The sequence below is a fragment of the Rutidosis leptorrhynchoides genome, chromosome 4, assembly GCF_046630445.1.
Source record: "Rutidosis leptorrhynchoides isolate AG116_Rl617_1_P2 chromosome 4, CSIRO_AGI_Rlap_v1, whole genome shotgun sequence".
NCBI classification, from domain to species: Eukaryota; Viridiplantae; Streptophyta; class Magnoliopsida; order Asterales; family Asteraceae; genus Rutidosis; species Rutidosis leptorrhynchoides.
The window spans coordinates 527,670,342-527,742,430 of record NC_092336.1 but is presented as its reverse complement, the minus strand read 5'-3'; the positions used below and the strand labels follow the sequence as shown (position 1 = coordinate 527,742,430).

The following is a 72,089-nucleotide window of genomic DNA, read 5'->3' as shown; positions in this document are numbered from 1 at the left end:
GTGATGTAATAAATTGTTGAATGATATCAATAATTTCGGTCGCCAAACCTAATTTTATTTAATACCAATTTAATACTTTTTAGCGAACAAATTAGCGTTTATTATCAAAAGGTTAAAAATAAAAATAAAAACTAAAAACTGTACAGACATACCTGTGAAATAGATTTCTTAGTTATATGATCTATTATATTCATAAGATAGTCGGTTTAATTGGTTTTCCATGGCTCCAAAGGCGTAACCTCGAGCATTCAGTGTCTTTTCTTCTAAACATATGAACGGTCCGTCTCTGCATAAAGTAACAAATTCGGTATTTGAATAGGTTTGATTATTTGAACATTTACCTCCATGTGACCATTTTCCGCATTTGTGACATCGTTCTAGGTGTCGTGCTCTTCTTTTCGCTGCGGATTTTGATTTTCCTTTACCAAATTGTAACTTATTATCTTCGCATCTGGATCCTTTTCTAACTCCGTCCATTCTTTCTCTGATTACTGATACTAATTCACTCGGTAGTATGTCATTATTACGTTTAGTGATCAAAGCGTGTAGCATTAGACCATGGTTTAGTTCACAGGCAGTCTTCATTTTGTAAAAACCTAAAAAAAATAAAAATTCAGAATGGGGGGAGAAGACTAGTTCTTTAGGGTCTGCTAGGGAAAGACCATACGTGTTCCATTTTCGAGAACTACACGAAAACAGACAATCTAACTCTAACAGAAATACATATTATCTTTTAAATACTTGATTCTCCCCACACTTAGTTAGCTGTGGTGTCGAAATTGTGATTAACTTCGTTGTCGACTTCCATCGGACCATGTATGTAATGTTTAACTCTGTGACCATTACCTTTAAATTCAATCCCATTTGAATTTATTAATTCTATCGTTCCGTATGGGAAAACTCTTTTGACTATGAATGGTCCAGACCATCTTGATTTCAATTTTCCAGGAAATAGCTTGAATCGTGAATTGAAAAGAAGAACTCTGTCTCCTTCTTTAAATTCTTTTGAATTTCTGATTCTTTTATCATGCCATTTCTTCGTTCTTTCTTTATAGATTAACGAATTTTCGTATGCTTCATGTCTTAATTCTTCTAATTCGTTTAGTTGACTTAATCGTAGACGTCCGGCTTCATGTAAATCAAGATTACATGTCTTCAAAGCCCAAAATGCTTTGTGTTCAATTTCTACTGGAAGATGACATGCTTTTCCATAAACAAGTCTAAAAGGTGTGGTTCCAATTGGAGTTTTGTAGGCTGTTCTAAAAGCCCAGAGTGCATCCTCCAATTTAATGGACCATTCCTTCGGATTTGATCCTACGGTTTTCTCTAGAATACGTTTTAAAGCTCGGTTGGTATTTTCAACTTGTCCACTTGTTTGTGGATGATATGCGGTGGAGATTTTATGAGTTACTCCATATCTTTTAAGAACTTTCTCAAGTTGATTATTACAAAAATGAGTACCCCGATCACTTATTAAAGCTTTCGGTGTTCCAAACCTTGCAAAAAGACGTTTTAAAAAGTTGACTACAACTCGTGCATCGTTAGTTGGGAGAGCTTGTGCTTCCGCCCATTTAGATACATAATCAATGGCTACGAGTATATATAGATTATTATGAGATTTTGGAAATGGACCCATAAAGTCAATACCCCAAATGTCAAATACTTCACATACTTGGATGACATTTTGTGGCATTTCATCACGTTGACTTATTTTTCCGGCCCTTTGACATGCATCACAGGATTTGCAAAGAAGGTGTGCGTCTTTGTAAATTGTAGGCCAATAGAATCCAGCTTCATAAACTTTTCTTGCTGTTAGTTGAGGCCCATAATGCCCTCCTGTTGGTCCTGTGTGACAATGGTTTAAAATTTTACTAGCTTCATCTCCAAATACACATCGGCGTATTATTCCATCGGGACAACTTTTAAACAGATGTGGATCTTCCCAGAAATAGTGTTTTATATCACTGAAGAATTTCTTTCGTCTTTGGTATGATAATCCTTTTTCAAGGAATCCACATACTAAATAATTTGCATAGTCTGCAAACCATGGGATTTCTTTATAATCTATCTTCAATAGATATTCATCAGGAAAGTTGTCTTGTATGGCTGATTCATTCAGAACTTCTAATTCAGGATTTTCAAGACGAGAAAGATGATCAGCGGCGAGATTTTCTGCTCCTTTTTTATCTCGGATTTCAATATCAAACTCTTGTAAGAGTAAGATCCAATGGATTAATCTTGGTTTAGCATCTTGTTTTGAAAATAGGTATCTAAGAGCAGAATGGTCGGTATAGACCACCGTTTTTGCTAGAACGAGATATGATCGAAATTTGTCAAAAGCAAAGACAATAGCAAGGAGTTCTTTTTCAGTAGTTGTATAGTTCGTTTGTGCTCCTTGTAATGTCTTACTAGCATAATATATAGGTTGAAATCGTTTTTCAATCCTTTGTCCTAAAACGGCTCCCATTGCAAAATCACTTGCATCGCACATTAGTTCAAATGGTAGATTCCAATTTGGTGTTATCATGATTGGTGCATTAGTGAGTTTTTCTTTAAGAATATTAAAAGATATGATACACTCATCTGAAAAGATGAATGGAGCATCCTTTTCTAGGAGTTTATTCATAGGAGTGGCAATTTTAGAAAAATCTTTTATAAAACGTCGGTAAAAACCGGCATGCCCTAGAAAACTCCTAACTCCTCTAACATTTGTGGGATGTGGAAGTTTAGCAATTATATCTACTTTAGCTCTATCCACTTCAATTCCTTCTTTTGAAATTTTATGTCCAAGAACGATGCCTTCTTTAACCATGAAATGGCATTTCTCCCAATTAAGTACTAGATTTGATTTTTCGCATCTAATTAGCATTCGTTCCAGATTAACTAGACATGATTTAAATGTATCACCGAAGACTGAAAAGTCATCCATGAATACTTCCATGCATTCTTCTATCATGTCATGAAAAATCACCATCATACACCTTTGAAAGGTTGCAGGGGCGTTGCAAAGTCCAAATGGCATGCGTTTGTAAGCAAAAGTACCATAAGGGCACGTGAATGTGGTTTTCTCTTGATCTTCGGGTGCTATTGGAATTTGAAAATATCCGGAAAATCCATCTAGAAAACAATAGTAACTATTTCCGGCTAATCTTTCCAACATTTGATCTATGAAAGGTAAGGGAAAGTGATCTTTTCTGGTGGCGTCATTTAATTTTCTATAATCAATACATACACGCCATCCTGTTACAGTCCTAGTAGGAATAAGCTCATTTTTCTCATTTGTGATGACAGTCATGCCACCCTTCTTAGGCACGCATTGAACTGGACTTACCCATGGACTATCAGAGATTGGATATATCAAACCTGCATCTAGCAGTTTAATAATCTCTTTCTTAACTACATCTTGCATATTAGGATTTAGTCTTCGTTGGCGTTGCACATACGTTTTATGACCTTCTTCCATAAGGATTTTATGTGTGCAATACGAAGGACTTATTCCTTTAATATCATGAATCTTCCATGCAATGGCTGGTTTATGAGCTTTCAACACAGAAATGAGTTGTGATTTCTCATTTTCAGTAAGAGAAGACGATATTATTACAGGTAATTCAGATTCACCATGTAAATAAGCGTATTCCAAATGGTTTGGAAGTGGCTTTAACTCTAATTTCGGAGGTTCTTCTATCGATGATTTATATCGATATCTGTCTTCTTCTTTTAGCATTTGAATTTCTTCTGTTGTTGGTTCATATCCATTAGCTATAAGTGTAGCTAACATTTCAGCTTCATCAATTGGTTCATTACCTTCTCCTAAAGAACATTCTCCTGTTCCTTGTAATTCTGGAAATTCTTCTAATAATTCTGCATGTGCATCTATAGTTTGAATATAATAACATGTATCATCTGCAGATTGTGGTTGTTGCATGGCTCTATCCACTGAAAAGGTAACACTCTCATCCTCTATACTTAGGGTCAGTTTCTTACCGAACACGTCTATCATTGCTTTAGCCGTGTTTAAGAATGGTCTTCCTAATATGAGAGGAACTTGAGAATCTTCTTCCATGTCCAAAACAACAAAATCTACTGGAAATACTAAAGTACCAACTTTAACTAGCATGTTTTCCATTATCCCTCTAGGATATTTTATTGATCTATCGGCTAGTTGTATGCTTATTCTGGTTGGTTTCAATTCTCCAAGGTCTAGTTTAGCGTATAGTGAATACGGCATTAGATTTATACTAGCACCTAAATCTGCTAATGCTTCTATTGAACTAAGACTACCCAGAAAACATGGAATTGTGAAACTTCCTGGATCAGATAGTTTTTCTGGTATCTTATTCAACAGCACTGCTGAACAATTAGCATTCATAGTAACAGCCGAGAGTTCTTCCATTTTCTTTCTATTCGTAATCAGATCTTTCAAGAATTTAGCATATCTAGGCATTCCTGAAATCACATCAATGAAAGGAAGATTTACATTTATCTGTTTAAACATATCCAAGAATTTGGATTGCTCGGCTTCAAGTTTTTCTTTCTTCATTTTACTTGGGTAAGGAAGTGGTGGTTGGTATGGTTTAACATAAGGTTTATCCTTAACTGTGTTATCTTCATTAACCTTTTCAACTACCGGTTCTTTTTCCTTATCTTGATCAGGTTGTGGTTCTTGTGGAGTAGGAATAGTTTCATCAGAAGTTACAGGTATTTCAGGTGGTTTAAGTGTTGTACCACTTCTTGTGGTAATGGCTTTAGCTGTTTCATTCCGGGGGTTAGCATTTGTATCGCTAGGTAGACTTCCCGGTTTTCTTTCACCTATTAACCTTGCTAGGTTACTTACTTCTTGTTCTAGATTTTGAATAGAAGCTTGTTGATTTCTAAATGCTTGAGCATTTTGTTCATTAGTTTGTTTTTGAGATGTGAAAAACTGCGTTTGAGTTTCAACTAGCTTCGTCATCATATCTTCTAAATTCGGCTTTTTATCATCGGTTTGTAGTGGTGGTTTGTTTTGAAAATTAGGTCTTTGCTGATTGTAAGTATTATTGGATACTTGTTGATTGCTAGGACCTTGTTGGTTGTTGTATGGAATATTTCGGTTATAATTCTGGTTTTGATTGTAAATCGGTCTTGGCGGTTGATAATTATTCTGATAATTATTTCCAGGCCTTTGGTTTATGTATGAAATATTCTCTCTTTGTTCCATTGTTAATTCAATACTGAGACAATCTTTTGTCAAATGTGGTCCTCCACACTGCTCACAACTAATTCGTATAGCATGAATATCTTTAGTCATCTTTTCCATTCGTCTCTCGAAAGCATCTATCTTTGCCGAAATGGAATCTAAGTCATGGCTAGAATCGGCTCTAGCTGCTTTAGATGATCTAATGATATCTTTTTCTTGGTGCCACTCATGTGAGTGGGAAGCAGTATTATCAATAATTTTGTAAGCATCAGTTTCGGTTTTCTTCATAATAGAACCACCAGCTGCTATATCTATGTCTTTTCTTGTAGTGATGTCGCATCCTCGGTAGAATATTTGTACTATTTGACAGGTGTCTAAACCATGTTGCGGACATCCTCTTAATAACTTTCCATATCTTGTCCACGCCTCATATAAAGTTTCATTTGGCTTCTGTGTGAATGTAACAATTTCTGCTTGAAGTCTTACGGCTTTAGATGCAGGAAAGAATTGTTTAAGAAATTTGTCAATTAAAACATCCCATGTATCAATCGCTCCTTCAGGTAACGATTCCAACCAATCTTTGGCTTCTCCCTTTAAAGTCCAGGGAAATAACATGAGATATATCTGTTCATCCTCCACTTCTCGGATTTTAAATAGTGTGCAGATCCTATTAAAGGTACGTAGATGTTCATTTGGATCTTCCTTCGGCGCACCACTAAATTGGCATTGATTAGTCACCATGTGTAGAATTTGTCCTTTGATTTCATAATCTGGCGCATTAATGTCTGGATGAGTAATTGCGTGACCTTGGCCAGTGCGTTTAGCTCTCATTCGGTCTTCCATACTTAAAGGTTCCAGATTCTCCATAATTGAATTTGTTGAATCGGTATCACTAGATGATTCTGATTTAATGGTTCGTTCCTCAACAATCTCTGTTTGAATGATTGGTGGCTCCGGAGGAAAGTTTAGTGGTTCAGGATCTATGAACCGTTCCTGAATATTCTCTGGATTCTCAATTGTGAGGTTGGGTTCAAAAAATGGATTATCGGAAATTTGAACTGAAGTACTTGGTCGACTGGATGACGATTCTAAAGAAAAATCAACGGCGGTTATATTTGTTAAACGATGTCTTGATCGAGTTACAGGTGGTGAACGTACAAAAGGTGATGAACGTCTTGCTCGGTGCATTCACTGAATATCCTATTAGTTTTTAAAAGGAAAGAAAAATTATAATAAGTTATCCAATCAATAGACTTTTCTGATTTTGCCCACGTTTCGAATAGCCAAAAGATGCAGCAGAGGGGCAGGATTCGTTTGGTCTCAATATAATTGAGGACTGTTTGGCTCCAATAACCCGGTCCACGTACAAATCCAACTATTACTACGAACCAGAAAATTTTGATGTCTATTAATTTAACCACTTAAAATAAATTTTCGTAATTTTAAGAAATTTAGATAAGAAGTAGAAAAAATTCTAAGTCCTAAAAACTAGAATGGCGAGAAATAAGAGAGAAAAAGAGTTCGTCGAAAAAGGTCGAAAAAGAAAAAAATGATTGAAAAATAAAAGGTGACGGAAAAATAAAAGAAACTTATAAAAACTTAAAAATACTTGACTAACCTAACCTTATTACTACAACTAACTTAAAATTATAATCGCAAATTGAAATTACTAATTGGAATGATAATTGGTACATAGTAAAAGGTGTCTAAAAATATTAAAGCTTACAAGGAAAAACTAAATCCCAAATGGAAATAACTTAAAAAAAACTAAAACTTAAAAAGGCGTCGCAAAATTCTAAAGCACCTAAATCTTAGTCTAAAGAAGAAGCACTTAAGGAATTCTACGGCAAAGTCTAAAAATCTAGGAGTAAAAATGACTATAGCAAATACTAAGTTTAAAATTAAATATGAGCTAAAAATACAAAAGTTATGCTACAACGATTAAAAAGGTACAAAATATAAAAATATACAAAAAGTTGTAAAAAGTACATTTTTTATAAAAATATTATTTTTATATTATTTATTTAATAAAACTACAAATTTTACAATTTTATAAAAACTAATTAATACTAAATACATAAATTAAATAAAAAGTAAAAATAAAACTAAAACTAATAATAATAATAATAATAATTAGGTTTTAATAATAATTAATTAATAATATCCGTAATTAATGCTCGATTAGGGCTTCCTTTTCGCCTGTCAGATGATCTCCGCGAGTCGCGGCAATTAAAGAAGAAAACCCCGCGAGTCGCGGGGTTCAGAAATTCAGCTGACAGGGTTGAGTTTTTACGCGTTTTCTTTTATTTTTTTATTTTTTTTATTTTTTTTATTTTCTGTTTTCTGTTTTTTTTTTAAATAAATAAAAGGTTTTAAAATAAAACTTATATTTTTATAAACTAAAATAGAAATAAAGAAACTTATAAAACTTAAATATTTAACAAAATCTTAAAAATACTAATATTTTTGTTTTTCTTTTTATATTTTTCAATAATTAAAACGTATTTTTACAAAAACGAATTTTAATAAAAGTAGATAAAAATCTTTTTTTTCTTTTTCTTTTTATATTAGCGTTGCGCTTCCGGCTTTTAAGATAGTTCCCCGGCAGCGGCGCCAAAAATACTTGATGTCAAAGCAGAGGGGTATAAAATACTATTAAATTTTAGCAGAAAACACTATTAAATACGATACAATTTTACACAAGATATTTATTTATTTATAGAATGGATATACTTAAACCTTGTTACAACACTTATAGGCAGTGTACCTAATCGTACAGTAGTGTAGTTTTTAGTAAGTCCGGTTCGTTCCACAGAGAAATCTTTAAACAAAGCTCAACGCTATATTAGTTTACTTTTATAAAAATACAAACATATATATAAGTAATATTATTATTATAAAGGGGGGTTTTTACCGTTTAATGACCGGTTTGTCGATTTTAAGATTTTAGTCGCAGTTAAAACCTAATGTAAAATATAAAATAAATACAAGACTTAAATTAAAGCGTAAAGTAAATAACGATAATGAAATTGCGAATAATAAAAGTGCGATAAATAAAAATAAATAAAAGTGCGATAATTAGAAGTGCAATTAAATATAAAATAAAGGAAATTAAATATGAAATAAAAGAATTATGCTTATTTAAACTTCCGTAATCATGATGTTTGACGTGTTGATTTTAGTTTTATGCCCATGGGTTAATTGTCCTTTGTCCTGGATTATTCAATATGTCCGTCTGGTTTTTGTCCATAACAGTCCATCAGTCATAAATATAAATTGCAAGTGTCCTTGTCAAATTATTATTATACCCGAAGTTAAATATTCCAACTAATTGGGGATTCGAATTGTAACAAGGTTTTAATACTTTGTTTAATGAATACACCAGGTTATCGACTGCGTGTAAACCAAGGTTTTACTACTTTGTTAACAATTACACCAATTACCCTTGAATGTAATTTCACCCCTGTTTTAATTATTCTAGTGGCTATTAATCCATTCCCGTGTCCGGTTAAATGAACGATTATTCGTACATATAAATACCCTGCCCATCGTGTCCGATCGAGTGTATATGGTAATTTATAGGGACGCCCAATTGTAAATCTTTATATTAACATTAACAAACTTTCATTTAGTTAAACAAATATAAATCCCATTAATAGCCCATAGTCTAATTTCCACAAGTGTCGTTCTTTTGTCCAAACCCCAATTATGGTACAAAGCCCAATTACCCAATTTTAGTAATTAGCCCAACATCATGATTACTTCGTTTTAAATAAGCATAATAATAACTTAGCTACGAGACATTAATATAAAAAGGTTGAACATAACTTACAATGATTAAAAATAGCGTAGCGTTACACGGACAGAATTTCGACTTACACCCTTACAACATTCGCTAACATACCCTTATTATTAGAATTATAATTAAAATTAAAATATAAATTATAAATATAAATATAAATTTTACGTATGAAGAGGAAGAAAAAGATGATGAAATTTGGTCAGAATTCGGTTGGCTTTATAGCCAGAGTTGAAAATTGGGGCTCCGCGACTCGCGGCAAAATGCCCTTCAAACTCCGCGAGTCGCGGAGATAGTATTTACAGCTCAGTCCTTGGAGTTTTCTCTGCCGACGGTTTTATATATATAAATATAATATATATATAATTAATATAATTAATTATATATTATATTATATTTGTATACATAGTTAACTTGTAATTTTTAGTCCGTTGCGTCGAGCGTTAAGAGTTGACTCTAGTCCCGGTTCCGGATTTTCGAACGTCCTTGCGTACAATTTTATATTTTGTACTTTGCGTTTTGAATCTTGTACTCTTGTGATTTCGAGACGTTTCTTATCAATAATTGGAACCTTTTTGATTGTCTTTTGTACTTTTGAGCTTTTTGGTCGTTTGCGTCTTCAATTCGTCGAATCTGTCTTTTGTCTTCACCTTTTATTATTTAAACGAATATCACTTGTAAATAGAACAATTGCAACTAAAAGCTTGTCTTTCTTGAGGAATAATGCTATGAAATATATGTTCGTTTTTAGCATTATCAAACGTATTCTAGAGAAAACCGTAGGATCAAATCCGAAGGAATGGTCCATTAAATTGGAGGATGCACTCTGGGATTTTAGAACAGCCTACAAAACTCCAATTAGAACCACACCTTTTAGACTTGTTTATGGAAAAGCATGTCATCTTCCAGTAGAAATTGAACACAAAGCATTTTGGGCTTTGAAGACATGTAATCTTGATTTAAATGAAGCTGGACGTCTACGATTAAGTCAACTAAACGAATTAGAAGAATTAAGACATGAAGCATACGAAAATTCGTTAATCTATAAAGAAAGAACGAAGAAATGGCATGATAAAAGAATCAGAAGTTCAAAAGAATTTAAAGAAGGAGACAGAGTTCTTCTTTTCAATTCACGATTCAAGCTATTTCCTGGAAAATTGAAATCAAGATGGTCTGGACCATTAATAGTCAAAAGAGTTTTCCCATACGGAACGATAGAATTAATAAATTCAAATGGGATGGAATTTAAAGTTAATGGTCACAGAGTTAAACATTACATACATGGTCCGATGGAAGTCGACAACGAAGTTAATCACAATTTCGATACCACAGCTAACTAAGTGTGGGGAGAATCAAGTCTTTAAAGGATAATATATATTTCTGTTAGAGTTAGATTGTCTGTTTTCGTGTAGTTCTCAAAAATGGAACACGTATGGTCTTTCCCTAGCAGACCCTAAAGAACTAGTCTTCTCCCCCCATTCTGATTTTTTATTTTTTTTTAGGTTTTTACGAAATGAAGACTGCCTGTGAATTAAACCATGGTCTAATGCTACACGCTTTGATCACTAAACGTAATAATGACATACTACCGAGTGAAATAGTATCAGTAATCAGAGAAAGAATGGACGGAGTTAGAAAATGATCCAGATGCGAAGATAATAAGTTACAATTTGGTAAAGGAAAATCAAAATCCGCAGCGAAAAGAAGAGCACGACACCTAGAACGATGTCACAAATGCGGAAAATGGTCACATGGAGGTAAATGTTCAAATAATCAAACCTATTCAAATACCGAATTTGTTACTTTATGCAGAGACGGACCGTTCATATGTTTAGAAGAAAAGACACTGAATGCTCGAGGTTACGCCTTTGGAGCCATGGAAAACCAATTAAACCGACTATCTTATGAATATAATAGATCATATAACTAAGAAATCTATTTCACAGGTATGTCTGTACAGTTTTTAGTTTTTATTTTTATTTTTAACCTTTTGATAATAAACGCTAATTTGTTCGCTAAAAAGTATTAAATTGGTATTGAATAAAATTAGGTTTGGCGACCGAAATTATTGATATCATTCAAAAATTTATTACATCACTGCAAAATTTAACGTTTATTTTTAAGGTATAAATATCTTTAAACAATCAACCCAAAATATTTCAAAAATTCGTCATGAGTTAAATTAGGTCTTGGAACCGAAATTACTTTACCGAAAAGAGGGGCGCATATTTTTGATAATATTTGATTGATTAAAGTGGGATAAAAAGACAAAAAGATTTTTAATTTTATTTTTACCATGTTTTTAATCTTAATATTTAAACCTTAAATTAATATTGTAAACTTTATAAAAACAATATATTTAAAATTGTAAATATTTGAAAAATTAATATAAGTTTGGTATGAATTTATAATATGAATTTTTAAATTAAGTTTGGTGTGAATTTTTAATTTTTAAAATATAAATTTTTAATTTTATGCATTTCAAATTTTAAGTTTGGTGTGAATTTTTAATTTTTAATTTTTAATTTTGAATTTTATATTTAAGTTGTGTGAATTTAAAAACAAAAATTTACTTTATCTCATTAAGTTAAAAATATGATTTTTAAAAATTCGTCGTAAGTTGAAGACTAGGTCTTTGAACCGAAATTGCTTTACCCGAGGGAGGGACGAGAACTTTTATTATCAATATTTTTAATCTTATTGAATTAGAGTATGCCAAAAACATTTAAAAAACCCAAAAATCTTAGCTTTTAAAACAATCGCTACAAAAAGACAAATTTTAAAATTTTGTCGAGGGACGGACTAGGACATCGATCCGAAACGACCTCGTCCTAAATAACAAGGGAAACAAAATTTTAAAATTAATTTCTTAATTGTTTTATAAGTTAAAGATTATAAAAAAAAAAAAAAAAAAAAAAAAGAGCAAACTCCGCGACTTGCGGAGTTTGAAGTACAAAACCTCCGCGACTCGCGGAGGGACCAAAACCCAGAAAAAAAAAATAAAAGAGCTGCACGAACTGATCAACTCCCACACAAAAACACTGCGAATTTCACAGCGAAAAACACCCCGAAAAACCCGAAAATCACCCCCAAAAATCCCAATTTTTAACCGTTAATCACCAAATTTTTTGCTAAAATCATGTTAAGAAGGATGCTATCTAAGAATTTCTCAAGAAAAACGGTAAATTTCTACACCTAAACACCATTTAATTCGAAATTTGGTGTTCTTGAGCTATTTTTTCCCCAATTTGATTTTGATGCTTTTTAGTGTAATTAGACTTAAATTGTTTATGTATTATGCTTGTATAACCTAGATTGATGCTGTTTAATATGATTAGAAGCCTTAAACTTCAAATTTTGAATAATCTAGGGTTTGTGTTCTTGAGCAATTTGGGGCTTTTTGATATAAACAGGTTATGGCCGATTTTTGTCATGAATTGTTGCTAAATTGAGTAGTGTAACATGTCTAGGTAGTTAAATGATCCAAACTTTGAGCCTAAACATGATTTTGAGAATTAAAGTGGACTTTTTCAAGTCTAAAATTCATGAACTTGATTTTTGAAAGATAATGCCATTTGAGACTTGTTTAATTGCTAGTAATGATTATTTTGACATGTTATTTGAGTTGAATGCTTATGAACTTGGCGAAAATTTTCGTATATGCTTATTTGAAAAAGTGTAGATTTGATAAAAATGTGAAAATAAGCTTAAGTTTGATATAAATTGATAATGTCATTGTAATTATTTTGATTGATGATTTTTCTGACACTAATGCATATTTGGATGCACAAAATTTGTGTTTGATGTGTTTTGCAGAATGAAAGGGGTGAATCTTCATCCCAAGCCCGCAATGCTCCTGCCGAGAATTTGGAACAACAGGAGGTAGATAACTACTACAAGCAGGATGTACCTCATCCAGTCATGACCTTTTCCGATATGCATTTGGAAGAGTTGCACCCGAACCTGAGATTTGACAGACTTTGGATAGATTATCCAAAATATCAACGGGGTTTGCATACTCTTCACTCTAAGGTTGTTGAGGTACCGAGGGTCATAGAATGGGGACCCTTGGAAGCTGTAGAATTGGCCGGGCCAATTAGGGAATTACTTGTACAGAGGTATGGTAATTCTTCTTTTAATGACTGGATATGTTTATTCACCATACGCAGACCTGTATATAAAGTATGGTGTGAAGAGTTGTTATGTAGTATAGAGTTGAATGATCGGGTAGCTAGTTTAACCGATCGTTCTTTTATTAGATTTTTGTTAGGCGGTTCGATGCGCCACATGTCTTTACTGGACATGGCTCAGGCTTTACGTATATATACGCCTGAGGAGTTAGCGTCTGCCGATTGTAGAGGATTGATACTAAACGGTAGAAAGATAGATGAGAATTTTGATACACACGGTGTGTGGAGTCAAATGACAAGCCATCACCGTTTCAAAGGGGGAAACTACTCTTATTTGGATATAGATAGAGCCGAATTAAGAGTAATACATAGGTTTTTAGCTAATTCGATTACACAAAGGGGTAAAAACAAAGAAAAGGTAAATGAACAAGATTTGTTTTACCATGTGTATTCGAGACCCACAGAGCGCTGTAAGTATACCATATTGTGTGGGTTATTATTTATCAGCTATGGTTCGGGGGATGCGACCACATAGCATAATAGGAGGTGGTATTTTTATTACTTTGATTGGTGAATATCTCGGTGTGGATATAAGTCGGGGGGGATTATTACTAGAAGATCCGGAACCCCGCGACACTATAGGTTTAAATGTATACCATGGTGCGAAAGTTTTGAAGCGGCGAAATAACGCCGCAGTACGATACCATGGTAGACATCCACAGGTGGAGAGAAACCAGCAACAAGGTAATGTAGGAGGGGGGAATGAGATGCAAGAAATGCATAGGTTTATAGCTTCTCAGGAATACGAAAATGCTAGACAGAGAGCATTTGAAGATTGGCAAGTTCATCAGAACCAGATCATAGCGCATTGCCAACATATAGGTAGAAACTATATTCCTACACCGAAACCCGTCTTCCCTCCTTGGTCGATAGAGATGCAGCCACCATATCCTACGTATGACCCTGCCGAAACATTCTATAGCACTTATGGTTATGCCTGGAACCCCTATTGGTACCAATATCATCCTTAGTTTACTTATTATTTTTTTTTTTTTATTTTGTAATTTGTAATTATTGATACATTTAATATTTTTGTTAATATTGTAATCATTTTTATAATTTCTAACTTTTATTCTTAGATTTTAATAATTTTTGAATGTGGGGTAATATACCAAACTTCAAAAATATGTATATATGTTTGCAGTTTATCTTATGTACACAACAGGGTAAAACAACGCATTTTCAAAGACTGGCATTAAGTTCAGCAAAAGCAACTAATTTTGACGACAAGATGCAAAATATATGTGAAATAACAACAAGACGGAATGAACAAATGATGTGCACCATTTATCATTCAGCAAACAAACGCCAATATATTTGGAAACTTTGGTAAAAATTTAATCATTTTCACACAAATCTCCCTCAATAATTTAAATTGTTACTGATTTCTTGCAAATGAGGGCATTGCAAGATCTTAAGTGTGGGAAGGGGTTAAATTCTTTCGGATTTTAAAATTTTTTACTTTATACATTTGGTTACCATTAAAAATACTAGTAAAGCAGTAGTTGTATTAGAATCTAGTGCTCTCTGATAAAAAAGAACAGCCCTAGTCTTATATACTGACTACCCAATTCTAGTAAAAAATTTCAATTAAATGAATTCAAATCATGTTTATACATATTTATGAACGATAAAACTAGGTTTTAACACCGAAATTATTGTTACCTCGGAAAGGACATAAATTGAGAAACAAACTAAAATGTTAAAATTCATTTAAAATGGAATAGAGGACGATAAAAAGGAAAATAAAAGCCAAGTGTGGGAAAATTTACCAAGTTATCTTAAACATATGTCACATATATCTGTAACAAATAACTGAAAATACTTTTGCTTTGGACTAAACTAAACTGTTTTACCCAATGAAAGAAAAGAAGAGATGGATCTACACGATGAATCAATTCCATCATTAAAAGGAAGTAAAGTCTTCCGAAAAAGAAACGCGCTTCTTGATTTAGGTCATGAAGTTGTCGTTCAGACCAGCTGTAGGTTGACGAAAAATCTAGAAAAGTCATCACTAAAATCAGCAGGAAATCCACGGACCTCAGCATTAAACAGGGTCGCCAAGTGGTCAGATTTATCCTAACCATGAGAAGGATTTATCTCGTACAATGGGGGGGCACCATGCAAATTAGCTTGATAAGACTAATGAATCAGATCCCCAGAAAGGATAATCTCCTTAAAGATTAAAAATCAGCTTTTAAGACTGATATTACTCAATCCTAGAGATTGACCTTAAAGATTGAGAATTCAAACTCATGGAATTCAATGATATCTAAACTCGAGCTTAAACGAGAAAATATTTTGATCAAAATTACAAACCGATTTGTTTTCTGAAAACCCTATTTTCAATGCGTTCATTACCATTGAACGTAAAATCCTAGGAATTCACCTGGAATTCATTAGGTCACCTGAATCAAATCGGGTGTCAACCGTAAGAACGGTGGTTGCATAGCATGGTCAAAGACAGGACCTTGTGCCAGACCGAAAAAATTATAAGGATGAGCTTTACTATTGCTCCTACCAAGGATAGTAATTGCGTCCGACACGTTATAGACCATAATCAAAAGCATGTCACGGGACATTGCCTTAAACAGTTGCTTGTTCAACGCTTTCCTTTACAACCGGACGGTAGTTTGCCGAAAGGTAATATACGGGACAAGTAAACTGGACGTGTTGCTTTCCAAATACAAGGTTAGCAAGTGGGTGACACAAAACCGCAAGTTTTGAGCTAAAATTTTCAAATCTGAAACCCACCAAACCCACAAAAATATTTTGCAAACACCGGTAAAGGGTTATTCCGTAAAACTTATCTAGGGTAAAAACTAGATTTCAAAAGATCAAATGTTTTCATAAAGATCCAATTTCCTTAATGGATCTAAATTTTTATAGTCATGTGGGACTGTAAACCATATCGTTACTACCATTGTTTATACCGCCGTATAGAAATCACTGATGTACAAAGTGTGAAGAATAAAGAAGTGATTCTAGTATTTCAAGACAATATTGCTTGAGGACAAGCAACGCTCAAGTGTGGGAATATTTGATAATGCTAAAAACGAACATATATTTCATAGCATTATTCCTCAAGAAAGACAAGCTTTTAGTTGCAATTGTTCTATTTACAAGAGATATTCGTTTAAATAATAAAAGGTGAAGACAAAAGACAGATTCGACGAATTGAAGACGCAAACAACCAAAAAGCTCAAAAGTACAAAAGACAATCAAAAAGGTTCCAATTATTGATAAGAAACGTCTCGAAATTACAAGAGTACAAGATTCAAAACGCAAAGTACAAAATATAAAATTGTACGCAAGGACGTTCGAAAATCCGGAACCGGGACCAGAGTCAACTCTTAACGCTCGACGCAACGGACTAAAAATTACAAGTTAACTATGCATATAAATATAATATAATATATAATTAATTATATTAATTATATATATATTATATTTATATATATAAAACCGTCGGCAGAGAAAACTCCAAGGACTGAGCTGTAATTTCTATCTCCGCGACTCGCGGAGTTTGAAGGGCATTTTGCCGCGAGTCGCGGAGCCCCAAAAATCAACTCTGGCTATAAAGCCAACCGAATTCTGATCAAAATTTCATATCTTATTTCATCTCTCTCTCAATATATACGTAATATATATATATAATTTATATTTTAATTTAAATTTTAATTTTAAATCCTAATAATAAGGGTATGTTAGCGAATGTTGTAAGGGTGTAAGTCGAAATTCTGTCCGTGTAACGCTACGCTATTTTTAATCATTGTAAGTTATGTTCAACCTTTTTATATTAATGTCTCGTAGCTAAGTTATTATTATGCTTATTTAAAACGAAGTAATCATGATGTTGGGCTAATTACTAAAATTGAGTAATTGGGCTTTGTACCATAATTGAGGTTTGGACAAAAGAACGACACTTGTGGAAATTAGACTATGGGCTATTAATGGGCTTTATATTTGTTTAACTAAATGAAAGTTTGTTAATGTTAATATAAAGATTTACAATTGGGCGTCCCTATAAATTACCATATACACTCGATCGGACACGATGGGCGGGGTATTTATATGTACGAATAATCGTTCATTTAACCGGACACGGGAATGGATTAATAGCCACTAGAATAATCAAAACAGGGGTGAAATTACATTCAAGGGTAATTGGTGTAATTGTTAACAAAGTGGTAAAACCTTGGTTTACACGCAGTCGATAACCTGGTGTATTCATTAAACAAAGTATTAAAACCTTGTTACAATTCGAATCCCCAATTAGTTGGAATATTTAACTTCGGGTATAATAATAATTTGATGAGGACACTCGCACTTTATATTTATGACTGATGGACTGTTATGGACAAAAACCAGACGGACATATTAAATAATCCAGGACAAAGGACAATTAACCCATGGGCATAAAACTAAAATCAACACGTCAAACATCATGATTACGGAAGTTTAAATAAGCATAATTCTTTTATTTCATATTTAATTTCCTTTATTTTATATTTAATTGCACTTCTAATTATCGCACTTTTATTTATTGTTATTTAATCGCACTTTTAATTATCGTACTTTTTAATTATCGCAATTTTATTTTATCGCATTTTTATTATTCGCAATTTCATTATCGTTATTTACTTTACACTTTAATTTAAGTCTTGTATTTATTTTATATTTTACATTAGGTTTTAACTGCGACTAAAAGTTTTAAAATCGACAAACCGGTCATTAAACGGTAAAAACCCCCCTTTATAATAATAATATTACTTATATATATGTTTGTATTTTTATAAAAATAAACTAATATAGTGTTGAGCTTTGTTTAAAGATTTCCCTGTGGAACGAACCGGACTTACTAAAAACTACACTACTGTACGATTAGGTACACTGCCTATAAGTGTTGTAGCAAGGTTTAAGTATATCCATTCTATAAATAAATAAATATCTTGTGTAAAATTGTATCGTATTTAATAGTTTTTCCTAGTAAAATATAAACTATTTTATATACACCTCGCTTCACATCAAGTATTTTTGGCGCCGCTGCCGGGGAATTATCTTAAAAGCCGGAAGCGCAACGCTAATATAAAAAGAAAAAAAAAGATTTTTATCTACTTTTATTAAAATTCGTTTTTGTAAAAATACGTTTTAATTATTGAAAAATATAAAAAGAAAAACAAAAATATAAGCATTTTTAAGATTTTGTTAAATATTTAAGTTTTATAAGTTTCTTTATCTTTATTTTAGTTTATAATAATATAAATTTTATTAAACATCTTTCATTTATATAAAAATTAAAAACAGAAAATAAAATAAAAAAAATAAAGAAAAACGCGTAAAAATTGAAAGCTGTCAACAGAATTTCTAAACCCCGCGACTCGCGGGGTTTTCCTCATTAATCACCGCAACTCGCGGAGCCACTCTGACACGCGAACAGAAGCCCTAAAACTGCATTAATTACGGGATATTATTAATTATAATTATTATTTAACCCCCGTGAAAATTTGGCATATTACAAGATCCCTCATTTAACATGGAGACGAAATTGGAACTGAAAAATATTATTACGGACTAAATTGAAACACATTACGCTATTAAGGATGAAATTTGTAGTTTTTAAAAATACAGAGATAAAAATGACAAAAATAAATAAACATATGGGACGATTTTGACAATTTTGTTAATAATCATTTATCATTTGCTAATGGAAGAGAGTTTCCAAGTGGTCCAACAGAAACAAGGGAGTTGGAAAAGTTTGACCAAAGTCAAGTACAAACGTTACCAATCAACAAATTAAAATAAAATAATAATAAAAGGTTGCCACTTAAGTATAAACATATGAATGTTGAAAATTTTCCAATAAATTAGCTGAGATTCCATTGACAGCCTTTTAGTGTGTTAATAAAACCAACCAATCCAACTGAAGAAGAAAGAAAGAAGAAGCAGAAGAAACAATAACTTATTATCAAACAAACGTACGGTATCGTTTATTCCTTACCTTGTCTTCATTTCACGTTTCTTCACTTAATTTTCCGTTTTCTGATTCATTAGCGTATTTATCGATACCGTTAATAACTTCGTGTCGATTGTTTCGTTTCAGATTAACATCATCTTAATTATTAGGTTTATTTAATTTACTAGTAAATTTCTTGAATATGATAATCACTTGTGCAGTTTTGCCTTATGATTCGTACTTTTCGCGCGTTTTAATCGAATGCCTTTTTTTTTAGTATCATTTGTTGCGTATTTAAAGGAATCATGTGCTGAAACTAGGTTAGTGATTTAGAAGAGTTTTATATATATAGGATGATTGATGAATGACTATTTGTTTTATTTATTCATTAATTAATCTACTTACATATTTCAGTTTTTGGTAAAAATTGAAACAAGTTTTATTATAGATTGTGTTTTTATAATTTTAATAATTATTATAATAATAATCTATAATAATTATAATTATTGTTTTTCATCAAATTAATGGCTATTATAGATGTAAAACTTGCAATTTTAAGAAAAATTTGTAACCTGTATTTGCAGCAAACATGCAGATTCTATTCATTTATGCTATATCCCCCTCTTCATATGATAATTTGCAGACTCTGAACTTGAATTAATTATTTTTTGTGTATGAAATGAAGGATTGGGGGTTGATGGAAGGCAAGAAAATAAACTTTAATCGGCCACTTCTTTCGGTGAGACGTAACTATGGATCAAGAGTTGCTAATTCACAAAATAATTCTAGTTCTAGAACGAAGAATGAAACTTCAGTCCCTGTTTTACTTCCAAGTCCATCGAATAAATCCGATATGTATTCTGGCCCTTTGCGGTGTTGGGATTTAACAAGTTCATAAAATACTTAAACCATTTTAAGAATTAAGAAAGCGGAAGCATGTTAATTACCAATTTAAAACTTGTTAATCTTTAACCAATTAAAGTTAAATCCCAATTAGGATCAAGTTGTGATATATACTTACAAACTACAAGCAAGTAAAGAGATTATACCTACTCCAAGCTTGCTAGTAAATGATGAAGATGATGATGTTGAATGGAGCTCCAAAACTATGAAACCTCAAGTTGTTATACCCCAAACTTTGCACCAACACTTTGTACTTTGGTTAGGATTTTTAACACTTGAATAAAACTTGCAAAAACCAAAATCTTGAACCCCTTTGAGCTTCCTCTAGCCCACGGCCAACAGCAGCAGATTTTTTAAGTTTTGTGCAGTTTTTTTGCTTAGTGTGTCGATGTCTTGATGTGTGTTTGCATGTTATAGGAATTGGGAAAGCATGGGCATCAAAAGGAATCTCTAGCATGCTTTTCTTGAACTCCCAATGCCCACTTACAAGGATCATTTTATAATATACATTATATATAAAAGAAAAACTGATTTTATAAAATCAGTTTTTATAAAACTTAATTTTATAAAACACATTATATAAACATGTATATTATTTGTTATGTATATTTTATAAAACCAATTTTATAAAATGTGACATAACTTAATTATTTAACCTATAAATAATTAAATCCTTGTTATATAAGTTATTTCATAACTTATATATAAACATATCAAGTAACATTATTTAAGAAACCCTTTTCTTTAAAGTTCAAGTGTCGTGTATTTAATCAACGATCCAACCGCTAAAATTAAATACGAATAAAGTGTCGGTAAGTTTGTTATTGGGTATGACCCGACTTGGATCATAACACATTAGCCACATTAATTTAATATGTCTCTCGGGCATACGAAATACCTTCATGCGGGACCCGGGGACTGTTCCTTTCGTGTGGGAACAAAGTCCGGGGAGACCAAAAGATGAAAGAAAATCACAAAAACATCATATTGTCCCAAAACTTCCTCCAGGTAGGATTTTGAAACCTCAGAACGAAGATTCGGATAAAATTACTCGTGATTCCAAACCAATAACGGGTCCCAGAAAAGACTCTTTTGAGAGATCGAAAGACTACACGAATGATATATCTCATTTAAGTGACGTCTGTGTAGTAAATAGGGAAAATGAGAAGCCGCGAATTACATATGGACCGAACTTTTTGCAGTTTGATGATGATGATGAGGAAGATACTGGATCCGATTATGATGAACATGAAAACATGCCGTTTAAGGTTTGTGGATTACTTCCACATTTTTGTTTAAAGGGTTCTATTGGTCTTTTAAATCCAGTACCAGGATTAAGTGTGAGGAGTAGATTGCCTGTTTCGTCTGCTAATACTCGTGCAGGCGGCTTTTCAATTAACCCTCCGATTCAGGTAATTATTGGTAGTTTCAACCTGTTGCTTTATGAATGGCCTTATATCTTTTAAATGGGTCAAATTTTGGTTATGTTTAACTCCTCCGGGTCGAAAAGGTAAAACAAGATGAGTTAGCTTAACAGGGTGGTTAAATGAGACAAAAGTAAGCCAGGTTGTATTTTTTTTTTATGCACAGAATCTCTTTTCAAAAATCTAGATTAGGTTTGAAATGATTTGATTTTTGTGATTTAATTATAGATTTCAAATTAAAATATTGAAATTTTCTTTGAGACATTTGTTTTTTTTTTTTTTACATTCTTTTTTATTTGAAAAAGCAAGGCCACCCTAGGAAGTGTTTCGGTCAATCCCAATCTTTAATCCATTTGCTGAAGTCCTACCCATTTTGACCCAATCTTCCCATTTTTCCCCTCCCTCTTTATTAGATTTCCAGTCTTTGTTTTGTTTTTTTTTTTTTTTTTTTTTTTGTCTCTACTTACATTTATTTGCTTAAAAGTCAACTAATCGAGTAAGTAAAAAATAGTCAGCTTGTATTTTAATGCAAAAACTCCTATTCATTTTATGTCTAACTTATTTTATAATTGAATTAATACAAGTTCTGCTATCAAATTTGGTAGCTTAAGTTTTTACTATAACAAATTATATTGGAAATATAGTTTAGCGGGTCAGTGCGACCTGACCCTTTTCGATTGGTACTAAAAAATATACACAGTTTGACATGAGCCTGTTTTGACCCGTTACCCTCACCACTTCCAGTTTTTGGTTAACTACGATTCATTTTGACTTCAAAAGCTTGAATTGTTTCCTTTTTCTGTATTATATTAGCCTGCTAGATTGACTGCATATGAGCACAGATCGCTAGTCAAGAACCAAAAAGAGCATTCTGATTTGAAGAATGAGTCAACCGAAGCTACCAACCATCAAATTACCCAAAATAAAGATGGGTCGGGACTTTATGATCGTTTACAATGTCATGAGATATCAAATTCCAACTTTACTGAATCAACTCCGCCCGTTTTAGAAATAAAAGAAGTAATTTTACAAAAGAAAGGTCTAATTAGCTTCAAGGAACTACTTGCTTATGACAAAGCACAAGAAGCAAATTCTCAAAATCTCGCGCGTGAGAAGACTCTGTATGTTGATACCATACATAAAGTGGAATCCGTCAAAGCTGATTTAAAGGAAAATGATGAGGGTATTTTTGGTATTTCACATATGCCCGCTGAACCATTGAAGTCAGATTTGGTTGCTAATAATCTGAAACAGGATAAAGAAATGATCACACAAACGGATGTCTGCAAAGTTCCCAAGGTTGACCAAAAAGTCAAAGCTTCTCGACAACGCGGGTTGGATTTGCCTGCTCCTCCACCGTTGCCAAAATCTCCATCAGATTCATGGCTTTGGCGTACATTGCCTTCCGTGTCATCTAAAACTGGATCTTTACAGTCAAAATCAAAATACGTTTCGAAGACAACGGCAAAATTGGATAAAAACGTCCAGTCACGATATCCTCAGGTAAAATTAGTTATAACTTATTGCAAGTAATTTGTTCTGTGTTTATGTGTCGCAAAACTGGGTGGATTGGGTAACGGGTCAGAAAGATGGTTATAGGTTAAAACATTTAAATGTAATATAACAAACTAATAAATTGTAAATATTGACTTAAGGGCTACTATGTGTTAAATATACACTCTTAAAGAGAATACTTTTCGACACTGTTGCTATGTCATGTTTTAAATAGACATATATATATATTTTTTCCTAAGCCGTTAACTTAAATGCACATACTTTGTACATTTTTTCAGGGACTACTACATCCTATACCAGAAAGTTAGCCATATGGATCTCACTCTTTCGTGTTTATGCGTATTTATACTCAGATTTAATCAATCCGCGGTGAGCCTTGCAGGTATTGAAGAGTAGTAATTTATGATCGAAGTTTAGTGCTCACAATATTGGTTTAGACAGATTAAGTTTCTTTTGGTGATCATACCACATTTTTTCTTGTAATTAAAATGAAGAATAAAGATTAGTTATTAGAGCACTGGGAGTGGTGACTGAGGTCACTTGGCATGTCAGGCGTGATTTGCTGAGTCAAAAAAAGTGGGGAGTGGTGACCTATGTCAGTTAATGTGTTAGTTAGTGTGTTAAAATAATATTTTATTATATTTAATTATTTATTCCTTTAGAAAAAAAAAGCAAAAAGAAGAAAGGTTGGGGTATAGTTCGTCGCCATGGAGACTGACAAAGGGGAAAAAGCCACAAGTGACTAGGGTGGGGAGTGGGTGACTTAGTCACCTTGAGTGGGACGGTAGGGGACGGGGTAAGTGACTACCCCCACTCCTGATGCTCTTAAAGCATAAAGCTTGTATATGATAGTATTTAATAGAAAATGAACAGAGAAATGGTTGTGATAAGGGAATTGGTATAAACTTGTCTGTAAAGATGTGTGTCTCCATGATGTTTTCATTATGGGAAAGTAAGTGGGTACCCCAACAAAAGAGGAAAAAACTTTACACAGCATTGTCACACCATATCTAAGTTGGAGGAATTCAGCTTTATGTTATGCTTTATTTTCTTCTTTTCCTTTTTATTTAAGATAGTCACGTACTATTTAAATAGAGGACAATACTTTAAGGTGTAACTTTAAAGTGAATGCTTAGCATTTCATTTCAAATTATAATGAATGTGAAATAATTTAAGCATATCATTTTGCACCACCAATATATGTGTGTATTGGTCAAGACAAATCATTGCTGTAAATTCAGTTATTTTTAGTTATATATTCTTCAAAAGTCCAAATTGTATACTCAATGTTTTAGATAGGAACAAAACCAATTGTATTAATCTTGTTTACAGTTTAACAATCTTTTATTTCCCAGTTCTCCCCCCAGTTTCAAGCTGACAAAACCCCTACGGCTATTGGCGGAGACAGTAGGGTGGTTAGGTGGCGCTCTGCCACCTTCAACTCGCTCATTTGAAATGAATATATATCATTTTAATTTTAAAAGAATTATCTTAATCACCATTAATATATTTATGTAATTGTCCCAACATTAGTCAATGATTTGATCTTACTTCCACATTTTATTTCATTAAAAATTGCGGTTAAAGATTCAACTAATAAATTATAAGATCTTACTATACAAATAACAAAAGTAAAATTCAATGTTATTCTCGACTTTCTCTATAGGTTCTTATAATTTACTTATTTCCGTGACAAATTTTATTGGATTTCAAATGTATTTTTATTATTTAATACATACTACTATAATTATGAACATATATCTCATTTTCTTGTATAATGCATTACGTAGTTTTATTAAAAAAGGAAAAGGTTGTAAATAAAGAACGTATCACATTTGTGACACTTTTTTAGAAGACAATAAAAGTAAAACAAAAGGAAATAAAAGGAAACATAAAACGGATTTGTAAGTCTTTTAAGAAGGAAATAAAGGAAAACAAAAGGAATGAAAGTAAATATTAGGGAAATGAAACAAAATGCAATGAATGAAAATTATCAATGTTTTTGTTGGATATATTTTAAATCTACAAATAAGGGGATTGGAAGAAAGACAATGTTATTTAAGTAAGTAATAAACCAAATAAAAAATGCATCATAATTGTGAGTCTTTATAAAAAGAAATAAAGGAAAATAAAAGGAAATGAAAGTAAATAGTAGAAAAATGAAAGTAAATGCAATGAATTGAAATTACCAATGTTTTTTTTATTGGATATATTTTATATCTAATAATGAGCAGATTGGAAAGAAAGAAAGTGTTATTTATTTGAACATACAATATAAATAATTATGGTTATTCTCCATAAATAAGTCGAGTCTCTCATGACTTAAAATTCTAGCTCCGACTCCGATTCACAGTCACGTGTTTCCATAGTTACTAGGTGATATAACTTTTTTCATACATCCGAATTAGGTAAGTCACAGTGAAGATAAACCAACGATCGTTGATAAACAAATAAATAAACTCCTCGTGATCAAGTGTTATGCTTTATTAAAAATTCTAACTATTTCATGAGAGTTGGTTTCTAACAAAGATTAAAATTAGTAGTTATAAAATATTTGGTTTCTAACAAAGATTAAAATTAGTACTTATAAAATATAAAGAAAAAAATTAAATAAAAAAGTATTACATTTGTAACGGAATATTTTCTTTTTGGTTATGTTACGCTTATTAATGGTTAATATTTTAATTTGAGACATATAATTGTCTACAACAAAAAGCTTTATGTTCGCAGCAGTGCGCGGTTTGACCTTTTGCTTGTTAAAGATATTTAAAAAAATTCAATGAAATATCCATGAAGTTTCGGTTGTGTAGTTTATAGATAGTGATTAAACTTCAAAATCTCCATAGTAAACCTTTTAAATCTTAACTTCTCTTCATATTCATTATCCATACTCTTTGTATCAAATCATTTTCTTCCAGAACCTAAAGTGGAGAATGCCAAGAAATATGAACAAACATGATCATCTTGTCACCATAGATCAAGAGGAGGAAGTCATGACCACTCGGAGCAACAACGACCAAAACTACTTGACAAATTAGCTGGCAAGGTGAAATTACTTTAAGTGATCTTCATAAACCAACTAATCCAATAATCAACTCTCTGAATTAATCGATAGTGGGTTCTAGTAAATATGTAAGACTTTTAGGATCAATTTAGTCAAACCACAAATAATTTTGTGATTAGATTGACACCTAGAACTTGTTATTCACTTAAGGTAGTGATTTGGAACGTTTTGCTTTAGAAAGAATCGGCTAGGGTTTTAGTAGGGTACTGAAGTGTGTGTATGAAAAGGTTGAGGTTAAATGAAAAATACAACCCTTATATACTGCCATGATTTGTATTCTACACGGATGAGATTCATCCGTGCATGTGAGCTAGTCACTTGCACGAGTGAAGTCTTACTCATGCGTGTCGGATCATAAAGCTTATGGACTCATCTCATCACTCAACCGCGAATATGAGATTGTCACCCCCGCGAGTGAGATCTCACTCCGAGTCTTAAACAAATCAATGTTTGTGTAAATATATTCAAGACTTACACTCAGCTCACAGTGAGCATATGAATGCCGTTATACTCATAAGTATGAGTATAACTCAGTTTTAGATATGTCAATAGTCATATATATTATCAACATACAATACATGTAACACATACAATCATTACATGTTTATTACATATAATATCTGAAACCAAATGACTAAAGTAAATTTTATAGAATCGATAGTTGACTAGGAACTTAACAGTAAATGCACCAACAAAATCCCCCGAGGACCTACCAAATAACTAAAGCAAACTTTATAGACTCGATAGTTGACTAGGAACTTAACAGTAAATGCACCAACAAACTCCCCCAGGACCTAGATCAACCATTACAAGACAAACTTAATACAAAGGACTTCAGTCAGTTAGCCGTTCTTCTCAAAACATCTTTCTTCAAAACATGTGACACTGCACTTTAGACGTTTAAGCATGACTATTCCAAGGAAAGCATGTCGAAATAACTCTCTCGAACTGCATTGCCTGCTCTCTGTTATAATATTTGTAAGTCTTAATTTGATTCAAATTCGTAATCTTTTCTTTATTCGTTTAATCACAATATATGAAAGTGTGTGTACACACACTGCTGTTTGTGTGTATATGAATCTGTATCTGATGTTGCTTATATATATGCTGAAGATAAAGGATGAAGATGAATCTGATTCAACTAACTGTCAAAATTAGGTTATAATGTGTCGAGAGGATTATGGAGAGGGAAAGGCAATCACACACTTTTTGTGTGTAATTGTGACAAAAGGCTTAGAGAAGAATGAGTAAGTGATGGCATTTATACTTCCATACCATCACTCTTACAGTGTTTAAAATGGCTTAATGCACGTCACATATATTTGACTTAACATTCTCCCCCTTGATGTGCATTGAGAAGATACGTCTTTGTGGTCTTAAACTATGGGATTTCTTTGATTACTCCCCCTTGAATTTATCGTAAAAGATATTATGTGGATGTAGAAACTTCTATTGGAAACTTTTTTATCTGCATGAATGAGTCTCCAAGCAATGTTTATTGCAGGTTCTTTGTTTTGCATGAATGATTCTCCAAGCAACACTCATTTCCAGTTATTTGTTTTGTTGACTCTAAGAAATTCTTCTCGTTGGAATATCTTAGATCAACTTCTACGTTCTCCTCGTAAACAATTGAGTCTTTGTTTTGCTCCCCTTCATTAGGCATTGGTTATTTACACTAATTTGATTGATTTATAGTGGAGCTAGAGTAGTAAGTGAATATAAACCTTTGAATCATTGTGCCCCCTCCTGATGATTGTATACTCTGAATCTAGGTTCACGACGTCCTAATAACAGAGTTGATAACCACGTTCTATTAGTTTGAAAAAAGATTGAGTTCAAAACATAATCGAAAAGCATTATGACAGCATCACAGTTCACATTTATATTTTAACAGCGTAACTACTACATCATAACATACACTAAAGATAACTACCCGCTAATCATGGCAATAACATCATCTAGCATAGTAATAATGAAAGACATTATGAAAGATATATAAGGGGTAAAAATAACCGTAGATTAAACTAGTTCCAAATTACAGAAGTGACAACTTCTAACAAAAACCTCTAATATCCTACAGACTCTGTTTAACGCCTACTATAGGTAATAATTGTTGGTTGATAATTATATTACAATCCTAAAGGGAGGGAGGGGGAGAGAGAGAGAGAGAGAGAGAGAGAGAGAGAGAGAGAGAGAGAGAGAGAGAGAGAGAGAGAGAGAGATAGAGATGGTGAGTGAGGGAAGTGTATGGAAAAAGGATGACAAATGATCCAATTTATAGGGAATCCTAATCCTGGCAAGCCGTGTAAACCAGTCGTGTTGATTGGGCAAGCCGGGCAAACGACCCGTGTGTGCCACCCATGTAAGTAGTGAGGCGTGTGAGTTGGTCGTGCAACACTGGACTTTAGCAAGCCGTGTGAGAAACCCGTGTAGGAAGGGCATCCCATGTGGTCCAACTGTGTGCTTGTTTATTTTCGAATCGTAACTTGATTTCCGAGGTCGTAACTTGTCTTTCTCATTTTCGCTCTAGATTATTCATTTTAAGTCTGTTTTCTTCGATTCTTCTTGCATTGTATTCGTAGTCACTCGAACTACAAAATAAAGCAAATAAACGCATAATTATTCAATATATTTAATAATTTTATTAGTTTTGGGCTTAATATTGGGGGTGAAAACATGATTTTTTGTTCGATATCACCCTCCGTAATTATCACAAAATCTTGTGAGTTCCCATTTTTTCCCCTAAGTAGGTTGAAGAAACGGTCGATTGATTTATGTTAGTTTGGTAATTGAAATAAACTTGTTTGATTCAATTCAATTTTTAACTGATAATTCGTCTACTATATGAAGATCTTCTTTCTCACTGTGTTCATATGCCATTAATTTTCATGTAAGAATTAATTTGAACATTTGTGGGTCTTTTTCGTAAGATGAAAAAAAAAACGAAACAAAAGGAAATGAAAATAAATAGTAAGGAGATAAAAGACAAACAATGTGAAATGAATGAAAATTAACAATTTTTTGTTTGATATATGTTGCATCTAAAGATAAAAGAAAGATTGTGTTATTTTATTATAAGATACAATATAAATATTCATGGTTATTCTTCAAAAATAAGTCGAGCCTCCCCTGACTTATAATTCTAGCTTTGCCTCTGTATGTACATGAGTAACACAAGAACGTTGATGACAATCAAGGACTTCTTCATTTTGATACTCTTACATGTGGTAACTTATCATCGATTGAACAAACATTGTTGGATCGGGTCGCCCATTTCGAGCGGGATGTTTGGAGTTTATTTCTTTTGAAAAATGAAATATAAAAAATAAATTAAACTGGACCTTTCCTTTTGTTTCATTAAGGCACGTGTATGCCTATTCTTCTACCAATCTCACACGTTGACACCCACGTTATACCAATCGACGGTACATCACATCTCTCTTCAAATCGCATTCCATTTATATTTATATTCATTGTTTATATAAATCCCATTTATATTCAACTAAATTTTAATAGTCTGTGCGTTGCACGACAACTCTATAAAATAGTATTCGAAAACGTTCGTATTGGGACCGATTAAGTGTATGATACAATTACAAAGTTACAATAAATCTAAAACGTCATACATGGTTCTAAAATTTCGCCAAAAACATAAACATATTCGACCTTTACACTGAGAAGTTAACACGATTGCGTTCACTTGTAGCTGTTTTCCCACTGACATCCTCCGAAAAACAACCTGTTGGTGAATCGAACATAGTTTTAATCGAAGATAATCAAGGTTTTATGTTGCAAAATGGCTTCGTTAAAACAAAAATAAAACTCGTATTTGATAATACCTCATGTAAACCCGAGAATAAATAAATGACGAATATATAATGCTGATTATATGAAACCAGCTCAATCAAGCCTTACAGCTGCACACGTTTGACTAATTAACCCAAACAGAGGTAGATAACGAATTGTCATCTTGCAATAACCATTTATACGCTGAATACAAAGAACCATCGTTATTACCATTGAGCCCTCAAAAAACTCACAGTCGGAAATCAAACTACACTAATGTTACTTTGATATTGGCCTACATGCTTCAAACTTTTTTTTTTTATCTTATACAACACAATACCCTTTTAGATTTCCAAACTGAATTAAAATGAAGATACCTTGCTACCGGCGAAAGTACTGACATAAGTTCGCATTGCTTGAATTGAATCTAACCCTATCATGCAAAACAACAAATCAATCAGTTGTGTCGTTTTTATTATAGTAAGATGTCAAAGTGGTCAAATGATTTATGAAAGAAAATAAGCCTCAAGTCAAGAAATGTAATTGAGCATTTTTAATCCCTAACTATCAACTAAAAATGTACTATCTATATATTCTATACTCGTATCTCATCTCTGCTTGTTAACATATTGGGTGTCAGATACGTAAACATCAGTTAAAAAGAGTGTAACTTGAAATAGTCAAACTGCACATAATTACACTTTAAGTGGCAAAGTCTGAGCATATCAGTCATCCAAAATCTATTTATATAAAATTTCTAAAATCAAATAACAAATAATTTAATAACCATTAATGACCAATTTCATTGAGCTACTTAAACAGGTTATATAAAACAGCATCTGAATCACTACTATTATAACATGACTACTACTATAACATCACTACTACTATAACAGGTGAATACATAATACAGTAGTGAAAAAGCAGTACTTGCTAATGGTATACAGGTTAATAAGAGGGAAGTTTATTTCGGGCTTACAATTTCGTCGACTAACATGCAACAGAAGCCTGTTAGTGTTATGTCCAGCGGGTTTTTAGCAAGCGACATTCAAAAATATATCTTTGCTCTTATGATCTTCATCTTGTTGTGGGGTTGTAGGTTGGCGATTGGTGTTATTTTAGTCATGCTGTTCCAAAAAAAAAAACCCGTGTTAAACATGATCAGTTAAGCATTTGATATTTCGACATACTGTACAAAATTCTTAGATACTATGTTTTTGTGTTATTTTGTATATGGTTTTTCCGTTTCTTAGTAACTATTTGATATTTCAACACGTTGTAAAATATACTACGGGTGCTATCACAGTCTTCAAGTAATTTTATTGCAAAATTGACTATTCATTTGTGATCTATATTCTCTAATATTTTTTATGCTCTTAATTTTGTTGCAGGTTTACTCAAAACTTTCCAGGTGTGTTAACTACTTACAGGCCTAGATTAATTGTTTTCCTTTCTTTTTAGAGCTTTCATCTATTGATTTTAATGACTTTAGATTTTAAATCTAATTCATATGTTTTTATGATTATTTCAGGCTTTCATCAGATTTTTTCATTTATTAGATTGTGTGGCTCTCTTCAGAGCTATTATTATCATTTATTTACAATGATGCAACAAAAAATGTAGAAAGAAGTTTTTTCCTTTGTCTTTATGAAAGCACTCGAGCAAATACTGTCTAAAAACTAATAGTTGTTTGAAGAAATTCACGGCCATGTTTTATAGTTACAAAGAAAAGACCTTTTTACTGTAGCAACGTATTTGCTCTACACGTACACCAAAATAAACCTCAATGTTTTATCTAGCCCACCCATTTCGTTCAACTTCTCTGTTAGTTGCTGAACTTCTATATCATAATACCATCTTTTCTATTCTAAATATAAAATATACTTTTTTCTTATCCTAAATATAAAATATACTTTCTTGTTTTTCTAACTTCTGAAGTTTTTTATTTTATTTCTCTAAAAATGTTTAATTCATTTCTTATGTTTGATAATATATATAGTTGTCAAATTTTTATAGGAACTAATTTTATTTGCAACACTTGAAAATACGGAGTAGTTATTTTTCTAGATACATATTTCTTAGGCTTACAAAGGTTGTTTAAAATAACATCACAAAAAGAAATTTTTTTTTCTTTCTTGAAGTAGCAACTTAAAAGATAATCTACGTTAGAAATACTGTAAATTCATATCAAACAACAACAACTTGCCAGGTTCAATTAATGAGTGAATCTTGATCCATAAATCGATTTTTGTTTCAAGATAGGTATTTCTTACGGAGTATGTTACAAAGGTTGTTTAATGTGGCATCACTAAAAGATTTCGTTTTACTTCATCAAAGCAACTTCAAAATACTCGAAATAAATATTGCAAGTGTACATCATACAAGTAACAACTCACTAGGTTGGATTAGTGAATCTTAATCCATATAAATCAACATCAGATTGAATATATAACCTACTTCAAATGATCAACCCTCATATCCTATGGACTCTGCATTATGCAAAGCGAAAATATTACTAGTATATATATATATATATATATATATATATATATATATATATATATATATATATATATATATATATATATATATATATATATAGGGGCAGGATCAATGGGGAAGTAACCAATCGGGGGGAAGCGGGGGGAAGCAAAATATTTTTTTTTTTTTTGTTTTTTTTTTGAAATTTTTTTTTCCGGCATCAAGATCACACAAAAATATGAACATTTAGAAGAGACACTTCGTGACGAATGTTATTATTTAGGCGAAAAAACGATCGACAAAACTAACATTCAAGATAATATTGTTCGTGAAGAATATGAACATTTTTTTTCTTCATGTTTTGTGAAGTAAAATTTAGCCTGATTTAGAGTTTAGGGTTTAGGGTTTGGTGTTTTGGGTTTATTCCATAAACCCAAAACACCAAACCCTAACCTAAACCCTAAACTCTAAACCGTTCGTGTTAAAAACTCAATCTAAATCCTAAATCTAAACCCTAAACCCTAAATTTCTAAACCCTAATATTTAAACCCTATAAACCCTAATATCTAAACCCTAATATCTAAACCCCAATAGCTAAAACCTCAAAATACGCTCGAAAAACACGATAATTGTTATATATTACTTCTTCGAACGTTTTCCCGCCAAAATAAAACATTTATCACAAAGTGTCTCTACTAAATGTTCATATTTTCATCTCATCTATAATGTTCGTGAAGAAAGTTTTTTTAAAAAACGAAAAAAAAAAAGTTTTTACTTCCCCCCGCTTCCCCCGAATGGTTACTTCCCTCTTGATCCTACTACTATATATATATATATATATATATATATATATATATATATATATATATATATATATATATATATATATATATATATATATATGTAATTTACCTAGTAACAATAGTTATATGTGTAGATAATGCGAAAATATTACTAGTATATATATAATTTACCTAGTAACAATAGTTATATGTATAGATAATACAGAAGTTGATAGTGTTAAGTAATTAATACATTCATTGTGTAGGATACCAAAAGTTCATAGTATTAAGTATCACTACATTCATAGTAAATAATCGTATATGTTTTTAACTAAGCATATTCTTTTAATGCATTTCCAGCTTGTAAAAGTCATTAAAAAGACAAAAAATTTGTGATGATCACTCAGCCAACACCTTGGACCCGACCTGTTGAACTTACTCAAATTGACCTGAACCCATTGTAACCCGTACCTCCAAAAGACTTTTAATCACCTCCACTTACGGTATTTCTCAACCGAAATACAAAAGCAATGATGTGATTTGGGTTCCAAAATCATAAGGTATTCTATATTTGATCCCATTCAAGTTTTAACCGATGATTCATCTACTATATGTAGATCTCTTTTCTCATGGAATTGGATGCCATTATTTTCATGTCAAAATTAATTTGTACATTTGTAAGTCTTTTTTTTAAGTAGAAAATAAATTAAACTAAAGGAAATGAAAGTAAATAGTAGAAAGATGAAAAGAAAATAGGATGAAATGAATGAACATTAGCAATGCTTTTATTTGATATACGCCGCATCTAAAAATAAATGGATTTGAAAGAAAGATTAAGTTATTTTATTACGACATAAAATATAAATATTCACGGCTATTCTTCAGAATAAGTCGAGCATCTGGCTTAAAATTCTAACTTCGCTTCTGTATGCACACGAGTAACACAAGAAAATTGATAACAGTCAAAGACTTTTTCATAATGGAAACTCTTTTTTATCATAATTTACCTAGTAATAATGGTTATATCCATAAGATAATAACAGAATTTGATAGTGTTAAGTAATTAGTACATTCATAGTATAGGATAAGAGAAGTTCATAGTATTAAGTATCACCACATTCATAGTAAGAATAATCATATATGCTCTTAATTTAGCATATTATTTTAATACATTTACATTTTCAGCTTATAAAAGTCATTAAAAAGAAAGTTTGGTGATGATCACTCAACCAACACCTTTGAGCCGAACTATTAAACTTACTCAAATTGACCCGAACCTCCAAAAGGCTCTTTTATACGCTTGCACTTATGGTATTTCTCAACTGAAATGCAAAAGCAAGGATGTGATTTAGGTTCCAAAATCATAAGGAGGTGTATATTTGATTCCATTCAAGTTTTAACTAATGATTCATCTACTAGATGTAGATCTCTGTTCTCGTGGAATCGTATGCTATTATTTTCCTTATTATAATTAATTTGAACATTTGTTAGTCTTTTTTAAGAAGGAAATTAAAGAAAAACAAAAGGAAATGAAAGTAAATAATAGGCTCATGAAAGGAAACAAAATGAAATCAATGAAAATTAACAATCTTTCTAAACGTATATAGAAAGAAAGACTATTTTTTTACTATAACATACAATATAAATATTCATGGTTATTTTTCAAAAATAAGTTGAGCCTCCTCTTGCTTATAATTCTAGATTCGTCTCTACCTACGGCTCACCCCTCGAGTCCCCGCATTCAATTGTTCTTGCTTATGGGCTATAACTAATGAATCAACATATTCATCGATACAAAACACGTGTTATCAAAGACTTAAAACATCGGTTTTACTTGCATCTTGCCCATAACATCTAACTCTTTATTACTCCGTAAATACTGTAGATATAACCAGATCATTTACTTATTGCATTACACTTTTTTACTCTCAGTAATAACAGGACAATATTAGTAAATCAACAGACAACAACAACAACAACAACAACAATACCCAATTCCACACTTGTAGGGTATGGGAGAGGTGGGACGTAGACAATCCTTCCTCTACCCTAGCACAAAGAGAAGTCATTTCACCACCCCGAGTGAAACACTCACAAGAATAGAGAAAGTCCTCCTTCTCTATGTTCGACAGATAAAGAGATTGTTTGCAACGGACCTCCGGCCAAAAAAAAAAAAAAAAAAAAAAATCGTAAAAAGTAAATGTCATCGCCATGAAAATGGAGGAACAAATTTCCATGGGTTTTAAAATGTTGCCTGGGATTCTATTTAGGCTCTAAGCGACAGTCAAGTCGCCAGAGCCGTAAAAAAAAAAAAAAAAAAAAAAAAAAAACGTACCTTAGTGTTCTGCGGAGCACAAGACGTATAAAGTAAAGCTGCACTAAATAAGCAATAAACATATATGTCCACATACAGATAAAATCACATCATAGTAAATCAACAGACCAAGTGAATAAAAAAATTTATCTGCTTCTGGCTCATCCTTCTTCCTTTTATGTTATCTACATTCAACATCCTTGAGCATACATAATTTTTTTTTAAATCTGATTACATTTCAACATGTCAATTAATTAAAACAAAAAAAAAAAAAAAAAAAAAAAAGATGAAAAAGGCCTACATACAATCTATCAAGAATGCACTATGAGCTAGAAATCTGGTCCGAACCAACATCTGCCTGAAGTGACGGGCTCTCGACATTAAACACAAACGACTCAGCCAACCTAGCAGCATCTTGAACCCTAAGTCGTGTACCTTGCTGCGCAACCACTGTGGCTGCAACACGTGCTGCCAACGAGCCCATTCCCTTCAAATCTGATGCACCCCTTAATAACCCGTACAATATCCCCGAAGCATATGCGTCCCCGGCCCCACAAGTGTCAACTGGCATGCAGGGTGAAGGAGGAATATATAAAGCCTCTCCCTTTACACCAATGTACGATCCTCTGGGCCCGTCTGTAACAGAAACTAATGGAACAAAATGACTTAGATATTGCGTGGAAGATATCGGGCTTTCTTCTGGAGAAAAATTACAAAAGGCTCGGGCCTCGTCACTGTTTGCAAACACAATGTCGGCATAGTTTTCCATTATTTCCCTGAATAAAGATGAAGGCAATGTTAATACAAGAGGGTCCAGACTTTTTAATTAACTGGAAGTTTATAATTATAGTTTAATTAATAATCAATTCTCCTTCGCCCTAATAAATTATCCAATCATACCATAATCAGTTAGGTAATTATGTGAAACATTACACTACTAATTATAAGTTTATAACATATAAGTTGCAATAATCATATCCAAACACCACACCCTTTAACTTTTTATTCCTCGAGAGGGTTATATAATTTTATTTGTTAGTGGATTATCCTAAATTTCCCTGGAAGCCACTGACACCAACACTAACATAGTGAAAATTAAAAGGACAACTCAATATCACAGTAGAGGTGGCAATAGCGACCCATGTGACTATATTTTAGTATATCTTCTTCAATAGGCCGTATGAGAAGCCTCATCTAGAATGTTAAATGAAAATGAGTTAAATGATGAAACGGGTCAAGCGTCACCCAAGCTGTTAACAAAAGACACTGAAAAAACAGCCTAAACAACTTAATCATATTAATGAGGATTTATTTACAACAATAATATTTTACTAATCTTATTTGACAAACTAATTTATAAGATAACCTTTAGAGGATATTGAAATTGTTATCTAACTCAAACCGCCCATTTTCCCACCTTTTACATAATAACGAAAACAAACTAATGAAAAAACCTACCAGAAATCGTCATAATGCCTCTCTATGCATGTGACATCCGAGGCTGTAACAGCAACCAAAGCACCACTATCGCGAGCAACTTGACAAATTTTTTTGATTGTCTTGATCGTGTCGGGAAATTCAAACAAATACCCTTCAACAACAAGAATATTTGTCTTGGAAATTATGCTCTCCATACTAGAATCATAATTAATGTATGAAGATGTGCCCTGCGACATATAAGTAAGAAGAATATGTCAGAAATATGACTGGTCATGAAACCTAAACACATACTCAAATGGAATTCAATGCAAGGTTGAACTTAAATTATAACTGTTGACATAACATACACAGTCATGCATATGAATATGTAGTTACCTGATAAGCAAGCATTGTACGTTGAGCATCAGAGGTTGTCAAAACTATAACTGTCCCTGTTGTCCCATCCATCACCGGTGCAGAAAGAAAACTCACATTGGCCCGTCTGAGTTTAGTTCTGTAAAACAAAGTAATACAATTTCAGTTGTTTAGATGTGCTTAATGAAATTAAGAAAACAATTAGTTTGACACTAGCTAAGAAAACCAATCATCAAAAGGTACCGTAAAATTATTTTGGCTTGTATTATGTAAGAGGATAATCAGTTTGAAAATAGTTAAGAAAACTGATCATCGAAATGTATAAAATATTACTTACATATCCTTATTTTACCTATTAATTAATTGGTTTGATATTAAAGAGCTTGTTAAATGCATAAAACCGCCAAAAGTGATCATTACAACTTGACTAGCAAAGGCATATACAAATAGTATCTCCTACTGCACAATTTATTACAGCTCACTAGGTCATTTCAAGAAGTAGCATTATGGGCAATTTCAAAATGCACTACATGACCAATAGCTTTGGGTTGACCCACAACCATCTTTCACCTATTTTTCTAACCGAAAAAACAATATAAATCAATATCAATATTAGCTTAATTGTGATTACATAGAAAGTTTACAATAATAATAATGTAAGTCTTTGAATAGTGACGGCTAAGGAGGCTGTATGCACTATGACCGATTTTGAGGAAGTTTTAACAGGTTTGACCCATTCCAATTTACGTGAAAAGATTCAATTCCACTCATTTGAACAACTTTAATTAAAACACAATCCAAATCGCTCCATTCAAAAGTAAATGGGTCAAAATTGCCCCGTGATTACCTCAATAATTCAGAATTTCATAAATCACAAATCCCCTTCCGAAACACGCATTCAAACACCCCCTCAAACTAGTACTAAAGTGCATAGTAAACATATCAAATAGAAGGTTCTATTATTATACCTGTAAAAGCCACCTAATGGATCACTACCGATGCTACCAGCCATAGCTACGTTCAACGCAGGACCTCCCATCGGGTGAGCACCGAGCCTAGCCAACGCGACTAGGGTATTTGATAAAGAGCCACCAGCAGCAGCCTTGTAGGTGCATCCATCCATTGCTTGCAAAACCCTACCCCTCTCCTCATGATTCACAACCTTTCTTGTACCCTTTTCTAAACCCAATCTCATTAAAAACTCATCGTTCACTATCCCTGAAAAATCTACCTATCCAACATACAAAATATAATCAAATTAACCAAATTTCACTTAACATTATAAGCTAGAAACTTAAAAGCAAACAAACAACATATGGCATATGTGTATGTATCTAATTATATGAAAAACTATTATCATACTTTAGATTATTATATTTATAAATAGAAGGGAAGAAAAGGAACTATACCATTGCTTGGCCAAGACCTAAAACATCCCAACGTTCAGGTAATCCAGAAGTAAAGAGTTCGTCATCAGCAGTATCATTATCCAAAACTGCGTCCACGTCATCATCTTCTTCATCGTCGTCATCAATTGTGGAGTTGTGAATATTATTATTATTATCATTTTTTGAAGATAATCGAGCAAACGAACGTGTGCTGCTGTTAATGTTTTTGGCTGAAGGTAAGTGGATGTAATTAAAATTGTTATTTTTAGAACAAATAAGATAAAAACGAGAAGGGGATAAATTGCTGGAAGAAGAAGAAGAAGAAGCCCTAAGAATGAAATTAGAAGATGAAAGTGAAGGAGGAGATACGAGAGAGAACGCTACCGCCATATGCGTGTTTAATTACAGTAATTAATTGGAAATTGAGGAGGAGGAAGAAGAAGAAATGGATTGAGGAATTGAATTAAAACAAGAATTTTGTTAATATTGAATTCAGTGTGTGTTTTGTGTGTGTTATACGTAAATGGCCGTACCACCACTCTCAATCTTCTTCTTCTTGTTGTTGAAGAAAGAAAGAAGAATATGAAATATTAATTGTGGATAAAATGAGATGTTTCTGTTTCTCCTTCTATCTATCCATCCATCCATGTTTCTTCCTATCTTTCATACTTTCCTCCTTTGACCTTCCTATATTTATCTTTTTTCACTTTTATTACGGTAAAAGTATATTATATTATTATTGTGCTTATAATAATAATATAAGTTCAATTTATAGAGATTTTTATGAGATAAAAGTGTAGATGAATTAAAAAGTGATGTGTGAGAATCACCTCTCTTTCTCTTTTAGAAAAGGGAGTAATTTATTTTTCTTTTTTTTAAAATTTTTTTTGTCAAATATTAATTATTTTCACCAAAAATACTAGAAGAAATAACATTAATCCATAAATATTATTCCTGATAACATTCATCGTGATGAATGTTATTAATTGAGCATTTTTTTAGGGTTTAAAAATTGGAGTTTACTAGTGAAATGACCCGTGAAATCACGGGTTTGTTTAAATAAAACAGTTTAACGATGTTTTTTTGTATTAAGTGAACGTAAATGCTAAAGGCTTTTAGTTTAATGACTCGTGGAACCACATATTCCGACTAAGAAACTTGTCATTGTTTTTACAAACATATTGATATATTTAACTTAGTCAGAATAAATGAACTACATTTATTCTCCCATCACTTACTTTCAATTTTGATCACAATTATTATTTTTCATATCATAAAATTTACATTACAACATTTTATTGAGACATGTATTTCGCATACATATGTAACATAATTAATCCCGTAAAGAAAACATATATTTGAATAATAATAATAATATAATAATACTCCCTCCGTCCGACTACAAGTATCCAGTTACTTTTTGCACAAAGTTTTAGGAAATTCTACTAACTTCATTCTCCACCAATCAGAAATCTTCTCTCTCCGGAATAACCTCCTCTGATTGATTGAAATATCAAGTAGATACTTGAAATGGGACAATCCAAAATAGAAAGGTGAATCATTATCATTTTCATTATTGTAGTAATATCGTTGTATATATATGTAAATCAGTATTGTTATCTCATCAAATTGTTGGTCAAAACAATAACTGAAGTGCTACTGGTGATGTGAGCAAAAGAAGTAAACAATTGTAATTAGTTAGATATACATATCAATTTTTTGACGAAACGTGATTTATAGTATCCGTAGCCTATCAATTAAGAGAAATTAACAACAATAAAAAAATTTTTAGTCAGCTAAAGTCTAAAGATATATAAAGATAACTAATAGTGATCACATTATATATTCTCACCTTATAATAGCTTTATACCGTTGAGGAGAATTAGTTGATTAGCATGTATCGATTATGGTAGTTAATATCAGGGCCGGTCCTGAGAATTCGGATGCCCTGTACGAAATGATCGAAAGTATGTCCCCTATAAAAAATTTGAATAACACAATACGATGTTTTTAAGGTTTTGAAGCTTAATCAAGCTAACCGACTCATCCATATGTCAATCTTTTCTGAATAGATAAAATGTTACAACATAATTTGCAAAGATAAACAATGAATGCATGTTACAGCTTATGAATCCCTAAAATGATGTCTATGTGCATATCTTGATGTAGAAAATTTAATTTTTTTTAATCATAATCATAATCTACATTAGATGAAAGTCTAATTTCGATACTTAACATTGCTATTCAAAAATTCCTTGTAAATATTGAGTAAATTCTTCTTGTTGTCTTTTTCTTTATCTATTTTAGGCGGTACATGGTTTATACAAGAAGGCATAATTGTTTCATTCATCAACAATATTAGTATAAACAAATAAATAATTCTAACAAAAATTACTCAAATAAACAAGTTACACAAAATAAAGAAAGTTCAAGTAGTCAAATTAAAGAAAGAAAGACGAAGCATGAAAACAGAAAAAATAATAATAATAATAATAATAATAATAATAATAATAATAATAATAATAATAATAATAATAATAATAATAATGATAATGATAATGATAATGATGATGATGATGATTTAGATATAGGAAATAAATAAATAAAAAGAAAAAGGTAAGAAAACACCTTTAAAGATGTGGTTATAGGTAAGGACACGTTTCCTTGTTGACTATCTGACATTCTGACTCGGATACATACAAGTTTTTTGCTTCTTCAACAATCAACACTTATTATCCTTGGTTCATCAATGGCGGAAAAAAAAAAACAAAAAACAGAGCGACGGCAATCCACAAAAGAAAAAGAATCATATAAATATATCGATCGAGACTGAGGAGACGACGTTTGAGCAGAATACCAAATATTAATAACTCGCTTGCTGTAATTTTGGGCCCCTAAAATACATGGGCCCTGTACAAATGTACACTTTGTAACCCCATTGGGCCGGCCCTTGGTTAATATCATAGTACATAGCCCGGAGAAGAAAAAAAAGCAAGCATGAATAATTTCCGCTAAAAAAATTTAAAAAATTAGGCCATAAAGACGTATCACATTAAGATTGAATAAATGAGTAAATATGATAAGTTTATATGTTTAAAATGGGCTTATATGATATAATCATATTTAATTGGATAAATATGTTATTATTAAAGTTAAGAAGGGTATATATGATAAAATCCCCTAAATAAATAATTAAATATTTAATTAATGTTAATGACATCATCAAGATGGCTTAGATTTTTTTTTTTTTGATTTTTTCTTAACAAAGGAAATAGTCTAATAATGACATCATCATTTTAGGATTTTAATAGAAACTATAGATGGTTTAGATTGAGTTTTTAACACGAACTCTAGGCTAAATTTTTAGAAAGGGAGGTGATCCTCACACATCTTAAACTCTTGGCTAAACTTTTTAAAAAAACTTCACAAAAGATGAAAAAAAATGTTCGAATAATAACATGCATCACAATAAATATGATCAAGAATTATATTTATAGATACACGTTATTTCTTCGAGCGTTTTCTGGTCAAAATAATAACATTTATCACAAAGTGTCTTTTTTAAATATTTATATTTTCACCTAATCTTAATGATTGTGGAAAAAAAATATAAATAAATGAAAAAAAAATATAATTAAAATATACGTTCCCCTTCCCAAAAAAACGATTCCCTCTTGATGATGACCCTATTTATATCTATATTTATTCACATTATTTCTTCATATATCATCCCGATTCATCCTAATTTAAATATTTTTTTGAAAGTCAAATTGTCGGTATAATCCCGAGTAGTATTAACCACATTCGCGATCATTTGTCATACACGCTTGCATTTCACTTGATTTTAAAAATATTCATTATAAAAGTTCAAATGATTTTTGAAATGTTTATTAATATAATTTTCTATCAGTAGATTATGACATTTTGTATCGATGTGGATGAGTATTATTTGCTATAAGATCTCATAAGATTGTGTAATTTGTTTCATGTTTAATTAACCTACTCGTACTAAATATTTATATGAAAGTAGGAAAGATAAACAAATACAAATTATTGAACAAAACATCCAAGTGTAAGTAACTTTAGTTTATAAGCAAGTGAAGAAATGACCTTAAAGCTTTGTTTATGATCCCTAATATAATAGTTTGAAATTTAGAAGTGATAATCATACAAGAGGTGATTTAATTTATATAAACTAATGAATTAATGACTTCTTTTCTGTTATAGATAGGATTTCTACATTTCACCTCCCACATATATTGTATATACGAGATTGCTCCCACATATATTGCATAAACGAGATTGGATGTTGTTGTTGTTGTCGATGAATTAATGATACTATGATAGTAAAAGTCATTTTTTGTATCATAGTAAATTGAAGGCTTTTTCTCAATGTTTATCAAGTTAAATCGCGATGCGCCTTAAGAAAAAGAGTATGGCCAGTGGATCATAATGTTGCAAGGTCATAGTTATTCTTTGAATTGTGACTCATGAACGGATCAAAGGACACTCGAATGTCACTTTAAAAATTGCTTGTTTGTGTCTCTTAAGGCACATCTTAAATCATAATCACAATATATTTTCTTCCTCCGACTTCTTTAAACAATTCCGGCTTTCCCGTTTGTCGTCTTTGGGAGAGCTTGCTCCTTGGCGGAGCATTTCCACCCTACTACAAATGCCACGTTCTCAGAGATTTTGAATAAATCCCTAAAATGTATGTCATTGATGTTTTAATAATGTGTTAATAAAGAGTATCAACATGATATTTCCACTAATATTTTTTCATAAATCTATCATTGCCATGTATTATATACTTGTACCGGATGAAAGGAGAATGAGTGTTAAGAAAAGGGATTTCCCGATGATCTAAAACCGCAATCCCTTAAATGTAGTAATGTATTAAAAATCAATCAATTTTACGCCAACCAAAATTTGGCTGTTGCCAGAGGGACGAATATTAACGCCAACTCATGGGGCCAACAATAAAATAAAAGATAGTCTTTAATTCTCTGAAAAAATTGAGATATCCTAAATAATTATCATTTTCTGTGGTGACCATTTTCACGATGGTCCATGCTGAGTGATGATTAAGAACAAAGAACGAAACAGGATTGGATACACTATAGAATATTAGTTAATCGCATTGCATAAGGTTATCGAGGAAGCCAAACAATAGAGTGCTGGTCTGCTGGATGCATATTACACGCTTTAGAGTAGCCAATGCATCATGCATTAACAAAAAATAAGAACGAGATAAATAACCAAAAGTGTAATACATCTCACATTCTAAAATCATACCAATTCATTCAAATATACCACATACCTTACTGCTCAACATTCCTTTTTTAAACACTTGCGTAACACCACCCCTTTGATGCATTCTCATTCTCATAACAAGAATTATAAAAATGTACGGAGTATATTCTAACTAACACAAACCACCACCTAATTAGAGCAACAACCAAATCTAGTGGGACCCGAAGATTCATCCTTAACATCAATAGTGGCTCCTTTACTAGGAAGCGACGACGCACCCTCATCACCAACTTCAACCGCTTTCTTACTCACAATCTTGTAAATTTGTGTAATCACTTCAGTAAAAGCATTTTCAACGTTAGTTGCTTCCAATGCAGAAGTCTCCATGAAATACAGGGATTCAGCTTCAGCAAACGTTTTACCATCTTCGGTTGAAACAGCAAGTAGGTGACGAAGGTCGGATTTGTTGCCGATTAGCATGACCACAATGTTTGGATCAGTGTGGTCTCTTAATTCCTTTAACCACCTCTTGATGTTTTCAAAAGTAGCATGACGAGTAACATCGTATACCAGTAAAGCACCAACGGCTCCTCTGTAGTAAGCACTTGTAATTGCACGATACCTGTAAAGAGTGTATGGGTAAGACTAAACAAAGGTAATGTGATACAGATTATTGGCAAATAGGTGTTGTCTAATGGGTCAAAAAGGGTTCGGGCCTTCGGGGTCAAAACAGATCGGGTCGTGCAGACTCCCAAACAGTTGTTTATCTTGTGTTATATTGGATTTAAATTGTATATTATGAATATGAATATGAATATGAATACATTTAGTATGATGAAGAAAACAAATATGCTATAGTTGTAATCTAAAATTCTGATATAGAATGATACTAGTGAAATGACCCGTGGAAACACGGGTTTGTTTAAACGAAACAGTTTAATGATATGTTTTAGGTATTAACTGAACGTAAATGCTAAAGTTATTTAGTTTAATGACCCGTGGAACCACAGAGTCCGACTAAGAAACTCGTCAGCTGAACATTTCATCAAACACCTAAAATGCAGATTAAACAATCCACATCCAATTATAAGAGATAATATTGGTTGTCATTTTATTTTAAAAGTGTAAATTAAAATATAAATTTAGAATTAGTTTCTTTCTCCCTAGCTTTTATACCTTCTTGTACTCAATTCAAAATAATTAATTAAAATAATTCAAATTTAATTTTAATAATTAAAATAATTATTAATAAGATTTAATAATAATAATTAATTAATAAGATTTAATTTTAATTCAAAATTATTTAGATTAATGACATCACCCACCATGCTTAGATTTTTTTCTTTTTCTTTTTGATTTTTTTTTTAACAAAGGAATTAGCCTAATAATGACATCATCATTATAGGATTTTAATATTAATAGATAGCAAGTGATATGCACCGTAGGTACGCTCTATGTGATTTCTGAATTCAACCCGTTATCATTTTCGCAAATTAATAAAGTTTATCAATTGGACCCGTTAGAGGATAATGATAAAATATATTCAGCTTATTATCTAGTACGTTAAAGTTAGTTATTAGTGGTTTGGATACATGATAATTATGGAGGCCATGTCCTATTACTTTACTTATTACTAAGAAAAAAGAACACGTATAAAGCAAACCATAGATATTAAGCTCTCACAAGTTACCACGTAGATGAACGATCAGAGTGCATTGATATGAAACCCTTAAATTAAGCACATGACGAACAGTATAACTAAAAAATACACTACATATAAATAAAAAATACACTACATATAAATAATCACGTTTAGAACCGTGTCTAAATGGTCCTTAGAAACTGTATTCACTTTTAGTATTGGATTCCTATTCATGTTGATGTGTGGTGTGCTTATTATAGACTAATATCAGGGTATGGATGCAATTACTTTAGCAAAGTCAATCTTTTATTTATGAAACTAAGTAGTTCTACTTTTAAAGATGTTTCTAGTACCCATTTATTACACCTTTTCCCTGGTCCCTGTTTCACATGCGGCACCATTCCTCCCTTTTTTCTAACAAAGATCCACATTTTAATGTTTGATTTCAAACCCAAAATCTTTAAAACACAAATTGCATATGCTTTGTTATCAGTGGATGTAGCGCCAACTCCAAGTTTTTTTCTTAAGTTTTGAACTCCATATCAAAATTTAAAGTCAAGATGCACCGTGTTGACACAAAAATTTAGGTCTTCTCGTAGGGCTATCTAAGAACATATGCTATTATTATTACTCTAATACGGACTATGACAGTGATCATACAAATTTCAAAGTAACACAACGCCAATATTATGTACGGGCGCAACTGGACCATGTGGTCAGCTCATTAAGTACGTGAAAAATGCAATTTTCGTAGTCATATTTGACCCACCCGACCCATCCATAAGTCATATGTTTCTACCTGAACCAGTTTTTACCCATTACCCCACACGTCACTTTTCCACCTATAAAGGTGGTGCACAGTGCATACCCTCATAAAAAAACCGCTATACACCAGGGAGGCAGGGTCATCGAGTTTTCGAGCCCATAAAAAACATGTCTACAAGCACTTACCGCCTAACCGAATACGACCTATCCTTATATGCCCCTGCCCCAAAAGGTAGTATTCATTGTGCAACAAGAACTTTACAAAGGAATTTTGCTCCATACACATACACATAACCAGTATGATTTACAAACTCAATTTAAATAACTAAATATACAACAATAGATATGTATAAGTTTCTGCAAGAAACCCTAATTGTTGAAAATTAGTAATCGATCAACTGAATACATGTAGCAAAGCAATAAGACCAATTAACTGCCAGTGAATCAAAAGCATAAAAAAAGATCCAACCTTTCTTGACCAGCAGTATCCCAAATCTGAGCTTTGATGACTTTGCCTTCAACATGAACACTCCTGGTAGCAAACTCAACACCAATTGTGGATTTTGTTTCTAAATTGAATTCATTCCTAGTGAATCTGGAGAGAAGATTTGATTTACCGACACCTGAATCGCCGATTAAAACTAATTTGAACAAGTAATCGTACTCATCATCACCTCTGTATCCAGACATCTCCTCGGCCCCTTTTTTTATTTTTATATTTCAAAAGGTTTGGAAATAGCAGCGACTGTGGTCGTTGTTTGCTAAAGGTGATGTTGAAAATTACAATTTTAACCCTCACCCACATTTGCCAACCCAATTCAGATCCAAAAGACTTATTAACTTTACAAATTAGTTCAGGCTTTTTAAAGTGTGAAAAACATGCACTTTTGTTGTATTGACAAAAACTATTAAAAGGCTTGCAGAACAAAACCATTAATAATAATTTGTGACATCAAAATCAATTTTTTAAAATAATAATAATAATAATAATAATAATAATAATAACATTAAAACATAGTATTTTCATCAATAAATGAAAATGACGAACAAAGATACAAACCAATCAAAAGCACTCCAAGACTCGGAAGCAGTTGACAAACTCTAACACTAAACAAATACCAAAAACTAACTAAGTTCGAACTTTGAGCAACCGGGTCACCAAAACAATCCCGTAGCACAATCAAATACAATAACCAATACAAAAAACTAAAATCTAACTAAACAACGACAATCAACACAAAACAAACACGCCGATCACGACCTACCCAATAACCAAATTACCTTTTCCGAATCCTTATGATCGGCTTAACAACCACACGGTCAACTTTCAAACGGTTAAATTTCTTGTCCGCCAATTTTTGATCGCATAAGATGAAACCTTTGCCATCAAAGTCAACGATCAAATCATTTAACAAAACTATTTATATCATGGAAATTTCATAGTTTGTATGTCTAGATGTCGAACCGACAACCTAAAAGTACAAAAAGCTACAAATTATATAACTTGTGTCACATGTTTACGTTATTTGCCTGTTTTGTTAAGAGTTTAAATGTAACTTTACAACCGAATTTTGTTTTATAGTTAATTGAGATGGCGTAGTGATGGTGACCTGACTTTTCATATGGGATGTTAGAGGTTCGACTCCCACTCGCTATAAAATTTCTCTTGTTGTTACCCGCTCATTCCATGGGCATCGGAGGTTGCATACGTCTTGCGTTCGAACCTCACATGAGGGGGTTTTACCACACGCGATGCCCCAAAAGGATTCCTCGTGATGGTTTTCTCTTAAGGGACGGAAGGAATGTAATAGTTCGACCAAGGAAATGATCGGGTGGGTTGGTTCCGACATCGCGTCCAACCTCTATCAGTGACTCCTGACAACTGTTAAAAAAATTAATTGATTCATAATAATGTGTTTAATTAATTGATTCATACCGGCAAAAGTATACATTGGTCTATAGAATATTCATATTGATTTATAGTAATAATGTGTATTACATAAGTATATATATGAATCTATAGGTTATTGTAATGTGACGACCCGGAAATTTCCGACCAAATTTAAAACTTAATCTTTATATGATTTCGACAAGATAAGCAAAGTCTCTAATACTGATTCTCAAAATTTTTGAACTAATGTTATATATTCAGTTAACCTTTGACTATTGACTGACTTTTTGCGAACATTTATTTGTAGATATATATATATATATATATATATATATATATATATATATATATATATATATATATATATATATATATATATATATATACAATAAGTTGAAATATTAATTATTAAAATTAATTATAAATAACTTGCAATGTGTATTTCAAAACTGATTTATGTATAATAAATAAAGTTATATACATATATATAATTTCAAGTTATTTAGTAAACGATAGTAACATTCGTTTATTGATTCGATTGATATTTAGATAAGTTAACTAAAACGTTTAAGATGAACAAGTAAAACACTAATTTGCTACAGTGTTTTTGAATTGTTACAGTATCCGAAAAGCTACAATGTTTTTGAAAACCACTATTTGCTACAGTAAAAATCATTTTGCTACAGTAAAACACTATTTCAAAATAAAAATGTATGTATATTTTACAAATGCTATAAATTATAATATTAACTTAGATATAAAACGTTTTGATTTAAAATAATATTATTATATATTAAGACGTTAATTTATAGACGCAAATGACCAAAACACTCGAACGTATAAGATACACTTCGGGTAATATAGTTATTGGTAACGTAAGTCTATATATTGACAAAGGTACGAGTCACGAAACGTAGAATGCAAGTTATTAAAGCATACGAAGTAACGTCCGAACATCCGGAACCGAGACATAAATCGAGTATCAACGTACGAGTCAACGAACCTAAAATTACAAGTCAACTATGCACATGAATATAATATATATATATATATATATATATATATATATATATATATATATATATATATATATATATATATATATATATATATATATATATATATATATATATAATATGTCGACAAACAAGAAAACAAAACACAAATGAGCTGGCAGACCACCCCATGCGATCGCATGGGAAATGGCCTGAAAAGCCATGCGATCGCATGGCTCCAAAATTCTGGCCAAGTGCTATAAATAGCCACGAATTCGAACGAGTTCAGTACACCTCTTTCATTCTTATTTTTCTTTCTTTCTTCTGTAAATATATTTATATTTATATTATTATTATTATTATTATTATTATTATTATTATTATTATTATTATTATTATTATTATTATTATTATTATTAATATTATTATTATTAATATTATTATTATTATTATTATTATTATTATTATTATTATTATTATTATTATTATTATTATTATTGTTATTATTAAGATTAATATTATTATTATTAATCTTATTATTATCAGTAGAAGTGTTATTATTATTATTATACATAAAATATAATAATTATATAATATATAGTATTAAGTATTATTAATTAATATAATTATAATATCTATTGTTTCCAGCGGTTAGTGGTCTGCCTAATTTAGGGGAGGTCAGGAGTTCGACCCCCGTTTACTACATATTAACCCACAAATTCATTCATGCCATGAATTTCCACCCATGACACCTTTTCCACATCGCGTTGGGGGATAAAGGGGAGGGGGTTTTACCGTCCATGCCCCGTATGAGATTGGTGCGAGTTTCCTCCTAGGCACGCAGTTGCGGGGCGGGTATAACTGTGTAGGAGATGAACGCGTATATGATTAAATTTCCCTTAGGTGATCCTAATAGCTGTCATATATAATATAATATTATATGGTAACATAATAGAATATTTTAGGTAATGAAATTTATATATCAAATAAAATTAGGAAATCTAATAATTCAATTAATATATGAAAATAATTGATTGAGTGACACATGACATGAATAAAGGACATGTTGATACGCGACATGAATTAATCACAAATTAACACATAAAATTATTATCACGTGCTTTATATAATGTATAGATTATTTATTATTATTAAATTAAATTATTACAATTATTAAATAATTGTAATTGATAACAATAAAAAGATGGATAACATTAGGTGGTTGTGACGATCGCTCCAAATTCATATGGACGAACACGTCATTCATCGATTTCATTGCGAGGTATTTGACCTCTATATGATACGTTTTGTAAACATTGCATTCTTTTGAAAAGACTCACCATAAATGAATATTTAAATCAAAGGTTTTCGATATCTGATGATTTCTACATATAGACAATCACCGTAAATAATAGTTTACAATAGTACTTCCGTTGACAATGCAGTCAAAATAAGATACATGGTGATGATTTGGTGAATGCAACGTTTCCTTGAAAAATATGTCATGTAAGACTCCATGCACATAGCTTGTCTAACATATAAGCAAACAATGGAAGACTTCTAGGGAACCTGAGAATAAACATGCTAACAAGTGTCAACACAAAGGCTGGTGAGTTCATAGTTTTAATGTTTTGCATAATCTGTACATAAAGGTGGATCACAAGATTTCAGTTGATTCATCCAGAAACGTTTATCAAAATATTCTACAAGATTGAGCACCCTGGTAACTAAGCTTTAACGTTATAATAAGTACCCCTGTTTTAACATACATGCAACCAACATGTACAATACACGCAATCCAACGTGTACTAAACTCAAATAGCATACGTCTGTTTTATAGTTCAGGCTAGGGTTTCTATACCTGGAACAGACGGGGATGTCAAGCCCTATGGATCCATATATAACTACTCGTGCCCACCAGTTCTTATAACCGGTAGTTACTAGTTACCAAAGCTAAGGGATTTTCGGTTCAAATTCAGTGTAGAATTTAGTATGTACTTGTATCCATTGCGTTTAAAATAAAGTGCATGTATTCTCAGCCCAAAAATATAGATTGCAAAAGCAATTAAAAAGGGATCTATAAAACTCACCTTAGCAGCATATAAAGTCGTTCACCAAAATGTGACCGAAACTCAGATTACCAAATAACCGTAGATCTCAACCTAGAGAACATATGTTGGTCAATAAATGTCTATCAAGCTAGTCAGGTCATAGTGTATCACAATCCTAATGCTCGAGATCGACATACAAAAGTTATCAAAAGTCATTTCAAAAAGTCAATTTGACTCAATACTATAGTTGAATGATCATGTCAATCGAAACATTTTAACATTTCACATAGTTTCCCAATTTTTGTAAAATTAAACTACAATTTTTATAAGGCTTTAAAATATGATAAAACAATCAGTTTTGACAATTGCTCAACAAGACGAGACGTGCCTTATATAAGGATTCATTTACTCGGCTAGTAGTATTCAAAAATCCAATTTATCAATCTTATAAACAAGTTGTTTAAGTATCAATTGCGGATTCAAAAGCAATTCTAATTAACGTCAATCATAATTCAGTTGACCATATCTTTTAATTCGTTCATCGAAATTACGCGATTTCTAAATGAAAAGTTATTGATTTTTCGCCAGCTTTCCAAAAACATGCATATCATATACCTTTTATCAGTAATATATGTATTTAATTCGTGATTCATCATAACTGTTTAACGAGGAAATTTAGCATACAAGCATGCATAAATGTATATACTCGAGCACTAGACATGGATACACAATTAATATATAAAAGATAAGATATGAATGCTCACGTATCAATATTGTGATTCAATATTGTAGGAAAGTACGTAGACGTAACAGAGATGATAAACACTAGGTTTGACTTGCCAATAATACCCACGTACATTACCCATAACCTCCATAGCTATAACCCATAATTTCCTTAGCTCTATCCCGCTTGAAAACCCATTTTGAAAGTGACACGCTCATGACTTCGTCGTAGTATTTTATGTATAATAATAATACTAATAATAATAATAATAATAATATTAATCTTAATAATAATAATAATAATAATAATAATAATAATAATAATAATAAAATAAATAAATACAGAGTAAGATGGATGATATATGTGTGTGTGCAACTCAGTGAACGAGCTCGACTTTTATAGGCCTTTCCTGAAATTCTGCCTCATGCGATCGTATGGTTTCGAAGGCCTTTGGCCATGCGATCGCATGACCTCTCTTTACAGCTCACATTATTTTGTTGTTTTGCTTGTCGACGTATTTAAATATAATATATATAATATATTTAATTTATATAATTAATTATATATTATATTATATTCACGTGCATAGTTGACTTGTAATTTTTGGTCCGTTGACTCGTACGTTGTCACTCGACTTATGTCCCGGTTCCGGTTTATCGAATGCATTTTCGTACGCTTAGAAAACTAGTACTTTTCGTTACGCGACGTGTACCTTTATCAAAAATTAAACTTAATCATTGATAAACTATGTCACTCAAAGTGTAGCTTTAATCAATTAAGTGTTTTGGTTATTTGCTTCTATAAATCATCGTCTTGTAGTATATACATATACATATATACATTTTCATTTTGAAATAGTATTTTACTGTAGCAAAGTTATTGCAGCAAAGTTTTTTTACTGTAGCAAATAGTGATTTTCGAAAAACTGTAGCTTTTCGGGTACTGTAGCAATTCGAAAATACTGTAGCAAATTAGTGTTTTACTGGTTCATCTTAAACGTTTTAGTTAACTTATCTAAATATCAATCGAATCAATAATCGAATGTTACTATCGTTTACTAAATAACTTGAAATCATATATATATATATATATATATATATATATATATATATATATACACACATTAAGTTATATATATATATTGTTCGTGAATCTTCGAGACCAGTCAAAGAATAATTGATTACATGAATATAGTTCCAAAACTTGAGACTCAACATTACAGACTTTGCTTATCGTGTCGAAAACATTAAATCATTTTAAAGATAAAGTTTAAATTTGGTCAAAAAATTTCGGGTCGTCACAGTGGTACTTAAAAGGCCACGTTTTTTGAAATCTAAAAGGCTGAAACTTCCGCTATCCCACCTTTATTTCGTTTGTAATGAAAATGAAAATGAAAATAATAACTTAGTATTAATATTTAATTTAAGTACTGTAATAAATACGGCACATACTTTTTAATATATGATACAAAATTATATTTATTTGCATCCTTAATTTAAGTTGAGATTCAAGGAACAAATCTCAGCCTTTGGATCAGATTTTCATCACATGTGATTAGATTTTACAATCACATGTAATTGGATTTAGCACGCATTACAATCAAATGTGATTGACATTCAGAATCACATGTGATTGGGTTTTACAATCACATGTGATTGACATGCACAATCACAGGTGATTTGATCAACTATTTGATTTCTGTTACTGTATATCTTCATCATCTTCATCAAAGCTCAAAATATAAATTCGTTTAATGATGATTCCCTACACAATATGAGTTCAGAAACATGATTAACATCAAAATCCTGAACTCGCATGATCAATTTGGATTAACAACAGATGTGATGCCCCGTACTAAATCAACATGTACGGACCATCAACAACAGGATCATTACAAGGTCAAACACTATATGTTGTTTCAAAAGAAGTTTGCGTTCATAAGAAAAGGTGATGTCTTAACCAACATCAAATGTTTTACAACAAAAGTATGCTTCAATGAACAGAAGCAATTAGTAATAGTACGTGACCCAATGGTCATTACAAATCATTGTTTTAAAAGGTAACATAGTTTGAATGCAAATAAAATGTTTCATGCGGCGACAACTCTAACAAGCGCAGCGGAAGTCTACAAGGCATAACTAGTACAACAGCGGAAGCAAGCAACCTTAAGCACCTGAGAAAAACATGCTTAAAAACGTCAACACAAAGGTGGTGAGCTATAGTTTAAGTATAACAGTAATGTAAGGTAGGCCACGAGATTTCAGTGCTTCAACAGCGTTTCAAAACATTATGATAAAGTATATGTTTAACCGTGGGCACTTGGTAACTAACTTAACGTTTATCACCCCCTAAAAGTACACTTGGCGAGTGCGTATGTTTACGAAGTATTAAACACCCATTAAATGCTAGCGCTACTAACCCGAGTGGGGATGTCAAACCCTATGGATCCATATCTAAGATTCGTGTTCACCGGTTCAAAGACCAATGACTAAACGTTACCGAGCTAAGGGGAAAGTTTATGCCGTTGTATAACCCACACATATATAAAGTTTAAGTACTTGTTCCTAGTTTGTAAAACGTAAAATGCGCATGTATTCTCAGTTCCCAAAATAGTTAAAGTAAAAAGGGATGATATAACTCACAGTGATAAAGTAGTAAAAGTCGATACGCGAGAAAATAATAAGCAAGTAGTTGGTTCGAAAGTCCTCAATCTAAGTCAAAAGTACTAAGTCAGTAAATCATTCCCAAAGGTTTAAATGTATGTAAATTAGGTCATAAGTATCATCATCATTCATCATTAAACAAAAGTGTAAAGTAAGTTTCGTTCAAGAAAAGAGTTTAAAACAAAGGCTGACTTCGTTCAGCCGCTACGACCCCTATACAAACTGAAATAAGGTGAGTCCAGTGGCCATGGCTCCGTATATGAGTCCCCTAGAGGATGACCAATTTACAGAACCAAACTCGTTTTCGTTTAACCGTGGTGATGGTTTAAGTGCGAGTAGGTCAGAAATTTCAGCATAACGTTAATAGGGTGTAGTGACTTTTGGAGAGCCATAAATCCTAAACCGTAACTCGGATTAAGACGAGGCCTAAACGGAAGATCATATAATCGAACCGAACTAACTGAAAATCAACTTTACAGTAGCCCAGGTTACTGATCATACCTCCAAAAACAGTAAACAGAGTGCTTCGGTGGGTTCTTGGTACTTGATGTTCATCACGGTTCTCATCCTTGATGCATATAGCTTCAAGTGTACAACTCGTTGATGTGTTTACATCATCTTTACCAAGTTTTGACCATCATAACACTAGTTCAAGTCTAAGATAAGTAGCACAACTCATTTGAGTGTTGCAAGTAGTTTGATGAACCAAAGTTACATCAAGATCTTAGATCCGGCACATACATGAGCTATAAAAGTAATACTATCTTAAGTTGTAGAACATAGTTCTTAGTTAGATCTTGAAGATCCTAGACCCAAAAGTCTAGATCTAAAGTTCTTAAGTTAAACCCTAAGTTATAAAACTTGGATCTTAACTTTAATGAAACCATAAGTCATGAAACTTAGATTTTCATCTTGCAAAGTGTATATAAGCTTATAAGCTCTTGTTTACAACAACATAGGAAGACCATAAGCTATAGAAACTTAGATCTATCATAAGTATATGAAGTTATAACTAGAAAGTTATACTTCCATGTTCTTGAACTTACAAAGTTTAACTTTAGTTTCAAGACAAATGAGATCAAGATTAACTAGTAATACTTGACCATGTTCATACATCACGAATTAATTTAAGTACAAAAGAAAGAAATAAAATAGATCTACAAGTATAATATTCATGTTTGTTTCATACTTAGGAAGATTCAAATCAAAGTTTGAATCTTAGGATTTAAGTCTACAAAACATGAAATCAAAGAAGATTATAAAACTTATGAACTTTTAGTCTTGAAAACACTTAAATGTAGAACCATAAACTAACAAGTTTAGGTTCTTGTTCTTGGTTCTTCATCAAACAAGAGATGGAAGTAACCAAGATCCATGAAGATTCAAACTAGGAAGTTTGATCTTTAACAACAATAAACAATAATCAAGTAATAAAAAAATGATAATGATGATGACTAGTTCGGTTTTTAGAGGAGAAAAGAAGGAGAAGTAATGTTGCTACTTACTAAGTTTGAGAGGAAATGCTAGAGAGAAAAGTAAGTGCAAGTAAGTGTGTGTGAAAATGAAGTGAAATACAAGTAGATATGTAACAAGAAAATGAAAAAGAACTCTCTCCTTAATGTATGAATGCCGACGGTTTTACAAGCAAAAATGGGAAGTCAAAACTTGCTTTCTAGTGTGGGATAATGGTGTTAGCTAGAATGAGGTATAAGTTAAATTGCATGGGAGAAAGGTGTAGCATGCTTGAAGTGTTTTGTCTCTAAATTAAGTTAATTAACCCATGATTATTCTTAATGTAATACTAGCATAAAACATGGGCTCACTAGTCCATTAAATGTGTAGGGTGGGCTTACTAGTCCATGAAATAAAAGTCCAAGCCCAAGTAACCAACAAGTAAATAAAAGGCCCAAGTAATTAACTACTAACCTTAGTTAATTAAAAATGACTAATAATAATTAATCATGAATGTAAATAATATTCAAAAATATTATTCGTGAAAAGTACGTGCGTCACAAAGACAAGTCGGGCCATGCAAAGTCAAATACGATAACAAGTAAATGTATAAAAATACATTCATTAAAACGCATGTATTAATAATAAATGTTAATAATAAACGTTGGAAAATCCAGGGTCGTTACATTACCCACATGTTAAAGAAAATTTCGTCCCAAAATTTTAAGCTGAGGTAGATGGAGGAGTCGGGAAAAGGTGAGGATACTTCTGCATCATTTGATCCTCTCGCTCCCAGGTAAACTCGGGTCCTCGTTTGGAATTTGATATCGCATATTTTATACACGTTTTCCTTAGCAATATCGATCATAATTTAGTCCGTTCGGATACGGTTTGGTGTTTATTTTGATGATATTGAGAACGTCCAAGTTTGAAGAGCTAATTGTTGAAAAGTGGTGTTTTATGGAGTTTTTGAGGCATGTTGGTAATCGATTATTATTATTGGTGCTCCTGGGTTGGAAATGTTAAGTAAATATCAGGTAGTTTAGTTTTAAGTTATTATTAGTATTGAAAGAGTGCAAAAGAGACGAAGGAATCAGTTTATGTTGATTGTCGCGTCGCGACAAATGTGTCCGCGGCGCGACGTTTAACTTATTTCACGAACAGAACAAGGTTTAAAGAAGGTTCCAGTTTATGAGTTGTGTCGCGGCGCGACAATTTAAGCCGCGGCGTGACAGGTCTGTCGGTTCAGGCATATTTGGCAGGTATTTAAGGCACGAAAAATACCCTAATTAATCATTATCGTATTCAGACGTTTTCCAGCAGCTTTTTGACGAACAAAGGTGATTTTTGGGGATTCCCAAGGTCATTCTAAGGCATCAATCATTCCGGAAACAAGTCTCGATCCGTTTATCGTTCAAGATTCAATCATTAATTAGGTTAATCACTTTGTTTAAAACAATGAATTTTTCTATTACTTTGATTGTTATTTTGGTTTTAGCTATGATTTTTGGCTAAGTCTTTAATGTTTGTCTAGAGTGAATATTTGCATGTGTTTGGATGATACTTTGTAGTTTTATTAATTAATGCATGATAATTATGAGTTTTGATTAAGAACCATTCTTGTGGGTGTTGATTATTGTTACTAGATTGATTAGTGAAACTTGTTTGAACAAAGGGAACCCTGTTTCAATTTAGTGATCTAATTTCCAATTGATTTGTCTTAACCGATTGGGTGCTTACTGGACCAAGGGGGTAAACCGGGTAACATTGATTGAACGAAATAGGGGTGAATTGTGTGGAGCAAACGCGTAACCAATTGAATCTTAATCTTATAATTAGCTAATTACTAAGTCACAAACGAAAGAGGTCTTTGGTGAAAGGGAACCCTAAGCCAATAAATCCTAGTTTGACGTGTTTGCTAAAAGAGAACTCTGGGTAAACCGACTCTGTAGTTGCGTGCATTGATAAATAAAACTAGTGCTTAATAACAAATCATCCGACACTGCGAATAGGAGATCTAGGCGAACATTCTTTTATCTATTGAATTCAAATATGTTTACTTTTCCGTTGAGTCTGCAATTTATTTTCTATAAACTAAAAAGCAAAAAAAAAATATTGTCTTTTACTTTTAAATCAAATCTTGATTTGGCTAATCGTTAAATAGCCGCAAAACAACTATCTCGTAATTTCAACTTTCATAGATTAACTTAGTTTACTTTTGTTAGTTGCAATTTTAATTCTCACTTTTAAACTGTCCTTGGAACGATTTCGGAATTACCGACTTTATACTATTGCACGATCGGGTCCACTGCCCGTTAGTGTGTAGTAATCATTTAACCGACATTTTCCATTGATAAATAATATACACGATTTCACACATCAAGTTTTTGGCGCCGCTGCCGGGGACAGTTGTGTCGAAAGTTAAGATTGTTATCTAATTGTTCTTAGTTTAGTTTAGTTATAGTTTATTATTTCTTTTCGTTATTCTCAGTTGAATCGGTGCGTTTAATCAGTTGTTAGTTGTGATTTCGCAGATAACAGGTAGTGCATGCCACATACGCGTTCTTCTAATTCTCCGATTCTTCAACCATTTGCAGAACCCGAAAGAGAGTTATTCAGAGCTTTAAGTCAAGAGCAACAGTCTACAGTGGATTCATCTTTTTCTTCGAGTGCTAATATAATTAATTTGGGAAGTAGTTCTGAGACTGTGGTGCCCGATACACCACCTGAAATCAGAGAAGAAGAAGAATCTTACATTTCATTAGATCTTTTCGAGACTGAAGATATGGCTGACCAAGAACAACCACCTCGTCCTCAGACTATGGCAAAAAAGTTAAAGGCCACACGAGGGGGCCAAGGCAATTCGATTACTCAACCGAACATCACTCAGCCTTTTCAAATTACAGGGCCGATTCTGAGTTTGATTTCTTCTGACTGCCAATTTCATGGCAAGGATAGTGAGGATACTAACGAGCATCTTCGTGTTTTCAATGATGTTTGCAATTTTTTTAAGTTGCATGAGATTGCCGATACGTCGATCAAGACAAGGCTTTTTTCTTGGACTCTTAAGGGAGAAGCAAAGAGATGGTTAGATAAGCAACCAGAGGGTACGATTATCTCTTGGGAGATTTTGATGGATAAGTTTTTATTGAAGTTTTTCCCTGCGTCTCGAGCTGCTAGACTTCAAGCAGAAATTTCTCAATTCAGACAAAAAAGCAGCGAGACACTATTTGATGCTTGGGACCATTATTCTAATATGCTACGCTCGTGTCCACAACATGGGTTGAATGATTTACAGAAGGTCCAGATTTTCTACAAGGGTTGTGATATCCCAACTCGTCAGACTATTGATCAAGCAGCAGGTGGTACGTTAATGGATAAGACTGAAGAAGAGGCGCTAGAGATAATTGAAAAGCAAGCTGCCTACTCTCACGAATGGCATCAAGATCATGAGTCATTCCATTCAGCTTCAGTTAAGAGAACCGAAACCCATGGTGTATATGACGATTTTGGGTCTATAAGTGCTAAGTTAGATTCCTTTGGTACAAATTTGGAGAAGATAAATAAGGATATTCATGGTATGAAGGTTAGTTGTGAGTATTGTGGGGGATTACATCTGGCAAAAGATTGTGATGCAGGTTTGACTATGAATCAGAAGGAAGAGATCGCTTATATTAGTCAACAGAACAACAATCAGTTTCAGGGACATGCGCAGTTTAATAGGAATTTCAACAATCCCTATAATCCTCAAGGTAATCAAGGTTCGAGGTTCCAGCCAGGTTCTAGTGGAGGATATCAACAACAAGCTCCCGGGTATTTTCAGAAACCCCAAGCCGAAGAGAAAAAGTCCAATCTTGAAGCTATGATCGAGAAGCTTGTGATTTCTCAAACTCAGCTTGTTACTACTGTTACTCAGAACAATGAGAAGAATGATCAAATGTTTCGAAATCAACAAGCAGCTATTCAGAATCTGGAGAAACAAATTGGTCAGCTTGCTAGTCAGAATAATGTGAGGAAACCGGGGGAGTTACCGAGTAAAACCGATAATAACCCGAAGAATGGGCACGTTAATGCTATCACTACACGCAGTGGGTTAGCATATGATTCACCGAGTAAGCCCGATGAGTATTATTTACGAGTGCTGTTGGTTAAGGATAGTGAGCCGGTTGTTGTTAGTGAACCGGAGGGGGAAAAGGAGCCGGAACAGGTGATTGAGAAAGTTGTGAGGGTACCGAAAACTGTTGCTGCTAAACCGGTAGTTAAAGAGTATCAACCATCGCTCCCATTCCCGAGGAAGCAGAGACTAGAGAAGCTGGAGGCAGAAAAGTCCAAGTTCATGGACTTGATTAAAAAGGTTAACATTAATTTGCCTTTTATTGATGTGATTGCAGGTATGCCCAAGTATGCAAGGTTTCTTAAGGACTTGCTAACTAACAGGAAGAAGCTGGAGAACGTGTCTTCAGTCAGGTTGAATATCGCATGCTCAGCGGTAGTTGCAAACAAGCTTCCCGAGAAGCTTGAGGATCCTGGGAGTTTTACAATCCCTTGTTTATTGGGTAATTTGGATTGTATGAGGGCGTTGACAGATTTGGGGGCTAGCATAAATTTAATGCCCTACTCTATTTATTTGAAGCTAGACCCCGGGGAGTTGAAACCCAAGCGTATGGCTATTCAGCTAGCGGACCGCTCTATTAAATTCCCTCGTGGAATTATCGAGAATATGCTAGTTAAGACCGGGTCGTTGGTTTTCCCGGCCGATTTCGTGGTGTTGGATATGGAAGTGGATGAGAGGATTCCACTTATTTTGGGTCGGCCATTTTTGAATACTGCTAGGTGTATCATTGATGTTTATGGCCAACAGTTGACCCTTAGGATAGATGATTTGCATGCAACTTTCTCAATTGACCATGCGTTAAAATACCCTGCCTACACTGATGATACATGTTATTTTCTTAACACTGTGAATGTCCAGTCTGAGTTGTTGCAGGAATTTCCAGAGTTACAGGGTTCAGGAGAATGTTCATTGGTTGAAACTGATGAAGAGTTGCAGGTTGAGGAGGTGGATATTTTGACCACCTTGATGGAAAACGGCTATGAGCCGACTGAGGAGGAGTTCAAGGAACTCGAGCATGATGCGGATTACCGGAGCAAGTCTTCAATTGAAGAACCTCCCGAGTTAGAATTGAAGCCACTTCCTGATCATTTGGAATACGCTTATTTGCAGGAGGAATCTAAGCTCCCGGTAATTATTTCTTCTTCTCTTACTACTGGTCAGAAAACTGAGCTTGTAACCATGCTGCAGGCCCATAAACCGGCCATTGCGTGGAAAATTCAAGACATTAAGGGTATTAGTCCCTCCTATTGCACCCACAAAATCCTAATGGAGGATAACTCCAAACCTGTGGTGTAACGACAAAGGAGGTTGAACCCGCACATGCAAGAAGTCATGAAGAAATAGATCATTAAGCTCCTCGATGCAGGTCTAATTTACCCAATCTCTGACAGTCCTTGGATTAGCCCGGTACACTATGTACCTAAGAAAGGTGGTATGACTGTTACCACCAATGATAAAAATGAGTTAACTTCCACTAGGACTGTCACGGGGTGGCGTGTTTGTATTGACTATCGAAAGTTGAACGACGCCACATGTAAAGACCACTTCCTGTTACCTTTCATGGATCAAATGCTAGAAAGGTTAGCAAGGAACAGCTTTTACTATTTTCTTGATGGTTTTTCGGGTTATTTCCAAATTCCTATCTCGCCCGAGGACTAGGAAAAAACTACTTTCACGTGCCCTATGGCACATTTTCATACCGACGCATGCCCTTTGGCCTTTGCAATGCTCCGGCCACTTTTCAAAGGTGCATGATGGCCATATTTCACGATACGATAGAGGATTACATGGAGGTGTTCATGGATGACTTTTCGGTTTTCGGTGACACTTTTGATTCATGCCTTCTTAATTTAGAACGGATGTTGGAACGGTGTGAGAAGTCTAATCTTGTGCTCAATTGGGAGAAGTGCCATTTCATGGTTCAAGGGGGCATAGTTCTCGGGCCCAGGATTTCTGGGGACGGTATCGAGGTGGATCCCGCGAAGGTAACGGCTATTAAGAACCTTCCACCTCCCACCGATGTTAAGGGTGTTCGGAGTTTTCTCGGGCACGCCGGTTTTTACCGGCGGTTTATTAAGAATTTTTCTAAAATTTCTAACCCGATGAACAAACTCCTTGAAAAGGACACGCCGTGGAATTTCTCCGACGGGTGCCAAAAGGCATTCGATCTTCTTAAGGAGAAACTGATCAATGCACCAATCATAATTCCTCCGAATTGGTCCCTTCCATTCGAGCTTATGTGCGATGCTTCTAACTTTGCTGTTGGCTCTGTTTTAGGTCAAAGGGTCGAGAAACATTTCCGACCCATTTACTATGTAAGCAAGACCTTGCAGGGAGCGCAATTGAATTATACTACCACTGAAAAGGAGCTCCTTGCGGTGGTCTTTTCTTTTGATAAGTTCTGGTCCTACTTAGTCTTGTCTAAGACTATTGTTTTTATGGACCATTCTGCTCTTAAGTACCTATTTTCGAAACCGGATGCGAAACCTCGACTGCTTAGATGGATCTTGCTTTTGCAAGAATTCGACATCGAGATCCGGGATAAGAAGGGTGCTGAAAATCTAGCAGCTGACCACTTGTCTAGACTCGAGAATCCAAATCTCGAAGTCCTTCACGAATCGAGTATCCATGATAATTTTCCCGATGAATATCTCATGGCGATAGACAAGGTGGACGAGCCGTGGTACGTGGACATTGCTAATTATCTCGTTGGGGATTCTTGGAAAAAGGGTGGTCGCATCAAAAGAGGAAGAAATTCTCCAGTGACCTTAAGTACTATTTCTGGGAGGCTCCCTATCTTTTTCGTTGTTGTCCCGATGGGGTTATCCGCCGGTGCATTTCCGGTGAGGAGTGTATGCGTATTTTGACCGAGTGCCATAGTGGGCCTACCGGTGGGCATTTTGGACCCCAAATCACGGGGCGTAAAGTCTATGATGCCGGCTTCTTTTGGCCGATAATTTTCAAGGATGCCCACCGGATTTGCAAGTCGTACGATTCTTGTCAAAGGGCCGGTAAAGTCACTAAACGGGATGAGATGCCTCAACAGAGCATCTAAGTTTGCGAAGTATTTGATGTTTGGGGAATTGACTTTATGGGGCCATTTCCGAAATCCCATAATTATAGTTACATACTCATTGCCATTGACTACGTGTCTAAATGGGCTGAAGCGCAAGCTTTACGATGCACGAGTTGTGGTTTCCTTCCTTAAGCATTTATTCTCTCGATTTGGAACTCCTAAAGTTTTGATTAGCGATAGGTGTACTCATTTTTGTAATACCCAAATGGAGAAGGTATTGAAGCGATATGGAGTTCTCCATAAAGTTTCTACTTCATACCATCCCCAAACGAGCGGACAAGTTGAGAACATCAATCGAGCTCTTAAAGGGATTCTTGAGAAAACCATGGGGTCGAATCCGAAGAAGTGGGCGAATAAGCTCGATGAAGCTTTATGGGCGTTTCGAACCGCTTACAAAACGCCAATTGGAACCACTCCTTATCGGTTAGTTTATGGAAAAGCGTGCCATCTCCCGTTGGAGATTGAGCATAAGGCTATGTGGGCACTTAAAAAGTGCAATTTAGATTTGAAGGAAGCCGGACTCCTAAGGGCGGGGCAATTGAATGAGCTTGGTGAATTACGCCTTGATGCGTATGAAAATTCGTTGATTTATAAGGAGAAAACCAAGCAATGGCATGATAGGAAGTTAAAGGGTGCAAAAGAGTTTAATGAAGGTGATCAAGTGCTTTTGTTTAACTCTAGATTAAAGCTTTTACTGGGAAAACTTAAATCCCGGTGGACGGGACCATTTGAGGTTGTTAAGGTGTACCCCTACGGTACGATTGAGTTGAAAAATGCAAGCGGTACTACTTTTAAGGTTAACGGACATTTTGTAAAGAAATATTTTGATGGTCCGATGGAGATTGACGACGGGGTTCACGTTGAACCCGATCCTAAGGTTACTTGAAGTTGGAAACGAGTTTTGTGAACGATTCGTTAAACATGGTTCACATTGTTGTATAGTTTGTATTAATAGGTTTGATCACAGGTTTGCCGAGTCTTAAATGCTAAATGATTAATTATGATAGATTACTTGTTATTTTGTTGGTTGTTTTATTGTTTAAAGGTATTTGAGCTTGCTGCATAGCTTAAAAAGTCGAGGTACCAGGTCCAGCACATTGCCGCGGCGCGACAAACATAGCAGCAGCGCGATATAACAAAGGTTTTGGTAACAGAAAGTCACTTTAAAATGGTTTTTAAACACGTTAATTTCCGCGTTGCGAGGAATTGGGTCGCGGCGCGAGTTTTCACAGGTTTTGAAATTCATGAAATTTGTAAAAATTAGTATCAGGAGCAGCGTATCGCCGCGGTGCGACAATTCTGTCGCACAGGTTCCAAACCTACGGTCAAGGTTTTAAGTCAATTGGGTCAACCCGACCCACTATGTAACCCGACGGGAATATAACTCTTTTTAGGGGTTTTGGATCTGTTTTTCACCCACCATTCTCACACTTACCTCTCAAACAAAATTAAAGCTCTCAAACCCTAGTTTCAATTAACACTAATTGCTACCTAATTTCTTCAATTCATTGTTCAATCATGCCGGTTAAGGTCCGATTTTGACTAATCTCTTGCTTTTTCTCTCATGTTTCTTGATTAATTGTATTAATTCTAGGGTTCATGTTTGAAATTTTAAGGGTTTTGTTTGATTGAAACTTTTATGCCTATTTATGTTATGAATTGTTAATGAATATGATATTATTATGTTTTCTTCATGAATTATTGTGTAGATTATGCAATATATTGATTCTTGAGATTAGGGTAGTGTTAAATCCGAATTTGATGCTGAATGTTTGGGGATTTTGTTTGTGCGGGAGATGTTTGCTAATAATTATATGTTTCAAGATAGTGTGGGGTGATTCGGGCGGGTTATATGTGATTTTGGAAATTGGTAAAGCATGATGATTTTTGTGATTTATGAGATGTTTACTTGGTTGTTGGAATAGTTTAATCTTCTTAGAATTGGTTAATTAACTAGATGAATTTGTGAAATTGAGTTTAATGGGGCACTTACATGATATAGTGTTTTGAGAATTGGTTTGAATTTGATACCATGGAACACAAACATATGTTGTGAATACTTGCTTTTGTCTAAATGCCTAATTGAAGTTGAGACGAGTATTAATGGTACTTGGTGCAAGTATGTGGAACATGTTGATTTTCCTAACGCTAACTTTTCAATGTTTTGTGTTTGGTTTGGTTTTTGTTTCATGTGTGTAGAGAAGCAGACTTGATGCTCCATCATCCTCCACGGCTCAATCCCGAAGGGATGAAGAGCGAAGAACTAATCCGGAGGTTTGGTTGCAAAAAGTTGGGGAGCAATTCTCGGAATATTTTGGATACATTTCAGCTCGGAATATTCAAGCGACTTGGTATTTTAGTTGGGATGAGTTAAATAGTGCATCTAGTGAGGTAAGGGAGGATATTGCTTATATGTTGGTGATGTCGAGACAGGGGGTCGATCTTGGCACTTGGGAACGTGCTTTTTCTTTGAGAGACGATCTTTACCGTGAGTTAATTGTTGAGTTTTTCTCCTCTTTAAGTTTCCGTTCTCGAAGGGATGGGACGGATCAAGCCTTTTTGACATTTCATTTAGGAGGAGAAAGTCGAGCCATGAGTCGAATTGATTTGTCTCGAGCACTAAATTTGTATGAAGTATTGGATGAGAAGTCTTTAACACGCTATTTGAGAAAAAAACTAAGTTCATCGGGAATCAGGATGATTATAACGAGCGAGACTTTTGGTTTGAAATTTCAGGTTTGACTCCATTTGTGTCTAATGAGTCGAAAGGGTCCGATATTCGAAGCAGAGATCTACGGTTACTCCATAAACTGTTGTCGTGTACTTTTTGTGGACGAAGAAATGGGAACGATAAAGTTAATTCTACCGAGTTGTGGATAATGCATCGATTTCGGGCTAATGCGCATGTTGATTTGTGTATGTTAATTGCTACATATTTATCTAATCAGTCGAGGGAGACACGCTCTACGAGGCCACTGCTGGGTGGTCATTTTGTTACAAAAATTGCACGATTTTTCAACATTAATTTTAGCAGGTGTACAAGATTAACCGACCCATTGCAAGTAATGAAACCTTTTAATTTAAGGTTTTATCTTAATGTGCATTTTGTGATGTGGGATGCGAATCGAGTTGGCTTGGTGGCATATGTTGAGCCACAAGAGCACGAGGCCGGTGGTAATGTTCAAGGAGGTGATGAGGCGGAGCCGGTTGCTCCGAATGTGCCAGCAGGGGGTCAGCCTTGGGGTATTTCCCAAGAAATTTGGGATAACTTAGTGTCGCGGGTTGATAACGTGCGAATCGGTGTGTCAGACAGCTTTGATGAGTTTCGGGGAGAATAACGGTCGCATAATGACCGTATGTGGGAAAGTCAGCAGAGGGTCGATGAGAGGTCGGCTGAGTCTTTGCATGACCAGCAATGGATGGCATATGGAAGCGATTGGCAAAGGCACAGTGCTCGTCTTTTCTACTATAACCCGGAAAATTATTATGGTACACAAGCTCAGACACCGGTTTATTATCGTAGTCCAGTTCGGCCCCGAGTGCAGGCCCCGATTTACAGTGAGGAGGAAAGGTTTGAGGATGCTCATCAGAGGTTTCAGCAGCAGTATCCGCACGGCAACTGGCCGTATGATGGGTTTCAGTGATGAGGGCCTGCGAGCCCGTGATTATGTTGTAATTTGTTTTAAACTATTTCTGTTTCGTTGGTTTGTACTTGGATAATTATTTACTTTCATTATGTACTGTGGATTTATTCAGGGACAAGGCGTTTCAGTACCGGGTGGTGCCACCTTGTCCCATTTATGTAGTTTTCTTGTGTTTTTCTTTTCTTAGGTATGTTGGTGAAACAATTTTTCAAGTCTGGCATTAAGTTCAGCAAAACTACTTGAGTGATGATATTGGTGTGAGGATCGGGAATGGACGATGTTCTTATGCTGGCAGTAAGTTCAGCGCTATCTGTCACTGTCATTCCACGATCAGTGGTTACCTCGATAAGTTTTTATTTTTCTTACCCTTTCGATTTTAATCTATTTTTGATCTCAAGTAATGGGGATATTACTTGATCTCAAGTGTGGGGTGTGGATGTAAAATCTCTCGGGTTGGTTGTTAATGAAATCATCATCATACTAGTTTTGATATTAAAAGACTTGACGTTTCACGGGTTTTGGTCGTAAAAAAAAAATTGAAAAATTTAGAAAACAGAAAAGTTAGTTTAAAAATAAAAAAAAGTAGAAAAACAATTGAAAATTCGACCAAAACCCTTGTTTTTGATATGGCTTGGTATTTTATATTATATTTCATGATTTCAAAGAAGCCAAAAGTGTTCCACATGTTCATTACCATTGGACATGAAATCCTACGAGTTCGGGGAACTCAATAGTAGGTCACCTGTACCAAAACGGGTGTAAATCGTGATAGAGCGGTGATTGCATAGCGTGATTGTGACCGAATCACGTGCCTGATCACAAACTTTTGGTTACTTGGTATAGCAGACTTCCGAAACTATATCATTTTATTATTACATCATCTAATGGTGTGATACTGTGGGAAGAGGAGCCTAGAGCTTCACCAGTGCTGTTCTTTTTAGGAGCAATAGCTACGTGCTTGTGTTTGCTTAGACAACACAACCCATAGCCAAAAGCTATGGCACCCAAAGGTTTTTGAGATTTATTGGAATGGTAGTATCTACTTCTTACCTTTCTTAAAACAAGCAGAAAAGCTTGTCATGTGGGAAGTAGGAAAACCGGTGTCAATTGAAACAGATTGGCACTTCCGAGTGACTCAGATCCACTCATTAAGGAAGTAAAGTCTTCCGACCGTTTCACTTGGTACGTATACCTCTTAAGCGTGCCATTTCATTACCCATCATTTCAAGATGAGGTATTGTTAGAGGAGAAAGTCTTGAACTTTCAAAACATGTTCATTATTTTGAATGTGAAATACTACATAAACATTAAAATTCATACGTAGGTCATCTGCACCAAGGCGGGTGTCAACCGTATGAACGGTGATAGTGGCGTGTGGTCGAAACCGGACCATTCGCTAGATCGAAAACTTAAACAGGGCGATCCTCATTGTTTCTCCTAACAAGGAAAATGTTGCACCCGACCACCTAATATAACCACACAGGATGTATCTTTTCCATCCTTAAGGGAGTCAAGTCTCCCGAACGACACACTTGCTGATTTGTTTCAAAAGATGTAGTCCAGACCAGTTGTAGGGTGACGAAAAATCTTGAAAAGTCATTGCTAAAATCGACTGGAAATCTACCAGGCCTCAACGTCAAACATGGAAACTGGTAGTCAAAGTTTATCTCAATGAGGGAGATTTGCTAGTCAAATGGGAAGCACACCATGATACACAAAATGTCAGTGATTGATCAGATTCCCAGTGGATAACCTCCGGAAAGGTAAGATATCAGCTTTCAAGCCTGATGAACCTCAATCTTTATGGTTAACTTAACGAATTAGATGATCACCTCATGATTATCGATGATATCTGGACGTAATGTGTATCCTCCTAAGCACATTATTTTCTTACCGACATCTCGCGATGTTAGGTACTGTGGGAGGCTTGGCTTGACCAATTGCGGGGCAGCCCGTGTGTTCTTTTGGCACATTTGTTCGATTGCTATACTTGTTGGTACTTGGTTTCCACTTGATTCACATTTTCTTTGAAGACTTATTTATGATTCAAGATTCTCTACTTCATCAGTATGGTACGTTATTCGAGATTATCTTTGGTTAATATATCCATTACATATTGATTGCGGTTTGGGAAGTTATTTCGGGGGAATGCAAGTGGGAACCATGGTTGTTATTTATGCCAAATCGTGACCACGCTAGTTGTTTGTTTGGTTTCTTGTTCGTTTGGTTCTACATACATGTTTGAAGACGTTATTATATGGTAGAAAATTATTATCGAGTTTAATTGCTTGAGGACAAGCAAAACTCTAGTGTGGGGTGGTTTGATATCGCATATTTTATACACGTTTTCCTTAGTAATATCGATCATAATTTAGTATGTTCGGATACGGTTTGGTGTTTATTTTGATGATATTGAGAACGTCCAAGTTTGAAGAGCTAATTGTTGAAAAGTGGTGTTTTATGGAGTTTTTGAGGCATGTTGGTAATCGATTATTATTATTGGTGCTCCTGGGTTGGAAATGTTAAGTAAATATTGGGTAGTTTGGTTTTAAGTTATTATTAGTATTGAAAGAGTGCAAAAGAGACGAAGGAATCAGTTTATGTTGATTGTCGCGGCGCAACAAATGTGTCCCCGGCGCGACGTTTAACTTATTTCACGAACAGAACAAGGTTTAAAGAAGGTTCCAGTTTATGAGTTGTGTCGCGGCGCGACAATTTAAGCCGCGACGCGACAGGTCTGTCGGTTCAGGCATATTTGGCTGGTATTTAAGGCACGAAAAATACCCTAATTAATCATTATCGTATTCAGACGTTTTCCAGCAGCTTTTTGACGAACAAAGGTGATTTTTGGGGATTCCCAAGGTCATTCTAAGGCATCAATCATTCCGGAAACAAGTCTCGATCCGTTTATCGTTCAAGATTCAATCATTAATTAGGTTAATCTCTTTGTTTAAAACAATGAATTTTTCTATTACTTTGATTGTTATTTTGGTTTTAGCTATGATTTTTGGCTACGTCTTTAATGTTTGTCTAGAGTGAATATTTGCATGTGTTTGGATGATACTTTGTAGTTTTATTAATTAATGCATGATAATTATGAGTTTTGATTAAGAACCATTCTTGTGGGTGTTGATTATTGTTACTAGGTTGATTAGTGAAACTTGTTTGAACAAAGGGAACCCTGTTTTAATTTAGTGATCTAATTTCCAATTGATTTGTCTTAACCGATTGGGTGCTTACTGGACCAAGGGGGTAAATCGGGTAACATTGATTGAACGAAATAGGGGTGAATTGTGTGGAGCGAACGCGTAACCAATTGAATCTTAATCTTATAATTAGCTAATTACTAAGTCACAAACGAAAGAGGTCTTTGGTGAAAGGGAACCCTAAGCCAATAAATCCTAGTTTGACGTGTTTGCTAAAAGAGAACTCTGGGTAAACCGACTCTGTAGTTGCGTGCATTGATAAATAAAACTAGTGCTTAATAACAAATCATCCGACACTGCGAATAGGAGATCTAGGCGAACATTCTTTTATCTATTGAATTCAAATATCTTTACTTTTCCGTTGAGTCTGCAATTTATTTTCTATAAACTAAAAAGCAAAAAAAAAAATATTGTCTTTTACTTTTAAATCAAATCTTGATTTGGCTAATCGTTAAATAGCCGCAAAACAACTATCTCGTAATTTCAACTTTCATAGATTAACTTAGTTAATTATTGTTAGTTGCAATCTTAATTCTCACTTTTAAACTGTCCTTGGAACGATTTCGGAATTACCGACTTTATACTATTGCACGATCGGGTTCACTGCCCGTTAGTGTGTAGTAATCATTTAATCGACATTTTCCATTGATAAATAATATAAACGATTTCACACATCAGCATTCCATCGTACTCGGACGATCGGAATCTTGTTGTGCTTCAAAGTTTTGACCTCACGGTCCATAATTTCGACAGGCTCTTCCATGAAGTGGAGTTTGTCATCAATTGTAAGTTACTCCAATGGTATGACATGTTCCGGTTCAGCAAGACACTTCTTCAAATTCGATACATGAAAGGTAGGATGAACTGAGCTCAATTTAGTTGGAAGATCCAGACGGTAAGCAACGGGTCCAACACGCTCCAAGATTTCAAAAGGACCAATGTATCGCGGGTTTAACTTTCCGCATTTTCCAAAACGAATCACACCTTTCGAAGGCGTGACCTTCAACATTATACGGTCACCCACGTTGAATTCAAAGTCTTTACGTTTAAGGTCGGCATAACTCTTTTGACGATCACGAGTCGTCTTAAGTCTCGTTTGAATTTGGACAATCTTCTCAGTTGTTTCATGGACTATCTCGGGTCCGGTGATTTGCGTTTCGCCTACCTCGGCCTAACAAATAGGAGATCGGCACTTGCGACCATACAACGCTTCAAAAGGTGCGGCATTAATACTCGAATGATAACTGTTGTTGTAAGAGAATTCGGCTAGCGGTAAGTGCCTTTCCCAAGTATTTCCGAAATCAATGACACATGCACGCAACATGTCTTCCAAAGTCTGAATCGTGCGTTCACTTTGTCCGTCGGTCTGTGGGTGATACGCAGTACTCATGTCGAGACGGGTTCCCAAGGCTTCTCGCAAAGAACGCCAAAATCTGGAAGGAAAACGGGGACAGCGATCTGAGATGATCGATAAAGGTACACCATGACGAGATACAACCTCTTTTATGTATAGTTGAGCGAGTCTCTCCATCGTATCCGTTTCCTTCATGGCAAAGAAGTGTGCAGATTTAGTAAGGCGGTCAACAATAACCCAAATGGTATCGTATCCGCCCACCGTCTTTGGTAACTTCATAATGAAGTCCATTGTTATCCTTTCCCACTTCCATTGCGGGATTTCCGGTTGTTGAAGTAACCCAGAAGGTGTAACGTCCTCCCAATAGGGTCTGGAAGGAACGTCACAATTATCAAAACATACCAACATATTATAACAAAAGAGAATAATACTAAATGATGAATTTAACTTTAATGAGTACGCAGCGGAAAATGAAATGTCGTTACAATGACAGGAATAACAATATCGTAAATGTTCACATGCAGAAGTAGTAAATGCGATATCTCTTGATCCTATGTCCAAGTAGCATCACATAAGCAGTAAGTATAAGAGTTTGGATCAAACAGCACCTGAGACAAAACATGCTAAAGTGTCAACCAAAAAGGTTGAGTGAAGTTCATTGGTTTAACAAAAAGTTTGTCTTTG

The 72,089-nt window shown here is 33.7% G+C and overlaps 3 protein-coding genes across 4 annotated transcripts; 1 reads left to right on the top strand and 2 right to left on the bottom strand.

Moving 5' to 3' along the window:
• The first annotated feature begins 19,027 nt into the window (after positions 1-19,027).
• Positions 19,028-23,475, top strand: LOC139844971 (uncharacterized). 2 transcript variants are annotated; one of them, XM_071835188.1, is made up of 5 exons: positions 19,028-19,143; positions 19,807-19,995; positions 20,933-21,436; positions 22,262-22,951; positions 23,242-23,475. In XM_071835188.1, the coding sequence occupies exons 2-5, from the start codon at positions 19,819-19,821 to the stop codon at positions 23,269-23,271; spliced, it is 1,401 nt and encodes a 466-aa protein (XP_071691289.1). In that variant the 5' UTR covers positions 19,028-19,143; positions 19,807-19,818; the 3' UTR covers positions 23,272-23,475. The 2 variants fall into 2 exon arrangements, with proteins under 2 accessions (XP_071691289.1, XP_071691290.1); XM_071835189.1 differs by having other exon boundaries at positions 19,035-19,148.
• Positions 23,476-35,523: 12,048 nt separating this feature from the next.
• Positions 35,524-38,962, bottom strand: LOC139842554 (uncharacterized). The gene is made up of 5 exons (XM_071832679.1): positions 38,594-38,962; positions 38,153-38,415; positions 37,206-37,323; positions 36,849-37,057; positions 35,524-36,166 (listed from the first exon to the last, which is right to left on the bottom strand). Exons 1-5 carry the CDS (start codon positions 38,960-38,962, stop codon positions 35,713-35,715), a joined length of 1,413 nt encoding a protein of 470 aa, XP_071688780.1. The 3' UTR covers positions 35,524-35,712.
• Positions 38,963-43,693: 4,731 nt separating this feature from the next.
• On the bottom strand, positions 43,694-46,951 carry LOC139839612 (ras-related protein Rab11D). The gene is made up of 2 exons (XM_071829723.1): positions 46,705-46,951; positions 43,694-44,450 (listed from the first exon to the last, which is right to left on the bottom strand). The coding sequence occupies exons 1-2, from the start codon at positions 46,923-46,925 to the stop codon at positions 44,018-44,020; spliced, it is 654 nt and encodes a 217-aa protein (XP_071685824.1). The 5' UTR covers positions 46,926-46,951; the 3' UTR covers positions 43,694-44,017.
• Between the last annotated feature and the right edge of the window lie 25,138 nt (positions 46,952-72,089).

What these genes read in the sequence shown, in the direction of transcription:
- LOC139844971 (XM_071835188.1), top strand. Translation starts at nt 19,819, where the DNA reads ATGGAAGGCAAGAAAATAAACTTTAATCGGCCACTTCTTTCGGTGAGA. An exon ending in CAATTAACCCTCCGATTCAG is followed by an intron (nt 21,437 to 22,261) that starts GTAATTATTGGT and finishes GTATTATATTAG; the next exon opens with CCTGCTAGATTGACTGCATA. An exon ending in TCCAGTCACGATATCCTCAG is followed by an intron (nt 22,952 to 23,241) that starts GTAAAATTAGTT and finishes ACATTTTTTCAG; the next exon opens with GGACTACTACATCCTATACC.
- LOC139842554 (XM_071832679.1), bottom strand. Translation starts at nt 38,962, where the DNA reads ATGGCGGTAGCGTTCTCTCTCGTATCTCCTCCTTCACTTTCATCTTCT. An exon ending in CCATTAGGTGGCTTTTACAG is followed by an intron (nt 37,324 to 38,152) that starts GTATAATAATAG and finishes TTTGTTTTACAG; the next exon opens with AACTAAACTCAGACGGGCCA. An exon ending in AGGCATTATGACGATTTCTG is followed by an intron (nt 36,167 to 36,848) that starts GTAGGTTTTTTC and finishes ATCTTTATTCAG; the next exon opens with GGAAATAATGGAAAACTATG.
- LOC139839612 (XM_071829723.1), bottom strand. Translation starts at nt 46,925, where the DNA reads ATGTCTGGATACAGAGGTGATGATGAGTACGATTACTTGTTCAAATTA. An exon ending in GATACTGCTGGTCAAGAAAG is followed by an intron (nt 44,451 to 46,704) that starts GTTGGATCTTTT and finishes CACTCTTTACAG; the next exon opens with GTATCGTGCAATTACAAGTG.